Here is a 71119-nt window from a genome sequence, read left to right as displayed (position 1 = left end):
AGAGCTAGAGATACAGCTTATAAGTGTGCAGAAAAGATTTAACATAGCAGGCTTGGCAGCTATCCTTTGAAGAGCCTGATTGCAAGGTTGGCTGTTGGCTGTAACTTGGATCTCAGGAGGGTTTTTACCATTCCCAGAACTGACATGAGTGGCTCACTGTGCCTAAAATGTCCATAATAAACAATGTGATTTATTCTGAACACTTTCATTCCTGGAGTCTGGAATTTTGGTACATGCTAGGCAGAGGGTACCTATGTAGAGGGTATCTACATAACTAGTCCCAGTAAAAAATCCTGGATGCTGAGTCTATGATGAACCACTCTGGTAGACAAGATTTCACATGGCTTGTCACACCGGTTGCTAGGGGAATTAAGCATGTCTTGTGTGACACCAGTAGAAGAGGAATCTTGAAGGTTCCCTCCAGACTTTGTCCCGTCCGCCTTTCTATTTCCTTATTTTGTTTGTATCCCTTTACTGTAACAAATTTTAGCCAAAAGTATGACTATATGCTGAGTCTTATGAGTCCTCCTAATGTTACTGTATTTGGAGATGGTCTTAAGGACTCTTGACACAGTGACACATACAGAAATAGATAGTGATTGAAGTCATCAGTAGTAATAAAATTCCTAAGAAAAGAAAGAGGCTAGGAGGAAGACTAGAACTGAGTCTTGAGGAACCACATTTAATGGTCAAGTTAAGGAAGATTACCCCACAAACGTATGAAGAAAAAAGTAGCAGGGTCAGAGAAAAACCTGAAGATTTTTGTTGTTCTGCAAACAAAGGAATAGAAGTTGTAAGTAAGAGGAGTGGCTAATAGTGTTAAATGATGCTGAAATGTCAAGTAAGATGAAGACTGAGAAGGGTTTGTTTGGATTGGGTAGCAGTATGAATGAGAAATGAATGTTCACTAATTATTTTGATGCCTTCAGGGTGGCTTGGGGGCTTAGAAAAGATTATTCAGAGATTAGTTTTTAAAGATTAATACATCAATTATTAAAGTGTCAAGTCCTAGTTCTCCCTTAAGCTTTTAAACTCAGTCAACAAATCTTATTATACTATGCATAAGTCTAGCAAATGTTGACAACATTTATGCAGCCTTTGATTAATATTTGGTCCCACTTACAAATTTAGACTCCTTAGCTCCATTTTACAAATGAGCAAACTGAGAGTCAGAGAGGTTAAATTACTTGCTCAAGGTCACAAGGTCCTAGGTATGTCTAATTCCTCAGTCCCATGCTCTTTTCATTAAACCAAGTTCTCTCATAATGATGTTGTGTGTTTTATTTCACAGACTCCACCTTCTTTTCTTGTGGCTCTATTTGCCCCTATACTTTTTTTTGTTAAAATATATTTTTATTGATTTCAGAGAGTAAAGGAGAGGGAGAGAGAGATGGAAACATCAATGCTGAGAGAGAATCATCAATCGGCTACCTCCTGCACACCCCGCACTGGGGATCGAGACTGCAACCTGGGCATGTGCCTGACCAGGAATTGAACCGTGACCTGGTTCATAGGTTGACACTCAACCACTGAGCCATGCTGGTTGGGCTGCCCCTGTATTCTTAAAATCTGTGAAATGATGTCCAGACTGTTACCAGGAGTCAACTTCTAGGGAAAGATTACTAGACGTCTTTTTGTATTTTCCTCCCCACAAGGCACCCTGGAAGACGAAATTGCCCAGCTGAGAAAGGTACAGAGATCTGGCAGGCCTTTCACTTCCTCTTTCTAGGGTAACAGCAGTTTCTGGAAAGCTTCTGTTACCTATCTTAGGAATAGGTCCCACTTAAAGGGCAGAGACAGTAAGGTAACCCTTCATGCTATTAAAGATTCCAGCTTTCCTGAATCTGTCACTTTCTAAGCTGCCTGCCCTACAGATTAATAAATGGTCAGAAAGCAGTGCCCCAGTCCCATTGGTTTCACACAGATCTTCTTAGATCTGACCCAGTGCCCAGACCTAGCACTTTACATGGATTCCCTGAATTGATGGATGGGTGGATTGTCCTGCTGTGAACCATGTTGGAAAGGAGTGGCTGTGTCATTAGGAATGATGCCTGTCTCCCAGCATCTACAAAACAAGTGAAGTGTTGCCATGATGAATGGGAAGAGGACTGCAAACCTGAGTGTATATTCCAAGCTCTACCATTTACTAGATGAGTTACCAAACCACCATCAGCCGTGTCTGCATTGGTATAAAGGGATTTGACCTATGTCTTGAGGTCTTTGTGGAGTGACACAGTGCACCACATAGAGGTTCAATCAAGGCGATGATTCAGATTGTGCATGTGTCTCCCCCTCAACATTGTGAGCTGCTCAAGGGCAGGAACCCTGCCTGCATCATCTGTGTTCCCCCATATATCCTAAACACCACCCAGAACACAGGAGATGTCAGTAACTGCTTGCAAGCAAAGCTGAACCAGGTGCATCTCTTCATCTGAAAACGGAGGGAATTCAAGCTGGTGGTTCTTTGCAACTCTGACATCCTGTATTTCTATGGAAACCGATCATGTGGCTATGTTGATAGCAACCTCCTTTACACAGAAAGTTAAATTTGCTGCATTGTGATCATTGCTATGCTGTTTTAAATGTCTTTGAGTTGCATGTGAATAGGGCTGGGCCAGATGTGGTTCCTCACTTTCCACCAGGTTGGATGACACAGGCACAGAATTGTTTCACATACAAGAGATTTTGTACCATAGTAATGTGATTACCCATATAAATAGCATTCAATCATTTATGAAAACACAGCTAGCATAAAATGCTTATAATCTTGGAAAATATTATGTAATATTTACTAAATCCTGTCACAAAGAGTTCTTTACCTTGGAGTTTGAGAAGCATTGGCTTACAAGGGTTCAGCCCTACAGGTAGTAATAAAGGTCTTTGTGAGGCAACTTTAGCAGAGTAAACTCTGGAGAGAGAAATCCACACATTTATAGTTAGTGTGGGAGAAAACTGATTGAGATTAATTTCTTGGCTTTGGTTACCATTGGGACTTACACCATATCATCGACCTACAGAGATCTTTGAAAAATTCTCCATTCCAGACAGTAGATGTTTTTGGTAATGCCTTGCCCAGGACAGGACCCTTTTTCCCATCACTCAATCCCTGAGCTGGCTCTCATCAATACAAATCTGACCCTGAAGTGCTCTTCACATGCACCAGGACAGTCCTTTCTCATATCAGGAGCCCCCCGCTTCTGCTCTGCCCATTTCTATACCTATTCAAGCCACACTCAGAGACTCATTCATGCCTGTCAAACACCAAGACCCTTACTCTACTCAGTACATGTGAGGACAACCTCCAACCTGATGTTGCTTGGCACGTCCTGGGCCACACCACCTGCCATTCCCCCACTTGTTTAAGCAGAAACTCTTACCCAGAACCCAGGGTCTTCCTCATTACTTTCAAGCTTCTGGTCAGCCATGCTCTGGTCCAGATCTGTTTCTCCCTCACAGGCAGAATAGGAATAACTATAGTTACCTTGACCTGCATTAGGATCCTTTCCATTCTAGGAAGCCATCCCAGAATGCTCTATGTCCAGGTCAGGGTCCTTCCCAAAATACAGGTGGGAGTCCTTCTAGTTCAGTGGTGGGCAAACTCATTAGTCAACAGAGCCAAATATCAACAGTACAACGATTGAAATTTCTTTTGAGAGCCAAATTTTTTAAACTTAAACTTCTTCTAACGCCACTTCTTCAAAATAGACTCGCCCAGGCCGTGGTATTTTGTGGAAGAGCCACACTCAAGGAGCCAAGGAGCCACATGTGGCTCGTGAACCGCAGTTTGCCGACCACAGTTCTAGTCTATACAGGTAGTTTTATAATCAGTACTAGAGGCTCGGTGTTCGAAATTCGTGCATGGGAGGGGGAGGGTCCCCTCAGCCCAGCCTGCACCCTCTCTAATCCAGGACCCCTCAGGGTATGTCCGATTGCTGGTTTAGGCCCGATTCCGGGGATCGGGCCTAAACCGGCAGTTGGACATCCCTCTCACAATCCTGGACCGCTGGCTCTTAACCGCTTACCTGCCTGCCTGTCTGATTGCCCTTAACTGCCCCCCCCCACCGGCCTGGTCACCCCTAACTGCTCCCCCCTTCTGCCAGCCTGGTCGCCTCAAACTGCCCCCCTCCCCGCCAGCCTGGTTGCCCCCAACTGCCCCCCCTGCTGGCCTGGTCACCCCACGCAGCCTACTGTTCAGTTGTTTGGTCACCCCTCACTGCCCCCCGCTGCTGGCCTGGTCACCGCACGCAGCCCCAGTCATCCATTCGGTTGTTTCGGTTGTGACAGTCGCTTAGGCTTTATATATATATATATATATATATATATATATATATATATATATATATATATATATATATAGTCTATACTAATGATCTTCTCAATGATACTTCTCTCACTAGTTTTTCCTAACACAGGGCTCTTATATTCTCTGTAAGCAAGCCTCAAGTCAGGCAGAGGGGTCCATCACTTTATCCATAGGCCTCTACTCAGTTCCACCTCCAGTAGGGACATTCTCCTCTATAGACCCGTGACCTGCTGAGTCCCACCCACATCGGAGACCTTCTTTTCCCAATAGGCTGATCTAAGAAGTCCTACCCACACTTGGGTCTCTCTGTCCTGCCCACTTTTAGTGTTCTCTATAGGCTTTCCTCTGCTCAGTCCCTTCCACAATGAAATTCTTCCCTTTTCTATATGCTCCATCCTTAGTCCCTTCTCATTAGAGGAATCCACTTTATATATCTATCTGCAGCTTCAGTCAACAATAGACTTGAGTTCTAATCTTGTCAGTATGTGCAGATCTATCTCATTCTGTTTAATTCTTGCACAGTACATGATCCTGTGCTGTGGAAACATTCCCGTTCATGGTATCACCCTTTTTGGTCTTCCTTCAGCCAAACCTGCACAAGAAATTTTCTGGACAATTTGTGGATTTGTCTGTATCTATAGAGGTAGGATTTTTAGTAAGTGTTACCATTTGTAGGGGAACTCACTTAGAAATGCAACATGGCTTCATCAGGAAAGGCGTCTGGGAAATGTTGGACTCTCTGTTTAACCTTCCTGTGACTGATTGACTCACTGTAGCCTCAGGCTTGGCTGACTACCCAGACAGCCGGAATACCGCCTCAAGATAAACGTCATACCCCTAGGAAGAACGTTAATGAATGTATAGAGTATGATAACTGCCTGAATCTGTTAACTTAGGAATGCATTGTTCTTTCTGGTGGTCTACGTGACTACCCACCATATGGTTTTACTATTACCCCTATAAAAAAGAGACCCTGTCCTGGGAGGGGTGTGGGTAATTCCTGGCTGGCCACCACTGGCAGTGCAGCTGCTTTGCCTGTGTATGTAAGTTTCTCCTATTAAAGCTCTTATGAATTTGAATAAGGCTACGTGTCAGTTCTTCAGAGTCAGTCCTGAATTTAACCTTCTGAGGCTTTCCCCCAACACCATTCAAATGATTTATGAGCCAATGACTGTTGTGGAAAAATAGCTGTGACTGCTGAAAGCCAGTCGGAGAAAGATAAATATCACATGATCTCACTCATACGTGGGTTATAATGATCAACATAATTTGATGAACAAGAATAGATCCAGAGACAAATGGCAGGGGAGGGGGGGTTTAGAGATCAACCAAAGGACTTGTATGCATGTATATTAGCATAACCAATGGACACAGACACTGGGGCGGTGGGGGCTTGCCCGGGGTGGGAATGGTGGTGGTGGGGGGTCAATTGGGGAAAAAGGAGACATATGTAAAACTTTAGACAATAAAAAAATAAAATAAAGTCACATATCCTATATAAAAAAGAAAAGAAAAGAAAAGAAAAGCTGAAAATGGCACACTTAGGGCATCCTGATAAAGTTAGTACAGGATGAAGACTATAAAATCATTAAGTGCAGAACATGTATTTAATGTCTAGTGTCTGAAGCCCATGAGGCAGCAACTAAGCCTTCTTCCCAGCAAGGTCATCTGCCTATACCCTGGAGTCTTACAGCCGCCACAGGAATTTCCTGCTCATCTCCCAAGACCTACCCCAAGGACTCCTCCTCTACCAAGACAGGAACATAGATGGCAATACCTCTCTCAGAGGGTGTTTGGAGAGGGAGAGGTCAGGGCCCTGAAGATTCAGGTGGGCAAGGGTGAAACAGAGGCAGAGGAGTGTGCCACCTATGAGTCTGAGAAGGAGCAGCCAGAGAAGTAGAAGGGCAGAAATGAGTGGTGTTTCAGCAACCGGAGGGACACAGGGATTTGAGGAAGTAGCTGGCAAAGTGGTTCTGTGGCCATAGACAGACAGAAGTCCAGGAGGTCTTGATACCCCCAAATTGTGAGGAGAATGTCCTATTGTGTACATTTCAGGGAAGGACTGGGGTTTAGCTTCCTCAGATTCGGGAAGAGTAAGAATCTGGCTGGGACTGGTGGTTGAGACCACAAGGGCAAATGAGATTACCCCGGGGAATTGTGCAGAGTAAGGAAAACAAAGAAGAAAAGGGGGCTCCCGCCTGGCCCTGAGGAACTTTAGCAACAGGGTTGTGCAGATGAGAGGGGCTGGGGAGACAGAGAGAGGAGGAATGGGTAGAAGGGGAAGAAGGGATAGCTGGTTTTGCTCAGTGGTTTGAGTGTTGGCCTAAAGATTGAAAGGTTCCATGTTCAATTCCAATCAAGGGCACGTACCTTGGTTGCAGGCTTGATCCCCCCGTCCAGGTTGGGGCATGCGTGGGAGGCACCAGGGCGTGTGCAGGAGGCAACCAATCAATGTGTCTCTCTCACATCCATGTTTCTTTCTCTGTGTCTCCCCCCGCTTCTTTCCACTCTCTCTAAAAATCAATGGAAAAAAATCCTTGGGTGAGGATTAACAAAACAAAACTAAAAAAGAGGGGGAAGAAGGAAGGGAGGGGAGAGGGAGAGTTAGGGAGAAGAAGTAGGAGGAGAGGGTCATTCAGGAAGACAGGATTCTAGAGATGAGAGCAAGGAGCCTTTCCTACCGGTCCTAGAGTAGACTGAGCAAGGGACCAGGGTGAGCCTGCTTGCAGTGGGGGTGAGGGTCGAAGGGGAGATGAGATGAGCAGGCCAATCCCCAGAGTGGACATTCCACTTGTGAGAAGCTTGGCCGTGCTGTGGGTTGAGGTTGGAGGACGGGAAAATGTTGGTGTGGTATGCATAGTCCAGGGAGAAGTGTTTTCTTTTTTTTTTTTTTAAATATATTTTATTGATATTTCACAGAGAGGAAGGGAGAGGGATAGAGAGCTAGAAACATCGATGAGAGAGAAACATCGATCAGCTGCCTCCTGCACACCTCCCACTGAGGATGTGCCCGCAACCAAGGTACATGCCCCTGACCGGAATCGAACCCGGGACCCTCCAGTCCGCAGGCCGACGCTCTATCCACTGAGCCAAACCGGTTTTGGCGAAGTATTTTCTTTTTAATAACACGATAGACTTGTGCAGGTTTGAAACCTGTGGGGAAGGAGTCAGGAGAGCAGAGCCAGAGTTACAGAAGGACAGAGAGAAATGGAAAGAGTGAGAGAGATATAGTGATAAAAAGATCTAGAGTCAGAAACTAAGATGGATGATAGAGAATTAGAGAAAAACAGGGAGAGGGGCCCTGTCTGTATTGTTTGGGCTCACCTTCCCGCCCCCGCAGGAGGCCGGAGAGACTTTGGGGAGGGGAGGAGGGTGTCAAAGAGCCAGTGGAGAGATGTGCCCTGGGGCCCAGGCTGCACAGAGGAGTGGCGGTAGCTTGGTTATACTATTAAGTTATACTATTATTTTTCGTTTTTCTTTTGGCTACCTTTGTAACAACGGATTCTATAGCTCTAGTTCTTAATTTTTCAAGTAAGTAATTTATGCTGTGGTTTTCACCAGTCTGTTCTGCTTCCTCATTTACTTTTTGGCTCTGTTTTCTAACTTCTTGAGTTAAAGCCTAATTTGATTGTTTGTTCCATTACCTGTTCTTAATATCTCCACCCCATTTATGCAATTTATTTTTTCTCCTTCCTCCCACCTACTGGCAGTCATTCTTTTCTTGTTACATTTTTAAAAATGGATTTTTAGAGGGAGAGAAAGGGAGAGCTAGAAACTCAATGATGAGAGGGAATCATGGATCGGCTGCCTCCTGCACGACTCCCACGGGGGATCAAGCCCGCAACCCAGGCATGTGCCCTGACCATGACCTCATGGTTCATAGGTCAACGCTCAACCACTGAGCCACGCTGGCCAGACTGTTGTTACATTTTAAATGTTGATAACATGTCTCTTCTGTTCCAAAAGCATAACTAAGTCTACCAGGCTTTGCATATAGGTTTTCTAAAACTGAAAATCAGTACACACTATTTACATTATTGTGACTAAGTGAATCAACAGAGAGAACATTACCAGGACATATGGCAGCCTATAGGATGTCCTGTGTACATGAGAGAGAGGTGATCCATTTAAGCAGTTGAATAAGGAAAGGGCCTCCTTACTGGGTGGCTGCAGTCCTGCAGTTGGGACTTGACAAGTAGAGCATGTCCTGGATTTTAGCCCCCATTTGCCTTTTTGACTCGGCAACTTTGTGCTGTGCACCAATTTCGTCCTTTTTAATTTTATTTTCTTTTTTAAAATATATTTTATTGATTTTTTACAGAGAGGAAGGGAGAGGGATAGAGAGTTAGAAACATCGATGAGAGAGAAACATCGATCAGCTGCCTCCTGCACACCCACCACTGCAGATGTGCCCGTAACCAAGGTACACGCCCTTGACTGGAATTGAACCAGGGACCCTTTAGTCTGCAGGCTGACGCTCTATCCACTGAGCCAAACCAGTTAGGGCTCTTCCTTTTTTAATTTAAATTCTTTATTGTTAAAAGTGTTACATATATCTCCTTTCCCCCCCCCCCCCCCGCATTGACCTCTCCCTGCTCGCTCCCGCCCCCCAGCACAGGTCCTCACCCCCTTACTGTCTGTGTCCATTGGTTATGCTTATATGCATGCATACAAGTCCTTTGGTTGATCTCTTATCTCCCCCCTCCGCTCCCCCCCACTCCATGCTGTGCACCAATTTCATAGCCCTATGTGGCTTCCCTGAACATTTCCCCTTTGGGTCAGCTCGGGTTCAGACACAGGTTGAATATGAAACTGTGTTCTCTGTATCTAATCCAGGTCTGGGGCCTGAGACTGAGTATCTCAAGGCAAAGGGCTTGAATAAAGGTAATACCTGGAATTGCCAAAATAGAGAACAGAAGTGGACTGAAAACCACTACCCAGCCTTGGTCTCCTGATATCTTGTCATTTCTATTTTACCGCCGTGAAAAAAATAAAATATTATCTCACCCAAGGCAGCCCCATTGATAAGGACTGACCTTTAAAACACTGTAAAAGTAGTGCCTACTCCATTATGATTTTATGGGGATTAAATGAGATTTGCTATATAAAGCGCTATTGACTGGCAATGAATGCTCAATAAATGTCAGCAAATTAACTTAGGATGAGTTAGTCACCCAGAGTAAAAGGTTTAGCTGGGAATAAAAAGACAGAGATGGGGCTGCTGGGCATAATGTTGGGCACCCAATAAGGCTTTAATAAGCAGTTACTGATGCCCAGCTGATTAGAACATGAGTTTGAGAGGCAATGTGGAGTGGCCCTAGAAGCTTTGATGCTGGAGACAGGGAACTAGAATTATTGGCTGTGCCTCTTGTACAAATAAGGCTTCCTTCTCTCTGGACCACAGGTTCTTTTTATATTTTTTATTTTTTTTAAATATATTTTATTGATTTTTTACAGAGAGGAAGAGAGAGGGATAGAAAGTTAGAAACATCGATGAGAGAGAGACATCGATCAGCTGCCTCCTGCACGCCCCCCACTGGGGATGTGCCCGCAACCCAGGTACATGCCCTTGACCGGAATCGAACCTGGGACCCTTCAGTCCACAGGCCGATGCTCTATCCACTGAGCCAAACCAGTTAGGGCCCACAGGTTCTTTTAAAAAATATATTTTTATTGATTTCAGATAGGAAGGGAGAGGGAGAGAGAAATAGAAACATCAATGATGAGAATCATTGATCAGCTGCCTCCTGCATGGTCCCCACTGGGGATCGAGCTTGCAACCCAGGCATGTGCTCTGACTGGGAATCGAACCATGACCTCCTGGTTCATGGGTCAACACTCAACCACTGAGCCACACTGGCTGGGCTAGGCCACAGGTTCTTTATCTACCACAGGCAATCACAGTCCTTCCGGCCATCTGCAGCTCCCTGAGCAGTGGCAAAGCAACTATTTGAGAGAATGCTTTGGAAAGTCAAATGCATTTTCTTTAACAGTGTATTGATCATCAGGGAATTACACTGAGGCTATTAGGCCAACAGCCATTAAATGGGTAAAGTTACTCCTGGTGTCACACAAAGGCCTTATAAGGGGCTCATAGAAGCACATAGTTTTAAGAGAATTAATTTTCAGATCCTCAACTTCAATAATATTTCCTCTTTTCTAACACTGATCTGCCTGAGTACCAGTCTTCTTCATTCCCTCTCCTTTAACAATCCTCTTTCTCTCTCTACAAAGAAAGGCAGATCTCACACCAGTCCAAACTCTTACCTTAGTGCCCTATCCCTGAAGTGTCAAAAAGCTTCTGGGTATCCAATAAAGGGGACATTCCAAATAGTTGTTTTAGTGTTGAGAAACTGAGTTACTGTACTACTAGGAAATACATCTTTTTGTGAACCAGATGTTTTCCAATTTGTTGCTTTCAACAAAATGGAAAAGAAGAACCTAATGGATTTGGCAGTTGGTAAATCATTCTAAATGATTTTGATGGTGGAGCAGTACGTAATTTTTAGCATATAATTATAAGGAGTTCAAAGAATTGAGTGACATTGTTATAACACAGCCTCTTCCATTTCCATCTACTTACTTACTTATCAGTGCTTAAATCTGTATAAATGAAAAACAGGAATAGAAGTGTTGCTTAATGCTGTTTCATTCTAGCAGTAAATTATATTTATCTGTGGATACATGAACTAATTTTTAAAAAGCTCCATTTATCTCATTAAGGGATGCATTTCCAAATTATTTTTACCTTTTATGCTACTTTTAAATTGTAATTTATATTATTTTTATCAATTACATACTAACAATTATCATCATAATAACAACTCAGTCTTTTAAAAAAATCTTTATTGTTGAAAGTATTTCATAGGGCCCTAACCGGTTTGGCTCAGTTGATAGAGCGTTGGACTGCGGACTGAAAGGTCCCAGATTCGATTCCGGTCAAGGGCATGTCCTTGGGCAGCTGATCAATGTTTCTCTCTCATTGATGTTTCTAACTCTCTATCCCTCTTCCTTCCTCTCTGTAAAAAATTTAATAAAATATATTAAAAAAAGGAAGTATTTCATAGGTCCTTCTTTTTCCCCCATTAACCTCTTCCAGCACACTCCTGTCCTCCCCTGCCCCAGGCCCTCACCACCCCATTGTCTGTGTCCACAGGAATAACAACTCAGTCTTGAAGGAAAAATTTAATATTTTGAGACTTATAGTCCCAGAAGATAAAAAATGTTATAGTAGTTGTTGTCATTGTTGCTGCTGATATATATGGTAACAGGGTGATCGAGAAATAATGTTAAACATAAAAATATTTTAGGAAGATAAAATTCTGTGGGGGAAGTGGAATGTAAATCAGTTGAATGAGAAATGCTATAAAATTTCTGATAGTCACATGGCTATGGTGTTTAGAGCCCATTGGATAGATTTAAAAGAATGATGCGACAGTTGAATTGAAATGTGTACAGTGAGTGAAAATGATAGCCTTTGAAAGTTGTTAAATATGATGAAAACATTTCAGATGTCAACTGAAAAATATACAAGGCGGTATAGTTTTCCAAGATCCTTTTAAAGGGTATGTAAGCAAAAAGATAAAAGGCTATCACGCTTGCCTGAGGCCCATGATTCTTTTGAAGGTTAGAGTCAGGCCCTCACTAAGATCTCTACAGAGGACTTTGGGCTCTCTTACTTTCGGAGACTTCACTGCATAACTTTTCAAACTGAAATGCCTCCACATCTCTCATTAAATATATGTTCCTTCTGTAACACATTTTGAAGGGATTGATATAGTTTTGTTTTTTGAAAACATTTGTCTATAAGTAACTCATTCCATTTGTAATTGGGTTAGATTTCCTAGCAATAAATTCTGCTGACTTGGGAACTTTTGTGATGTGAGAAAGTCTAATCTAAAAATTGTTTTCAAATGTAATGGATACTCCAAATTTTATGAATTCTGAATTAAACAGTTAATAAAATTGACCAAATACTGTATTTTGTAGACATTCGAGTTCACATTAACTATTTTCCATTTTGCACTTTTCTTTTCATTTTTAAAAATTTATTTATTCATTCATTTATTGTATACACACACACACACACACACACACACACACACACACACACACACACATATATATATTGATTTCAGAGAGGAAGAGAGAGATAGAAACATCAATGATGAGAGCGAATCATTGATCGGCTGCCTCCTGCATTCCCCCTACTGGGAATTGAGCCCGCAACCTGGGCATGTGCCCTTGACTGGAATCAAACCTGGGACCCTTCAGTCTGCAGGCCAACACTCTATCCACTGAGCCAAACCAGCTAGGGCTGTACTTTTCTTTTTTAAAAATATATATTTTTATTGATTTAGGAGAGGAAGGGAGAGGGAGAAAGAGAGATAGAAACGTCAACGATGAGAGAATCATTGATCAGCTGCCTCCTGCCCATCCCCTACTGGGGATTGAGTCCACAACCTGAGCCTGTGCCTTTGACTGGAATCGAACCTGGGACCTTTTAGTCTGCCGGCCAGCGTTCAATGTTCTATCCACTGAGCCAAACTGGCTAGGGCTGCACTCTTCTTTTTTATGTATTGGAACCAATACACTTATTTTCAGGTCTCAAACGCTCACTGGCCCTGAGAATGATATTTGTCATGCTCAGTTGTCTTGGGTAGGCAGTGGGTCCAATCAACCTCTGCAACTGTAGTGCCTAGCAGAGTGCCTGGCAAGGATCGGTTACTAAAGTTGAGTCAAGGAATGATGCTGATGCTCAAAGAGAGCACAAAAATGTTGGGAACATAGAATAACAGTTATAGTGAGAAAAACACTGAATTGGGAATTTAGTGTTTCTCTGAATTTATTAGATTCTCTGTTTCATAAGTTCTACCTTAATTTGCATTCCCATATATGGTTGGTGTGAGAATGATAAAAAAGCCAGCTTGTAAATCAAACTAAGTGAAAAATTATAGAAAGTTTTGTCGTTCTTCAGATTCAATTGAATTCAACTTCATCCCTCGGGAGCTTGCACGGGGTACTCTTGCTATGCAAATGTTGCTTACTGTTGCAAGCAACTGTCTGTGGAATAGTAAGTGAGAAGTCCTGTACATGACATATATGTGAACATTTTGTTTATCTGGGAAAAGAGAGTGAGTGTATCATCAATATTTGATTAACCAGGAGAATCTTACTATATTGAGACAGGTTAATGTTAAACAACTTTTTGCTATCGAGGATAGTTTTAATTTCTCAAGCTAGTCTATTTCGCCCTTAGCTCTACTTTCCTGTAGAAATGAGATATATTCAGCTTTTTTTTTTTTTTTTTTTTTTTTAGCATTTCAAACCTCAAACCTTTCTTCATTATCCAGTGAGCAGATGTAAGAAGGGTGGAAACAAGCAAAAAGATCCAGTCCAAGAGGCACAATTTCAGTTTTGATTTAACAGCCCTATATGATCCTTTCTTGATTATCCATATTGACATTGATTATATTCAAAAGAACTTTCTGTACTGGATTCCTCAATCAACTGGAATGGACAAGTGAACATAGGTATAGGAGCTAAATGCCACAAATAGAGAACAATAGAGATACACAAGTAAAGACTCAAAATGAAGAATCAGTTTTTTTTTCTTTTTAAATTATGTTTTTATTCATTTTAGAGAGAGAGGAAGGGAGTGGGATAGCGAGATAGACACATCAACGAGAGAAAGGGGACATATGTAATACTTTCAACAATAAAGATAAAAAACAAAGAAAGAAAGAAACATCGATGACAGAGAAACCTTAATTGGCTGCCTCCTGCACGCCCCCTACTGGGGATCCAGCCTGTAACCTGGGCATATGCCCTGACCGGGGAATCGAACCAGAGACTTCTTGATTTATGGGTTGATGCTCAAGTACTGAGCCACATTGACTGGGCAGTTCTTTTAAAAAATATTATTTTTAATTACAGGTTACATTCAATATTAACTTGTATTAGTTTCAAGTGTACAGTATACTGCTTAAACAATTATATACTTTTCAAAGTGACACCCCTTGATGTTTCCAGTACTCAACTGGCACCATACTTAGTTATTACAATATTATTGACGGTATTCCCTATGCTATACTTACATCCCATGAGTATTTTATAATTACCAATTCATACCTCTTGATCCCTTCATTTTTTTCACTTGGCCCCCCAAACATCTTCCCCTCTGGCTACCATCAATCAGTCTGTTCTCTGTATCTATGAGTCTGTTTCTGTTTTGTTTGCTCATTTATTTTGTTTTGTTCTTTAGATTCCACATATAAGTGCAAGTATATGGTACTTGTGTTTCCCTGACTGACTTTTTTCATTTAGCATAATACCCTCTAGGACCTAGAGTCTAGGTCAGCCGTGGGCAAACTATGGCCCGCGGGCCTGATCCGGCTGTTCTATCCGGTTCTCTTGCTCTCCCCTCCGCTCCTTTACTTTGAATTTATATTAGTTCACACAAACACTCCATCCATGCTTTTGTTCCGGCTCTCCGGTCCAGTTTAAGAACCCATTGTGGCCCTCGAGTCAAAAAGTTTGCCCACCCCTGGATCCATGCTGTTGGAAATGGTAAGTTTTCAATCATTTTTATGGCCCAGTAATATTTCATTGTATATATGTACCATCTCTTCTTTATCCACTCATCTATATCTAGAAGTGGAATTGCTGGGACATAAAGCAATTTATTTTTTAATTTTTTTGAGGATGCTCCACATTGTTTTCCATAGTGGCTGCACCAAGCTGCATTCCCACCAACAGTGCACGAGGGTTCCCTTTTCCCCACATCCTCGCCAACAGTTGTTGTTTGAGGATTTATTGATGGTAGCCATTCTGACAGCAGTGAGGTGATATCTCATTGTGGTTTTAATTTGCATTTCTCTTATGATTAGTGATGTTGAGCATCTTTCATATGTCTATTGGCCATTTGTATGTTCGCTTGGGAGAAGGGTCTATTCAGGTCTTTTCCCCACTTTCTAATTGGGTTGTTTGTTTTTCTGGTGTTGAGTTGTCTGAGTTCTTTATAAATTTTGGGTATTAACCCCTTATCAAATGTATCATTGGTGACTATTCTCCCAATCAGTAGGTCATCTTTTCGTTTTTTGATGGTTTCCTTTGTTGTGCAAAAACTTTTTAGTTTGATGTAGTCCCATTTATTTATATTGTCTTTTGTTTCCCTTGCCCAAGGAGATATATCAGAAAAAATATTGCTAGGAGAAATGTTCGAAATTTTACTGCCCATTTTTTTTTCCTAGGAGTTTTATGGCTTTGAGCCTTACATTTAAGTCTTTAATCCATTTAGAGTTTATTCTTGTGCATGGTGTAAGAAGGTGACTTAGTGTCATTATTTTGCCTATATCTGTCCAATTTTCCTAACAGCATTTAATAAATAAACTGCCTTTACCCCATTGTGTGTTCTAGCCTCCTTTGTTATGGATTAATTGACCACCTAGGCATGGGTTTATTTCTGGGCTACATTCTGTTCTAGTGATCTATCTATGTGTCTGTTTTTATGCCCATACCATGCTGTTTTTAAAAATATATTTTTATTTATTTCAGAGAAGAAGGGAGAGGGAGAGAGAATAGAGACATCAATGAGGAGAGAGAATCATTGATTGGCTGCCTCCTGTACACCTTTCACTGGGGGGTTCTGACCTGGAATCAAACCATGACCTCCTGGTTCATAGGTCTAACCACTGAGCAACACCAGCCATGCCATACCATGCTGTTTTGACTACAGTAGCCTTGTCAGTATAGTTTAATATTAGGTAGTGTGATATTTCTAACTTTGGTCTTTCTCAAGATTTCTATGGCTATTCGGGGTCTTTTGTGGTCCCATATAACTTTTTGGATTATTTGTTCTAGTTCTGTGAAAATGCCACTGGTAATTTGAATAGGAATTGCATTGAACCTATAGATTGCTCTGGATAGTATGGGCATTTTAATGATGCTAATTCTTTCTATTCATGAGTATGGTATTTACATTTTCTTCAAGTTCTTTCTTCATTGTCTTATAATTTTTTGAGTGCAAGTATTTTATGTTCTTGGTTAAATTTATTCCTAGGTATTTTATTTTTTATGCAATTGTGAATGGGATTATATTTTTTAGTTCCCCTTCCTGATAGTTCATTATTGGTGTATAAAAATACAACTGAATAATTATTTTGTATTCTGTTACTTTACTTAAATTATTATCTGTTCTAGTTGTTATTTGGTGGAATTTTAGGGTTCTCTGTATATAGTATCATGTCATGTGCAAATAATGACTGTTTTACTTCTTTTCCATTTTGAATGCCTTTTTATTTCCTTTTCTTGTCTAATCGCTATGACTAGGACTTCCAGTGCTATATGGAAAAAGAGTGCTGAAAGTCGACATCCTGTCTTGTTTCTGATCTTAAGGGAAACACGTAGTTTGAGTATGATGTTAGCTTGAGTTTGTCATATGTGGCCTTTATTATGTTGAGGTATGTTCCCTCTATTCCCACTTTTCTCAGAGTTTTTATCATAGGTGGATTTTGTTAAATGTTTTTCTGAATCTATTGATATGATCATATTATTTTTATATTTTATTTTGTTTATGAGGTATATCATGTTCATTGATTTGTAGATATTACATCCTAGGAATAAATCCCACTTGATCATGGTGCATGACATTTTTAATGTATTGCTGAATTCAGTTTGCTAATATTTTGTTGACAATTTTTGCATCTCTATGTTCATTGGGGATATTGTCCTATAATTTTATTCCTTTGAAGTATGGAGAGGGTAATCTTAAAAGTTATTTCTACCTTTGACTTTCTGTGGGGAATAATAATAACATCAGGTACCATGTATGTGTCAAGCCTTGAGCTGGGCACTATAAGTGTGTGTAATATACATGTAAATACATACACACATACAGACATACTTATTTTATATTTCAATCACATAGCCCTGCAAAATAGGATTAATTCCCTCCAATGTACAGAGCAGAGACTGAAACTTAGAGGGAGGAACTGACCGACTTGAGGTCATATAACATGGGAGAAGGAGATGGTGTGTGTGATCACCCCTTAAGTGGGTAACTGTGGAGGAGACCATTGCAAGACCTCAATCAATCTGCACCATCCAGCCATTTGTACTAGGTATCTGTCTGTTGCTGACCTCAGAGTGGCTCTTGAGTTCTAGTCTGGGACCCCGGAGACACTGATGATGTTCAACTACCCTCTAGACATCTCAAGGGTTTTCTCGCTCCAATGTGAATAGGTACTCAGACAGCCAGTGACCAGGTAGGAACCAGATAAGAAAGCTGAGTTAAGGGCAGAGACTAAATGCAAAGTTCTCTTCCTCGTCTTTTCCTCTCTGAAGTTTACTCATCTTTGAAGGTACAGACCAAGCTTCTCTTCCTCTGGAAGCCCTCTCATCCTTAAACCTTGTTCTAGGGTTTTGGGTGCTGTTTTCCAAAGGGCTCTTGTGTTTGTGAAGCACTACAACCAGCCTGGAAGGAGGACAGGGAAGAAATCTCTCTCCCACCCACTACGTTTTCCTTCTAGTGCTGCTAGCTTACCATTCTTGGGAAATACTTATTGAGCAATTGGTTGCAGAATAAGGGGCTCCATTGTAGAAGCCCTGGGTAGGGTGGCAGTAAGCCAGGCATAGTGGGTATTTACCACTATTTTTGGTTACCACTTCCTTTCCTGGTCCCTGCCTTATGAGCAGAACCCACCTGCCACCATGGAAGCTGAAAAAGCCACTTACTCACTTGCCTAGCCTCCTCTGCAACTAGAGCTTGGACACATGAATAGACTCCACCAATTGGATTGGCTTATTCTAGACTTGTAATCACGAGTTAAGCTTAAGGAATCAGTAGCTGCATGGAATCTATTCTGGTGATGGGTTAGTGCAGTGGTTGGCAAACCGCGGCTCGCGAGCCACATGCGGCTGGTGAGCCGCGGTTTGCCGCTCTGTTGACTAATGAGTTTGCCGACCACTGGGTTAGTGCAGTGTCAGTAGCTACATCTTGTTTCCAGAGGCATGGATGGATGGGTCAGTTGGGTGGGAAGTGCGAACGGTGGTATCCAGTTTCTAGTGGTGTCATGAGCACTGTCTCCTCTGGGAAAATTCCTGGCTATGTTGTTTCTGTATCTGGTTTTCCAGCTCTCTCAGACTCTGTAAGTTATTTAATACCTGTTTAACAAATTCCTTTCTACTCAGATCAGCCAGAGTTTATTTCTATTGCTTACAGCTAAGACACATTGGGGGTTTTAGTCCTGGCTCTGCCATTGACTTGGTTTGTCCTTCAAAGTAAATCATGCACACTCTCTTGGTTTCACTTTTATCCTCTGTTAATAGCAGCATTGCCAAATTGTTGATTCTACCCAACTTACATAAAGGATAGAGTGGACTGAGTGTTATGACAGCAGTCGTTTGCTACTATGAAGAAACAGCTACATGATGATCACATTCAGAGCTCACCACTGTCTTGTCATTTTGTGTCATGGCTTCTAGGAAGCTCTAGCTTTTTGCTTGCATTGCAGTAGCTTTATCCTGCATAGGTCTTCTGGTACAATTACTACCGGGTCCTTATTCCTTTGACCTGGTTTATAGTGTTTATTATAGCCATACCATTTATTCTAATGTAGTGATGTGATTGGTGATCTTTCCTGCAGCCATTTCACCCCTCATCCAATATGGAGCAGCCACATAGTCTTTTGGAGCTGACCCAATCCTTACGTCCAAGAATGGGCCCAGATTTGGCTTAAGCCAGGTAGGACACAATGATTGTTTCTAAAGTGGGTATGGACCCAAGTTAGAGTGAAGCTCAGGTCTTTTGTTTAGTGATTGTTGCTTCTGCAGTCACCCTGAGATTAGGCGAACCAAGCTTAGGGTAGAGTGACTCTGTGGAAGGCAGAGTGGAGAGACAGAAAGAAGCTGGATGTTGCCTTGGTGAACTGGTTCAGCATTCATCTGAAAACTACCCTACTTTTTTTTTTAAATATATTTTTATTGATTTCAGAAGGGAAGGGAAAGGGGTAGAGAGATAGAAACATCAACAATGAGAATCATTGCCCTAGCTGGTTTGGCTCTGTGGAGAGAGCATCGGCCTGTGGACCCAAAGGTCCTAGGTTCAATTCTGGTCAAGGGCACATGCCTGGGTTGCGGGCTCAGTCCAACGTGCAGGAGACAGCCAATCAATGATCCCCTCTCATCATTGATGTTTCTGTCTATCTCTTCCTCTCCCTTCCTCTCTGAAGTAAATAAAAATATATTTAAAAAAACACAATGAGAATCATTGATTGGCTGCACGCCCCACACTGGAGATTGAGCCCGCAACCCAGGCATGTGCCCCGACTGGGAATCAAACCTTGACCTCCTGGTTCATAGGTCAACACTCAACCACTGAGCCATGCTAGCAGGGCTGAAACCTACCCTACTGAATTTTTTTCAGTTGTTGAGCCAACAACTTCCCTTTATTAAGGCAAGTTGAGTTGGATTTCCTACTGCTTGTAACCAAAATCATCCTAACAAGAAATCTATGAAATCTCAAGACGTTTGGAGAAAGAGGTGAGATTAATTAATGAATAGATGTTTGGGAAGCCTATAGACACCTTAAACTAACGTAGGCTCCCCACCAAAGCCTACCTCTTTTCCTATGTTCCTTCATCTTAAGAAATAGCTGCATCATTCACCTAGTTGTCCAAGGTAGAAATAAACATGGAAGTCATGCTAGACTCTTTCTCTCTCACCTGCAATTAAATCAGTTGTCATGATTTCTCCCTTCTACATCTTTATTATCTCTGCAATCTGCCCTCTTTAAAAATATTTTATTGATTTCTTGGAGGAAGGGAGAGGGAAAGAGAGATAGAAACATCAATGATAAGAGAGAATCATTGATTGGCTGCCTCCTGCACGCTCCTCACTGGGGATTGAGCCCACAACCCGAGCATGTGCCCTTGACTGGAATCGAACCATGACGTCCTGGTTCATAGGTGGATGCTCAATCATTGTGTCATGCTGGCCAGGCCAATATGCCCTCTTTAACCCATTATCACTGCCCTAGTCCAGTGTTTCTGTGTGCCTCAGAAACTATTTCCCAGTGTTTGTGTGTCCCAGGGTCTGTAGGTTTAAGTGTTGGCTACAAGTGCCTGTGTTTTTCCGTGCTTGTGTTTTTCAGTCTGTACCATTATGTCCCAATTTCTGAGGACCCAAGTGTTTGTGTGTTCCATTATCCGTGTACAACATTTGTATGTGTCAGTATCTATGTGTCTCAGTGTCTGCATGTCCCAGTGGTTGTTTGTATCAGTGTCTGTGCACCCTGTTTTCCTCTGCCTGGGTGTTTCAGTGACTGTGTCTCCCAGTGTCTGTACCTCCAAGTGTCTATGTGTCTCAGGGGCTTTGTCCCAGTGTCTATACACCCAAGTGTCTGTGTGTCTCAATGCTATGTATCCAAGTGTATTTGAACCTCACTATAAGTCCTAATTTCTGTGTTTACTTCAACTGTGTACCAGTATCTGTGTGTTGAAAAGACTGTGAGTCACAGTGTCTGTATATTTCTCAGTATCTGTAATGTAGATCAGCGGCTGCCAACCGGTGGTCCGCAGACCACTGGTGGTCCATGAGGTCCAGAAGGTTGGCGATCGCTGATGTAGATCATAACCTCTCTGTACTTTAATGCCTGGGTGTCTTATTATCTGTTTATGACCTAATGACTCTATGTTATTGTGTCTGTGTGTCTTGGTGTCTGTATACATCCCAATATCTGTGTTCCTCAGTTTCTATATGTCTTAGTATTTGTGTACCCCAGTAGCCATTTGCATGTTAGATGAGTCTCTTAGTTTCAGTGTTTCTGTGTACCTCAGTATCTGTAACCCAGTGTCTGTGTACCTCAGTGTCTGTATCTATGGTCTGTTTCCCAGTGTCAGCATATAACTATATGTTTCTAAGCTTTGTTTTTGTGTGCTTCAGCCTCTGTACCCCAGCTTCCTGTGTCCCAGTGGTGTGTATCCCAGTGTGTGTGTGTCTGTCCCAGCTTCTATGTGTTCTTCTGTCTGTGTATCCCAGTGTCTGTGTGTACCTGTGTAGCAATATCTGGTCCCATTGTCTCTGTCCACCAGCATCCTTGTATGTTCTGCTATCTGTTCTAGTATCCATGTGTGTTAAATGTTGGTATGTGTCAGTGTCTCTGTGGATGTTAGTGTCTGCCTGTTTCTGAATGGCTGTGTGTATCTTAATGTCTGCACCAGCAAGTTTTTGGTTGTGTTCCAATGTCTGCATATTTCAGTCTTCCAAGGTTTCTGTGTCCCAATGTCTGTGTTCTGGTGTCTGTGGTTTCCATTGTTTATTGTGGTCCAGTATCTGCATGTCCTTGGTCCCTCATAAGTCTGTGAGTTTGTGTCCCATTCTTTATGCATTCCTGTGTTGTACATCTTATTAGTCTATGTGTTTCAGTGTCTGTATATCCCCATCTCTGGGTGTCCCTGAGTCTCTGTTTGTATTACCCCGCTTCTATGTCCTTATCTCTGTGTGCCCCTTATCTCTGTGTTTTAGTGCCTTATGCATCTAGTCCTTTAATGTACTTGAGTGTTTGCACATCCTGAGCCTCTGCAATCTACTGTCTATGTCTCCCTGTCTCAGTGTGCCCATGGATCTTTGTGTCTCATTGTCTGGGCATGCATTGAGCCTCTGTGTTCAAGTGTTTGTGCATCCCTTTTTGTGCATCACTGAGTTTTTGTGTGTTCCCGATACTTTACATGTCCTTGAATCTTTGCATGTGATCTAATGTCTGTGCATCTCTGTGTCTGGGTATTCCTATCTCTATACTTCCCCAAGATTTTCCCTGAACCTTGGTGATCCAGTTTAAGTGTATCCCCGAGTCTCTGTATTCCTGTGTTTGGGTATCTTTCTCTGAGCATCTATATTTGTGTCTGTGCTCATGAACCTGCATATGCCTTCTTCCGTGTGCCCTTTGTTGGTAAGTCCGTGAGTCTGTTTGTCTCTGCGACTTCGCTCTCCATGTCTGTGATTTGGTATTTATCCCACTTCTCCATTTAGTTTCCCTGGCTTTTGACAGTGTCTTTGTATTATTGTTTTTTTAGTTGCTGTGGCTGTGTCTCAAGTTGTTTTGTTACTCAAGAACTCTTTCTCCTTTTTAGCTCTTGATATTTTTCTCTGGGTCCCCATAAGAGTCTGTTTGTCAGAGTGTCTCTCTGCATCTGTTTCTTTTTCTGTCTGGCTCTGTCCCTGGTTTTGTTTTGAACTGACTCACCACCTCTGTGTCCCCATCTCTCTGTGTCTGGTGTTGGGATCCACATCTTTTTATTTTCAAGCCACTATCTCTGTGTTCCTGTGTCTGATTCACAGTTCCCATCCCCCCATTTTCATTTGTGGCCTTGGTTGCCTGTTTGTGTGTCTCTATTTCTTGGTGTGCCCAGGTATATCTTGATTCTGTGTCTTTGCATCCCTGCTTTTCTGGATAGATTTCCTTGTCACTGTGTCTCTGACCATTTGCTTATGCTCTGTGTGTCTGTTTCTATGTGTCTATCTTGATCCTACCAGGTATGTCCTTGTGTTTCTGTTCTTATGTCTAGCTTGTGTCCGTATGACTGTATTTGTGGGTGCACATGCCCATTCTACTTCTAGGGGCTCTGTCTCTGAATTCCTGTGTCCCTGTCACAGTGTCCCCATTATATCTGGAATCCACTTGCCTGTCCTTACTAGTATATCTCTGTTATCTTGCCTGACCCCCATATCTTTGCTGGTTTTTGTCACTGTTCATGTGTCTGCATCCCCATGTCTTTGTCATTGGACCTCTGAATATATAAATCTGTGCTCCTGTCTCATTCTTAGTGTGTTCCTCTGCATGTGACTGTGTCCTTGGGTCTCTGTCATCAAGTATGGGTCGGTGTAACGTCTGTTTCTATATACTTGTAGGTCTCTGGCCCTGTGTTCTCTTCTCATCCCCGACCCCATATACACAAGTCAGCATGTCAGTGTGTTTATGTGTTTCTACTTCTTTGTCCTTGGTATCTTGGACTATGGTCTTGACTAATGCCTCCTGTTTACCTTTGTCTTTATGTGTTGCTGTGTGTCTTGACACTTCTGCTCTTGTGTCTGGATCTCTGTGCATATGTATCCCTTAGTTTGTATGTTGTTATGTTTCAGTGTCTTCATAATAGTCATTGTGTGCCTATCCTTGGTGATCTTATTTTTGTCTCCCTGCCTCTTTGTGACAGGGACAGTACCTCAAAATGGGGATATATAGGCCTAGCAAGAGAACTCTGGGTTTATGTCCCTGATGCTGTCACTCTGGCTCCCTGTTCCCTTCTTTGTATGCCTGTTTCCCTATGTCTATTCTCTTAGTTTTGAGATCCTTATGCCTTGTGTTTCTGAATGTCTCTACCACACTGTTTCTCCATCTGTGTCTGTGTCCTTGTTGGTGTCCTTGTGTGTGATCCTGTGTCTTTGGTTGTATGTATGTGTGTGTGTGTCTACTGCTGTGTCATTGGTTCCTTTTTGTTCATTCATTCATTCATTCATTCAGCAAATATTTACTAAGCACCTATTATGTGCCAGGCACTGAGGATACATAGATGATTCAGAAAAGGTCCTTGCCCTCAAAGAGCTCACAGTCTAAGTCAGGGATCCAGATAAGTAAACTGATAATTACTACATAGTATGATAAATGCTATGAGCGTGGATGGGATGGGGTGAGCTATAGGAACAAAGACAGGGACTGAATTCAATCCAGGAGAGGGGCTAGGGAAGGCCTTCTAGAGAAGATGACAACTAAGACCTGAAGGATGTGTAAAATCCACCTACATGAAGACAAGGAACAGGGTCTCATGCAAAAGGAAAAACACATGCAAAGGCCCAGTGGTGGGAGAGAATATGGTTTGTTAAGGGAACCCCAAGTGCCTTAAATACACCACGGGAGCCAGAGAAGGTTGTGAGTAGGGCCAGCTGCTCTGTCAGTTTTTTGTTTTAAGAAAGTCATCTCTAAAGTTGGTGTGGAGTATGGATTGAATAGAGTGAACACTGGAGACAGGAAGAACTGTGAGGAGGCAGGAGTCCCTAAGTCTCTAGGTCCATAGATACGCATGTCTGTGTGTGTTTGTATGTCTTTGTATATGTGTCACTTAGTACATGTGTATGTGTGCTTCCCTATGTGTGTCTTCATGCTCCTAGGTCTTTGTTTCTGGCTCACCCTTGCCCTGGCCTCTGGGTATCCCAAACTCAGGTCTCCTGGTTCTGGGGTTCAGGGGCCATCACAGGACATAGGCAAGGTAGGGGCGGCCCAGCAGCTGTTGTACATGAGAGCGGTTCACTAGCCAGCAGGAAGACCAGCGGGGCAGCAGCCTTGGAGAGTCCTTTAGCAGCTTCTTGCCTAGAACCACAGGCACATCTGGGCCTTGGTGCCTCCGCAGGAATGGCCCCGTAGACCCTGCCACCAGTTGGATGTCTGCGTGCTGGAACTGCCCTGAGGGAGAAAGATGCAGAACCAGTCACGGCACTGGCCTGAGTCCCCACTGAGAACTCTGAAAAGACCCTTAAGCAGGAAATCTAGAAGGAAAAGAGGGAGGGATGAGGGGAAGCAAAGGCCTGGAGGAGGGAAGAGGCTGGGTGTTGTGGGAAATGAGCAGCCAAATGGGACAGGAGTGTATTATGGAAGGGGTGTATCAAGGCAGCAGAAGGGGAACAGTCAGGCATTGAGGCAGACAGGGCAGATTGGAGGGAAGGACAGGAGAGGAGTGGGGAGGCCCAGAGGAAGTAAGAATATATGTCCAACCCAGCATCACTGCCCAAACTCTTCGGTGTGGGCCTCTGCTCAGGTTCTGCCAATGTCTTCTGACCTACAGTCTGACTTCCTGCAGTCCTCCTTCACAGAAACCCCAGAAGGATCTTTGTTACACCCATATCCGACTGTATCTTTCTCCTGCTTATAACTTTTTATAGTTCCCCACTGTCTTCAGGATAAATCCAAACTCCTCGTCCGGGCATTCTGCTCTGACCACTCAGGCTTAATTTCTTCTAGCCTCCATTGCTTTCCTCTACCACTTTTTAAAAAAAAATATATTTTATTCATATTTTACAGAGAGGAAGGGAGAGGGAGAGAGAGTTAGAAACATCGATGAGAGAGAAACATCGATCAGCTGCCTCCTGCACACCCCCCACTGGGGATGTGCCCGCAACCACAGTACATGCCCTTGACCGGAATCGAACCTGGGACCCTTGAGTCTGCAGGCCGACGCTCTATCCACTGAGCCAAACTGGTTTCGGCTCCTCTACCACTTTTGGTCAGCCTTTGGGACTGTGGGTCTCTCTCCTCCAGGGGATTTTTCTTTGGCTCTAAGGCTGGGCAAGGTGGCCCACCCTGGGTTCCTCCAGTGCCTTGGGCTGCTTTATATCTAGTACTGACAGATCCTGAGATCACTATCCAGGTCTGGGTCTGTATTCTCCCAAAGGAAGACCTTGGCTCTGTTTTTCTTTGTAGTTGAGGGGCGGGGAGGGCAGGATCCTCAGTGCTCACTGGCCTTTCACCTTAGCAGAGTCTCTCTTGGGACTGGCGCTCCCTGGCCCTTCTCAGCCTCAGCAAACACTTACCCAGCAGGCCACGGGCTAAGGTGCTAAGGCCTGAGCCATTGACCACATAGAACCCCAGATGGGGTAGTTGCAGGCTGCTGGGGTGCCTGTAGCGGTGCCGGAGGATTAGGAACTCGAGGTGGCGCCCAACGCGGAGGGTGAAGCGGGCTGCAGCAGCCACATGGAGCTCTAGCTGGGACCTTCTCAGCAGGGCAGGCTGGTCCCAGGACAGAAGCAAGGTACCCTCGCCTTGCACAGATATGGAACTGCGAGTGATGTTGATAGTGTAGGCCCGGGGTTTGTCTATGGTGACTGTGATGATCTGAAAGTAGGTGCGGATCTGGTCCCTGTGACCTGGCCTTGGTGGTGCCCCAAGCAGCTGTCCATGCACATGCAGCCCTGGAGAGAGAAGAGTCCATGCCTGGATCATGGTCTTTCACATAGTCATTTATTTGGTCACCCACAGCACAGACAAGGCCCAGGGTGCTGATTTGTGGTTAGAGAGCTACCTCCTGGGGAAAGTGCTTCTACCACAGCCCATCCAGCTGCTCCTTCCTGTGCAATGTATGGACATAATTGTAGCTTGCACATGTTCACCCCAGTGGGGCTGTTTGCATGCATGTGTTTGCTTCTGAATGTGTAAATTTATATGGCTGATTATGTTTACATGGGTATCTCTGGACCTACCAGTACATCTGTACATATTTGGGGAAGGTGCTATGTTAGAGTGTCTATTTTTTTTTTTGGTTGTATGTTTATGTGTGTCTCTGGATATGTTAGTGCTATATGTCTTGGTGAATAGTTTATGTTGTGTGTATCTGGGTGTGTCATGGTGAGTATTTGTGTGCATTGGTGTGTTTTGTATGTCTAGAGTAGCAGAGTATGTGTGTGAGTGTTGAATTCCTGGGGTATCAGTGCATGTATGTCTGAGTGTGCTGATGTTTGTGTCATTGTGTATATCTGAGCATGTATTGTATGTCAATGTGGATCTGGGTACATAGTCATATGTTACTGTGTGTGGGTATGCAGGGTGTCGAAATATGTGTCTGGGTTTATATTTGTGTGACTTTACTGTGTGCCCTAGTGTGTGTATATACATATATGTGAGTGTGTTGATGTTAGAGTATATTTATGTGTGTTTTCATGTGTCTGGGTGTTTACTTGTGCTGTGTGTTTGTGAGGATTAGTCCACAGATGTCTGGGGGTGTTGACATGAGTATATCTGACTACGGTGTTATATGGAGTGGAGTCCTTGGGGCTCTCACCTGCCTTTGGGTCATCTATGAGCTGTAGCAGGTCCCCTGGGCGCCCATCCAGTGTGAAGCATATTCTCTCTTCTGAGCGTGGGATGTGGACCACAAAGTGGGGGTCACCATCCACTGCAAGGCAGGAGACAAAATTCTGAGGTTATGGCCTTAGAAGTAATGGGTGGGAGGAGAGGACAAGGGAGAGGAGGGGAATGTAGGAGGCCATGTCTATTTCCCAAGAGAAAGCCCAGCCCCATTTTCAGTGCACAAGCTGTCCTATACTCACACAGTACAGTGACAGTGGCTGGCTTACCTGAAGATGAGAAGGTGAAGATGCTTGGTAACATGCCTGCAAAGGAGAGGAGGACTGTGTTGGTAAGAGACTGATCTATCACATTTCTAGGAACTCTGGAACACTCTGGCCTCTCAGTCATCTCTTCCCAGATACGAGTCAAATTCCTGAGCTCACATTTAAGTCTTTTCTAGAATCTAGCCCCTGTCTAGCTCTCCACTCTTCTTTTTTAAAAAAAAAATATATTTTATTGATATTTTACAGAGAGGAAGGGAGAGGGATAGAGAGCTAGAAACATCGATGAGAGAGAAACATCGATCAGCTGCCTCCTGCACACCTCCCACTGGGGATGTGCCCGCAACCAAGGTACCTCCCACTGGGGATGTGCCCACAACCAAGGTACATGCCCTTGACCGGAATCGAACCTGGGACCCTTCAGTCCGCAGGCCGACGCTCTATCCACTGAGCCAAACCGGTTTCGGCTCCACTCTTCTTTTTATGCTCCAGCCCAACTGAACTATTGTTATGCATGCCCTGCCTTCCCTTGCTAGTAACCCATTGCTTTTGTTTTCCTCTGCCTGGAATGTTGTCTTTTCCTTAGCTACCAAGGATCCATTGCTAGTTATCTCTCCTGGCCAACTCAAATGCTATTTTTCTCTTAGGCTCTGCCTGGTAGGTAGAATCCTAACATGGCACCCAAGATTCCCCAGTTTATACATCCTGTGAAATCTCCAGGACTGTGATATAATGAGATATCACTCCCATAAATAGGTTATGTTATGTGGTTCAGTTGACCTTAAAATAGGAAAATTATCCATTTGGGCCTAACCTAATAACACGAGCCCTTTAAATATGGGTCAGAGAAGTCAGAGAGATTTGAAGTATGAGAAGGAATTGACATGAGATTCTCCATGGCTGTCTTTAAAGATGGAGGGGGCCACGTGGCTAGGAATGCAGAAGAGCTCTAGGACATGAAAGTGGTCCAGGTGGCCTCTAGAAGCTAAGAGTGACTTCCAATCAACAGCAAGCAAGCAGACAGGGATCTCAGTCCTACAAACATTTTGCCAACAGGAGATGAGAACTTAATCTGATAGACACCTTTATTTCAATTTTTGAGACCCTAAGCAGAGAATCCAACTAACCTGTGCCCAGACTTCTAACATACAAAACTGTGAGATAATTAAAGGGTGTTGCTTGAAGTTACTAAGTTTGTGGTAATTTTTTTTTTTAAATATATTTTATTGATTTTTTACAGAGAGGAAGGGAGAGGGATAGAGAGTTAGAAACATCGATGAGAGAGAAACATCGATCAGCTGCCTCCTGCACACCCCCCACTGGGGATGTGCCCGCAACCAAGGTACGTGCCCTTAACCGGAATCAAACCCGGGACCCTTCAGTCCGCAGGCCGACGCTCTATCCACTGAGCCAAACCGGTTTCGGCAAGTTTGTGGTAATTTGTTAAGCAGCAATGGAAAACCAATGCATTGCCTCTCCTCTGGACTCACACAATGCCTATGAGAATGCTAACTGAATGGAAATGAAAGCTTAGGGATCTTTGTCAGTGGAGTTCCTTGTTCACCTTTGGCTAGCCCTGCAGAGCTCCCCTGAGATTCCATGATGCCTCCAGCTCCTCCCAGGATCTCTTCAGAATTGCCTTCCCAATGTGGATTTCCTGCCAAGTGCAAAAGAAGTGGAAGAAATCTTTCACACTCTCAAGACAAAGATGCTCTGAACCTATCAAAGGGCACACTTGCTTTCTGACTAGGAGTGTCCTCATTGGCTTTCCAATTTGACTGGCATATTGCCAAGACTAGGACCTTATGTTCTCCACAGCATCGTAGTCTTTCAAGCTCATTTATGCTCAAAATTCTTCCTCATAGCACTCATTCATTCATACATTCATTCAGGCACTATTTAGGCATCAGGGATATAGTGGTAAATGAGGTAGTCATGATTTTTGACCTGTTGTTCATATCTTAATCAGGGAGGCAGACATGAATGAAATCATAATTATCAATGGTGATATCCTATATAATAAAGAGCTAATATGCTAATTAGACCGAACAGCTGAATGACCGTCCAGAAGGTCCCAGACAAAGCTGGGGCTCTAATTTTGTGCATCGGGCCTCTAGTATACTATAACAAATAATAGAGTGATTGCGGGAGTTAACAGATACTTGACATAGTCTGGGATGGTGAGATGGGTGGAAAGGACATCTGAGTTGAGATCAAAGTCATGAGCTGGAGTGTGAGTAGCAACAGAAAAGATGAGGGTAGTAGGAAGGGGACAGGGCAAGGCAGGTCAGAGAGATTACCAAGCAGAGGGAACAGCTTGAGAGAGGTCCCTGAGTGGAGGTGGAAGTGGGAGCAGGGGCCATTGGAGGACCAGAGAGGAAGCCAGTGGGGCTAGAGTTCAGAGAGTGAGTGGGAGAAGGTGAGGTCAGAGAGGTATGGGGTAGAGGCAAGGTCATGAAGGCCATAAATAGGACTTTGGGCTTTATTCTAGGTGTGAAGGGAAAATCTTAGGGGGTTAACTAGGGAAGGGAAATGAAGTAATGTGTTAAAAGATCTGTTTGGCTGCTATGGGAGAATGGCTAAGTGTTTCTCTAAAGAGAGCAGGGAGGCCAGTGAGGAGGCTGGAACAGTTGTCTAGGTGAGACACAATGCTATTCTGTCCTACAGTAGTAATAGTTGGGGTAGTGAAAAGTGGGTGCATTAGCAAATATATTAGAGGTAACATTGTCAGTAACTGAAGATGGATGAGATGTTGGGAGGGGGTGGTGGTGAGGGAGAGGAGCATGTCAAAGATGTCATGCCCAAATTTGTGTCCCTGTGACTTACTGCCACCCCCAAGTGATTCTCATCCTGCCCTATAAGGTCACCCAGGAGATGTCACTCCTCTCAAGAAAGCAGAATAGTGGAGTGGTGAAGCACATTCAGTCTGGGACCAGATTACGTAAATTCAAATCTCTTACTATCAGTGTGACATGGAGCAAGTTACTTCACCTCTCTGTGCTTCAGTTTCCACAGGTGTAAAATGCATATACTAAGAATTTATTGTGAGGATTAAATGAGGGACTAAAGTAGAGCAGTAGCTGCACCTAGAAAGAGCTCAAAATGTTAAGTGTTATTATTTCACAGTTTTTGGGAAATTTAAAGATAATTGTCATCATCTTCCTTAATTTTTATACCCCTTTCATTAAACAGTGCTGTTCACAGAACACAAAAGAACCAATCAGACCTTCCTTGCCCAGTGATGCTCCCATTTATAATCCCACACCCCTCCCCTACTTGGAAAGCATGAGCAGTTGTTTTTTCCAACAAAGCAAATGTCAAAGCCCCAGCTTGGCCAGGTTGTTTCTGTTTAGCCTCCCCAGTTTTAACATCCCTTCTCTCCCAGGGCCTCATTCTGTACTTATGTACTGAGGCCCAGAGAAGCTAAGTAGCTGGTTCAAAGTTTCAAAACAATCAAACAGCTGTACTATCACTGGAATCTGCACAAGTCTTGCACACTCCTAATTCCTGGTCTTCTTCATTCAGACCTCCCTCTCATGCCTTGCCCTCTTGCCCATGACACTCACCATTTTCGTCAGGAGTGAGGAAGGTATAGAAAGCAGGTGGGTTCAAGGACTCCACAAACTTGGACTCCACCATTGACTCAGACAGTAGCTCTAGTTCCTCAGGGAGAATGAGCAGGCTGACTGCCTCAGGGAGGGTGCTAGAAGGCAGCAAGACTGGCAGGTTTGGGGGGCTGCCTTCTGGCATAGGCCTGGAGCTGTTGGGTAGACCCATTGTTGGGACTCCTGACACAGAGGGTCCCAGAATTTCCCCTGTGCTTTGGGGCCCTGACAGCAGGTCATGCTGATGCCAGAGCCTTCCAGGGGGCAGCAGAGAGGGCAGTGTGGGATGAAAGGGAGTAGGGATGGGTTCTCCAAGGACAGGAGTGGTTGTGTTACTGCTGGGACTTGTAGGATTTGAGATTGTGCTTGGGACTGTGCTAAGGCTCCGAGGAGGTGGGGGTCTGGGTCTGACAGGCCTGGAGGGTAATGGGGTTTTGAGTTTATTGGGGATTGGTGTCCTAGGTTTAGAAAGTGATAAGCTTGGGGAAGTTTGATGAGGCAGGACACTAGGTTTAAGAGGTGATGGGACTTTAGGTGTCTTGGGTAAGAGGATCCCAGGTCTAGGGTGTGACAGGTTGCTTAGGGTCTTTGGAACAGGAACCCTTGGTCTGGTGTGTGGTGGGTATTTGGGGATCTGAAGTGTGGAGACTCCAGGCCTGGGCCGTGGCAGATTTTTGGGAGACTGTGATGTGAGTACCCTAGGCTGGGGGTGTGAGGTGGCATCCGGTTTAGGTTGTGATGGAGCACCAGGTTTGGAATGCAATGAAGTGACATGTTTCATAGTGCCAACTTTGGACTGGAATGGGGTGCCAGGATTCATAGGTGGGACTTGTGTCTCAGAAATTATGGGTAATAGGGTCCCAGGATTCTGGTGAGGTGCAATGCTGGGCTTCATAAGCACAAAAGCACCAGAATTTGAGGGCACAAGGGCAGCAGGTTTTGTCCTGAGAGTTGGCTGAGTCAAAGTGCCAGAATCGTGTTGTGCTGGAATTTTGGGCCTTGGGTGTGCTGGAGTGGATACGGTACTAGGGCTCTGACCCAGGGGCTCCAAATCCATGGAAATGCCCATCTTCTTTGTAGAGGCAGTAGTTGAAGAAAAGTAAAACTTTGAATTTACAAGTCTTGATTTGGGAGAGATCTTGGGCACCAAGGTTGGCTGGGCTGTGCCTGCCCCTAGGCCATGCCTGCTGGTGGAAGAGGGCATGATGGTTCCTGGCCCAGCTGTGGTGGAAGTCTGTCTCCTGGCCTTCTCACCGGCCTCCTTGGGCTGCACCATGACCAATGAAGTCAGAGGTGTGACGAAGTTGTATTCAAGGGACAGGTTGAGGACTTTGGCAGCCAACAGGTGGCGAGTGGTGGTGTCACGGGCTCGGAAGCGTGCCTCCAGCAGTTCTCCAATGGTGACATAGGCCCAGAGGCGGCGGATGAAGTGGGCTACATTGGGGGCTGGTTCACCTGAGCAACCAAAGGCCTTCTGGCTGCTGTTGGTGGCCACCTCACTGTGGCGGGCCACAAGAAGCTGACCTTTGGGGCCACGGGCTGCCAGGTGGATGCCCAGTTCCTGCTCACCTGGCTGTACCAGGCCTGCTACCACCAGCTCTGAGCCACCAAAGTAGTTGGGGAAAAGAGCCCAAGGGGAGGCCCCAACCAAGCCGCCCAGGTAGTCCAGACGCACATCTGCCAGCAGAGGCATGGAAATCTCCTCATAGAGGCCCTGCAGCTGTAGGGCTGCATCAGTGTCTTCGTATATGCGCCGGGCTGCTCCTCGATTCTCCAGGGACAGGCGGCGTAGCAGTGGGAAGTCAGCATCATCCCCAAAGGCCAAGCTGAAAAGGGCCACCCTGTTGTCCAGTGCCTGACGGACATTGGAGAGGATCACACTGGGAGTTGTCACACCAGCGGTGGGCTCCCCATCTGTCAGGAAGATGATGAGAGGGATCCTCCCCACAACGGAGCCCCTCCCAGGCTCCTGGTTGCTATGGTTCAGCACTGAAGCAGCTGCCAGCAGAGCAGTGTTGATGTCCGTCCCTAATTGGGGAGCAGACTGTGAGACCATCTTTTCTAGTTACTTCTACCCCTATTGCAGACACACTAGACACCTCACCAATCTCCCAGTCATATCACCTGATCTTTGCTCAAACTCTTTCTACTGTTTATCCTTCCCAAGTTCCCACCTCCGCACAGGCTTCCTGAGAGCTGACAGTGGGGCCTGCATGGCCTTGGCTTTTCTCACTCCCTATCTCAGACTGTGCTTTGCCTGTTTCCAGGAGGGAATGTTTCATTCTCTAGTCAGATTGGCAGCTCCTCAAGGACAGTACCCCACACTTCCAGGGCAAGAAAGGGCCGAATTGACAGGAATTGATGGTGGGTGGGGAGACTTCAGTAATTGTTTGAGAAACAATTGATCAAAAGCCAGAATCAGGGCAGCAACTTACTCAAAGGCTTGGAAATAAATATCTAGATTATTGATTAAAAAAAAAAAGTCTTAGCCCTAACCGGTTTGGCTCAGTGGATAGAGCGTCAGCCTGCGGATTCAAGGGTCCCAGGTTCAATTCCGGTCAAAGGCATGTACCTTGGTTGTAGGCACAACCTCAGTAGGGAGTGTGCAGGAGGCAGCTGATCAATGTTTCTCTCTCATCGATGTTTCTAACTTTCTATCCCTCTTCCTTCCTCTCTGTAAAAAATCAATAAAATATACTTAAAAAAAAGTCTTAGCAAATTCTTCTATGTGCTTTAAAGAACAGGAAACTTAGATCCAAAGGGGGGAATATGCCCCAAAACACATGGAGAATCAACTGTGCTATTTCCACTAGGAAAAGAAACCCATAGGCACATATTTGTGTAAAATGTAATCATGATATTCCGGGCACTGTGAGAGGTGAGGTGGATGGGGGAATGAAGGGAGCATTTTAAGAATTTCCCACATCACCACAGCCTGCCCATTTGGGTGGGTAGGTCTAATACTTACAACCATCAGCTTCCATGTGGCCCAGGTAGTCCTTGGCACTGTGTACATTCTGGATGGTGGCCTGGATGGAGCCTCCAGTTTTCCAGACACTAACCGTGTCAGAAAAGGAGATGATGTTGAAGTAGTCGTTGGCCCGCAGGTCACCAAGAATCACATTCATGGCCTTTTTAGTCTGTGGGATATGGACAAAGTGAAGGAAATGGACCAATACTTGAGGTCTTGCTCAAGTTTGAAAGGCTCTTTGTGTATAGGGTACTAAGAACGAGGACTCTCTGATCCCAACATCCTGTGGGTATAGGATTCTCAGGTCAAAATGCTCTATAGGCTCTATGGCCCAAAGCCCAGAACGACACTGTCCAATGACAGCTTCTAGCCACATGGATTCTTAAATGTAAGTTTGTTAAAACCAAAGAAAAATTTTATAATTCGGTTTTTTCACTTGAAGCAGCCATATTTCAAGTGGCCAGTGGTTACTGTACTGGAAACTTCAGAACTTTAAAACATTTCCATCATCGAAAAGGTTCTATTGGACAGTGGTGGTCTGGAAGGTTCAAGCTCTATGCTTCCAGAGACTTAGGATTCATGTGTTCTATAGTTCCTGGACCCCATGACCCAGAATTCAATGATTCCAGGGCCCTAAAGTTTAAGAGCTTTATGATTCCAGGTCTTTATAGCTGTCTTTCAATGACCTTGCATGCTTGGTTCTGTTTCATCTAATCTGTTCTTCTACCTCACCCTCTTTCTTCCAGTCTGGTCTTTTCACCAGCCCCCAGATAACCCAAATTCTATTTTGTCTCTCACAACTGTTGCTCTTGTTGTGTCCTTTAGATAGCAGACCTTCCCACTTCCCCTTTACTTATTCATATTTTCACTGTTCCTTCAGTTGCTCCTTCTCTGGGCAGCCCTTCTTTGAATGCTTACTCTGACCCATGCCATTCACACCCAGACATTCTTCTTCCCAGACTGTTTACTGACTGTCTTATGTGGAATATTTTCATTCTCCATCCAGATATTGAGCCCTCTGAGGACAAGGCTTAGAATACTTCTTTCTCCTGGCTCCCTTCTCATGACACTACTTAACACAGGGCTAGGCACATAGGAACCGGGAACTGTGTTTCTAACTGGCTGTGAAGTCTATAGTGGGTTCAGTAAATAGGACATGTGGGTTCTAGTATTAGGTACCATTTATAGGATACTTCTATGTTCAAGGAACTGTGAAAAATGCTTTAGGTGCATTAGCTCATTTAATTCTCACAGCAACACAATGAAGAAGATACTAATATTATCCTCATTTTACAGGTGATGACACTGAGGCTCAGTGAACAGGGTAAATAGGTTCAAGTCTATAGGCAGTTCAGTAAATAGGGTATGTGGGGTCTTATGATGCTGGACAGTGTCAGTGAGCCACAGTTCCCAATCAGCGACACAATCATGAGGGTAAGCAACAGATACTCTACAGTATTTTTTTGGATATTGTGTGTTGTGCTTTCACATCCTATCATGTCACAAAAGGTCAGTCTATGTCATCTGTTTCTGGTGAGAAGAAGATGAGGAAGGCAATTACTCTTGAGATGAAACTCAAGATAATTGCCCAACTGTAGGCTCATGTAAGCCCTTTGAGCACATTTGAGGCAGGCTATGATGTTTGGTGGGTTAGTTGTACTAAATGCATTTTGACATGATATTTTCAACTTATGATGGGTTTATTGGGTACATAACCCCATCATGGGTCGGGGAGCATCTATACCTTGTACAGAGTAGTCCCAATTATTCCCTCCTGTCCCTTATAACATTGCTGTCATTAATTTCACTTATCAGTAAGCTATATTCACTGAATACATTATTGCTATTATTATTTTGAACAACCTGTTTTCTGTTAGATAACTTAAAAATAAAATATTTGATGTTACCTTCATTTATTCCTTCTCTAAATCTCTTTCTTTTTTTATGTAGATCCAAGTGTCTGAGATATACTATATTTCTTCTCTCTGAGGAATTTCTTTAAACATTTACCTGTTTGAGGCAGGTCTACTAGCAACAATTCCCTCAACTTTTGCCTGGTTGATGAAGTATTTCTTTCACTTTGGATGGACAATGATGCTGTACACAGAATTCTAGGCTAGCGTGTTTCCCGGCCCCCCTTTTAACACTTGAAACATTTTACTCCACTTTTTTTTTTTTTTTTGCTTGCGTAGTTTCTCAAGAGAAATCTGATGTAATTCTTATCCTTGTTCCTCCATAAGTAAAGTGTTATTTCCTATGAGCTTTTTAAAGGATTTTCTTTTTGTCTTTGATTTTCTGAAGTTTGAATAGGATGTGCCTATCTGTGGATTATTTGGTATTTCCTGTTTAGTGTTCTTTGACCTTCCTGGACCTATGATTTGATGGTTGGCATTTATTTTGGAAAATTTATATCTATTCATTCCTTCAACTATTTCTTCTGTTACTGTCTCTCCTTCTTCTCCTTCTGTTATTCTCATTACAACATGTGTTACACTTTTTTAATTGTATGCAGTTATTGGATATTCTGTAGGGTTTTTTTTCTCATTTTTTTCTTTGCTTTTCAGGTTGGGAAGTTTCTATTGACATATCTTCAAGCTCATCGATTCCATGTTCAGGCTCCTAATGAGCCCACCAAAGACATTCTTCATTCCTGCTACTGTATTTTATATTTCTAGCATTTCCTTTTAATTTTCTTAGGGTATCTATATTTGTTTACATTGCCCATTTGTTCTTGCATGTTGTCCACTTTCTCCATTAGAGCCCGCAGCATATTGATTAGTTATTTAAAATTATCCCTCTGATCATTCCAACACACCAGTCTGGTTCTGATGTTGATTTATCTCTTCAGACTGTGTTTTTCCTTTTAGCATGTCTTCTAAGATTTTGTTGAAAGCCAGAGATTATGTATCAAGTAAAAGGTACTGAGGTAAATAGGACTTTAATGTCAGGTTTTATGTTTACTTGGCTAGAAGTGAAATTGCGTTTGCCGCTTGCTGCAATTGCAGGTGTCAGAGGCTAACATTTCTTTTAGGGTCCCTGTTTTTATCTCCTGTTTGTCTTATGTATTCCTAGAGATCCTTTCATGAATTGTGTGTAGGCTTCCAGTTCTTTCAGCTGAAACCTCCTATTGCTGTGCAAAAGACATGTTGATATAGTGGCAATGTATTGGGGAGGGGAAGCATTGCATAGTTCTATCATTAGGACTCACTCTTCTAGGGCAACTGTGCCCCTGGAATATGACTGTCACAAGTTCTCCTCAGCTTAGGAGAAATAGGAAGGCTAGAAAGGTTTGGAATTAGCTATATCCTTTCCTCTATAAAGAAAGGCTAAAGGGAGACAATTTTCAATATTTACCTACCCCAAGTTTGGCTACACTTTGGTAAAACAAAAGTCATTTAGCCTTAGGTCCCACGGGCTTTGTGGTTCAGAACTTCAAGGTATAAAGGCTATACTGTCCCAGAATACTTGAACCTTATAACTGTAGACACCCAGAGTACCATGGTTATAAATACTGCTTCCATAACATTAAGGATTCAGGCTCTAAAGTCAAAATCTTTTTGGCCAACGGCTCTGTTTCAAGGGTGCTTTGGGAGAAGGGCTACAAGATTTAAGTCTAGATGGAACAGGACTCTATGGTTTCTATGCACTACAATGCTAGCACACTGTATTTTTCTGGCTTTGAAGTAAAAAATAACTTAATTTAAAAGCCTGTGGCCTTGGAAATGTTGAGAGTCTAAAATGACTAAGGTTTTATTTATTTTTTGACTCAGGTGTTTGATACCAGAGCACTCTAGCTCAGAGACTCTACAATTCTGGGACCTTCTGAGCCCAGGAGTTTTGTGGTGCAGGGTGTCAATGCTTCAGGCCCCACAGTCCAATGTTTCCATGTTCCTCATATTCTGCGGCTCCAGGTCTACCTGCTCCTGATATGTAAGGTACCAGGAGCCTAAAGTGGGGCCAGGCCTATAAGATCAAAGAGTGATGGGATGATAGAGTCCCTGGCCCCAGGGACCCAATGTTGCAGCACTCTCTGCTTGCTAAGACTTAACAAGAAGAGGTCTGAGAGGTCAGCAGGCTGCTTATTACCTGCTTCATCTTGGTACCAAACATGGAGCCGCTCACATCAATAACGAACACCACATTTTTCTCAACAGGTGGCAGGCCTCTGGGGGCAAAGTAGTGAATGAAATAGCCATCGTAAATCTGGACAAAAGAAAGGAAAGCACAAGAACAGTGAAAGCTGGTTTAAATCAGGTCCCCTCTAAGTCTCCTACATAACAGCCCCTTCCCTGCCTAGGCCTTATCACTGTTTCTAGTTAAAGAGGCGTGTGTGCGATTGTTTCTTCAATGTCCATCTCTTGCCGCAGAACTGTGTCTCTTCTGTTCGGACTGTCAGTCTAGGAGCTGCCCCAGAGCTGTGGAGACTGGCTTGGGGCCCAGGGCTCCAAGGAGCAGGATCTCTGTAAAATCTGAGTTCCTGTCCATGAGAGCTGGGCTTGCACAGTCTTGAGGGCCCCTAGGGACATTTTGCCTGGGCTCCAGGAACTGTAACTATTGTTTTAACCTCCCTCTATAGAGTGAGCCTGGGGCCCCGCTCCATGGCTGCCAGGGGCTGGGAGTATGCAGGGCCTCCCTCTCCTCCTTCAACCTCCTTTCTGCTGTTGCTGGGCAGAGCAGGGAGGGGAGGAGGGAGCAGAGGCTGAGGGAGCTGCTTGTTCAGAGGGGATTGGTTAGACCAGGTGCAGATGCCTGAGGCTGTGGGGGCTGTGATTGGCTGCCGCCCCCTCCCCCTACTCCAAATCTCCCTCTGCAGAGCCTGGGGGCTGGGACAGCTGGGGGAAGGAGAGGGGGGAGCTGGGAGGGCCCCCAGGACCAGTGTCAGCTCAGCCTAGAGAAGTATGGGCTTGCTGAGGGTCTGAGCTGCCCAGCAGCCTGAAGCTGCCTCTGCCCTGGGATAAACAGCTTCTTCTCCTCACTGCCATGCAGGCACCCTCTGATCACAAGGCTGGGGACACCATGTTCTCTTCTCTCAGGGGATCTCAGAACACATGGGAGGACATCTTGGCCTTCCCCCCGACCCCAGCCTTTGAGTTAATTCCCAAGTACATGTGCAGGCCCTGTGTCCACTTTTCCCCGGCACCCTACAGCAGTTCCCAAAGGCCTGGGTCCACCACCCTGCAACTGCCCAAGCCAAGGGCAGAGGCCAGCAGTCCTCCTCTGTTCCTCCCCTACCTGGCTAAGCGAGAGCTTCTGGAGAAACCACACACCCATCTCTCCCTGGTTCCAGGCTCACAGGTAGCCCCACACCTCACATCCTATAAGCCAGAGGCACGGCACAGGTCACCAACCTCTCACGCTCACCTCAGCTGGCATGCCCTTCCACTCCCAGGACATGTCTCCCTCCCTCCCTTCCTCATGAAGGAAATTCAGGACACTAGGCCATGTTCCTTGGACTGCCCCCGCCACCCTTGCTCAGGATCCACATGCCCACGTGCCCCTTCTCTCTACTGAAAGACAAAAGAATGCAGCCCTGAACTCCATGGACTCCCAGCCTCTCGCACCTGCTCCACCGGTCAGGCGCCTACACTCCAATTTTAGAATAAAAATGTTTCTGTGTTTTCCATCCACTAAGACAAACGCCATTGATCCCAACCCACCCAACTGCAAGCCAGCTTCTCCCCCTGCAGCATGCCATGGAAATGATATGGGCACTCATAAGGGTCTTCTCATCTCCATCTCACTCCTCCACCGACCACAGACTGGGTCTCGCCTCCACCACACTATGACCTTGTCTCACCAAAGGCAACAATGACCAGCTGGTTTCCAAAGTCAGGGAGTATATTTCAATTTTCATCCAACTGCACCTCCCTGATGAATTCACAATGGATTATTTTCTCCGATTTCTCCAAAAACCTTTTACCCGGGGATCTGAGATGGTGAACTCTCCTTATTTTCCTACCATCTCTGGTACGTGTGCTTCAGTCTCTTTCTTGGGCTGCATTTTCTTCCCCCCGCCCCCCCCCCCGTCTCTTCAGCAGGGCTTCCCAATATGTTTGAACCATGGCATGCCAGAAAATGATTATGTTTGTGTAGCACAATGGAGGGAAGTGGTGGGAATTTACAGCTCTGAGCAGATTGTTGGCAGCTGGTGGGGCCGGACACCCTGAGGGTTGAGATCAATAGCTCCTTGCATGGGAATCTCGGCCTTAGCAACTGCCATCCTGGATCGGCCTTGTGGCTCTGCACATTCTCCCTGGGTCATCTGGCTAGCCCTTTGGTTTCAACTGCCCAGGCTCCACTGATGACTTCACATGTCTTGCTCCTGTCCAATGTTTTCCACTCTTCCCCCTCTACAGCTGCACACCCACTCACTATTGGACCTGTTCCCTTCCATGTCTGACGAGGCCTCCAATGGATTCTGCACAAACAATAAATTCATTCTCTGCCTCCATCCTACCCCCGAGCACCTTTGTCATTGAAGGCAGTGTCATCCACATGGCCACTCCAGATACAAACCCGAGGGTCACTCCCCAATCCTGCTGTGCCCCTCCTTCCTGCACTCAACCAGACACAAGCTCCTCCTGGTTTCTTCTGCTGGATATCTCAGGTCCACCCTCCTCTCCAGCCCAAACTCACACAGCCCAAACTCAGGTGTTTCTGTCATGTGTCCCTGCTTCTATTGTGGCCCCTTCCAACCATATGTCTTTGCAGCTCCTGCTTGGTCAGGCCTTTCTAACCAAAACCTCATAATGTCATTCCCTCTCTTGGCTGCCTGATCACCTCAAGACAATGGCGTGCTCCTTTCCTGCCCCTGCAGCCTTTGAACCTTCGGTCTCACCTTTTGCCATTTCTTGTGCCTGAAATCTATGCTCTGGGAACTACAAGCCACTTGAAGTTCCCTATGCACCCATGGTTAGTTCCAGCCCCCCTTCTTTGTTTCATGCAAAGTCCCCCTCCCAACTTGGTGCACTTCTTTACATTCTTAAAGACCAAAGCTAAAAAAAAGTCCCATGTTAGTTTGTACGTCCTCCAGAGAGCCACCTTCTCTCCTCTTGATGGCTTCCATCATAACTTGTGTTGTCACTGAGAGAGCACATCTCATCTTGTGTCAGTATTGGCTCTCTGTGTTTCACCCACAGACAGTGAATGGGATCCGTATGTGATTCCCCTCAGGGTTCCAACATCAGCCAACAGTGGGCATGACACATTTCACCTTCCCAGGGAGTCCTGACTGAATGACTAAAGGGTGAGTTGCCGGCCTTTGAAATTGGGCATAGTTGAGTGGGAAGGGAGGTGAATTGAGGGTTCTTGGTGAGGGGATGCAGGTGTCAGGACACACAGTGGATGGGAGTGTGGGTCATCTCCATGGAATGCCCAATCCCACCTATTGGACCTCCATTTCTACGCCAGGCAATGGTGAAAAGGGTATAGAATGAAGAAGCAGATAAATACCTTTACCCACACACCATGGAACAGCAGGTCAAGGCCCCTGCTGCCACCTACTGGCAGGGTACCCTCAGCTCCTATTCTGAGAGGGCAAATGACTGTTATTCCCCCTACACAGCAGCTGGCTGTGCCACACCCCTGTGCCCCTGCACACACTGTCTCTCCTGTCTCTGCAAGGACTTCGCATCACCCTACCTGCCCAGGTGGAAGTGGACTCCATTCATTTTTGCCATGCTAATTTAAGGCCAACCCCTTTAGGAAGGCTTTCTTAAAACCCTTCTCAGTGGTGTCCACACATCGCTCATTCCAGGTTTATACACACTAGGACGTGTTATGAATGTTAAGGCTCCATGTATCTGTCCCTATAAAGACTAGGACATCCGGAGGGAGAGTAGGTTCTGTGCAAGGCTTTCTGAGTTCTCAGAGTCAGTGGGGACAGCACTGGGCTAGAGTAGCTCTGCTTGGTGGAGTTGTGCCCACCTATGAATAACTGAATAAATGAGTGCATGCGGAGAGGTGTAACCAAAGGACTGTATTAGCCCGAGGAAGAGAGAGGGATTGAGTGGGGTGTGGTCATCAGGAAGAGAGAGGGATTGAGTGGGGTGTGGTCATCAGCAAGGTCTTTAGGGACAAGGGGGACACTGGCCAGTCGGGAAAGCAGGGAGAAGGTATCCCCAGGGCAGCAGAGAGAAGGAGAAATGCTCAGACACAGATGAAGGCAGGTCCAGGTGCTTTGGGGAGAGAGGTGTGTGGTGTGGTGGGGAGGCAGTGCTCGAGGGTAAGTGTGCACTGGAGGCAGTGAGCGGTGTGGCCGGAAAGGCAGGGGGCACCAGACATCTGAGGCTGCTGTGCCATCGTTGTCACAAAGCCAGGGTCTTGGATCAGTGCTCTGCCCGTCCAGTAGTGCAGGGGAACTCTGATTATCCTTAGGATTGTGAGAGCTCAGGATTTAAGAGATCCCTGCTTAGGAAGATGGCTCTGAGGAGGCAAATGGAATTTTTAAAACTTGGAGATAGCAAGAAAGTCCAAGAGAACATGGGAGCATCAGAGCTGCAGAACGTGTGAGAGCCCTTGAGTGTGAGAGACCTATGACTGGCCAATAGCTCACTTTCTAAAAGGACTGGTTATGGGGCAGGGATGGGCTAGATTGGGTTGATGGCAGTGGGGTGGGGGAAGAGGGACATATGTAATACTTTCAACACTAAATGTTTTTTAAATAAATAAATTACATTAAATAAATGGACTGGTTAAGAGTGGGCTATGGATTGATTTAATTAGAAAGGGATGCATTTGGAGCTTGATTCAATTTTTAGAGTTCCAGGTCCCCAGTGCTCTGGGGGAGCACATGTGCCTCCCCAGGTGTGAAGTCACGTGTCACACACCTTCCTGATCTGGTTTGCTAGTCCTCACTAATCCCTTGGGAGAAGGAAATGAGCCACTTGTGGGAATCAGTGGGTTGTGACTCCAGAGCTCAAGCTCTCTCCATCCCCCTGGCCCCTCACCTGCACGTCGCCAATGATGTCCTCCATGACAACATCATACTGGACCACAAAGTCGGCCATGATGCCTGAGCTGGAGAAGGCAGCCTGGTCCTTCAGTGTGGGGCAGAAGGTGACTCGCGCACAGGTCTCTCCCTTCTCAATTCTTGTGGATGGGGGTGGGCCAGCCTCACCTGTATGGGTGGAGATTGATGGGGTGGGATGGCATGGAGGGCTCACTAGCAGGAAGCCAAGCAAGGGGACAGCAAAAGGAACAAAACCTGGGGAGGGTGAGAAGGAGGCCCTGCACCACCTGCTGCTCCTCCTGCCCACAATGCCATTCCATATGCCCAAATGCCACACTCCTTCCTCTGCAAATCCTAGAACCAGCTCTGCCTGCTCTGCCTCTGCCAGCAAGCCTGCCCAGCCTGGCAGACCCAGCCGTCCCCTCAGCTCCCAGGCTCTGGGAGGCTGACCCTCACGCACACCTTTGCCCTGGCTCACTTGCCATCCATCCTGAGGCCTAGTGTCATGTCCCCAGGTAGACCAGCAGCCTGGCTCTCCCGCCAGAGAGGCCGTGTGCTGTGTGTTGTGGAGAGAGACAGACGCACAGACGCACAGACGCACAGACGGGGCCTGGCTTTCCTCCTGTGCCCCTTACTGCTGTGGGAAATTGCAGTCCATCAGGGTTCGCCTCTGGGATAGGATTTCGTGTGTTTTCTCCCCCCTCTGCCCTCTGCCTCTCAGAATCACGTGTGTGAATAGGCCGTTCGCGCCTCATGGAAACACAGAGGACTTTCTGGTCCCGGATGTTTGCTGAGCTGGCCATAAGATCAACTCCTCTGGAATTTCAGTCCAAGACAAATGTCCTCTTAGACATGTCTCTGTGCCTCTTCTTCCAGAAAATGAAAACTTGGGAATTCTGCCACCTGCTCCCCCTTTTCTGCTACAGCTGTCAGGAAGTTTAGGGGCAAACTGAGGCCCCATACTCTCTGAGGCCCCTGCTTACATACATTCCCCTGACTTCCTTCCTTTCAGAGGTCTTTGTTCTGTTTTTATCCCCACAGGACTGGCTCTACCCTCTGTTTTAACCTTTAAGGAGCAGGGGGAGGGAGCTGCCATTTTTAGCCTAGGGTGTAAGAGGGCAGGCTCCAAGGGCTCAGAGGCTGCCTGTGGGGCCCTGGAAACTCCTTCGCACTCTCTCAGCCTCAGTCTCCCCAGGATTATAGCTCCTATTTCATAGACAGTGCTTGTGGGGATTAAAAGAGACTCATGTAAAGCATTTGAAGCCATCCTTGCATCTTAGTAATTGCTCAATAATTCTAAGGATTGCCGTTTTCATCGAACCTTCCTTCCTCTGCACCAGGGCTTTGCAGGGAGGAGTCTTATCACATTCTCGCCGTGGTCCTGGGCCACAGGTGGCATCTCCTCCTTGTGCAGATGGAAAAGTGAAGCAGAGCACTTGAGGGATTTGCCTGTGCCCCCACCTTAGGGGAAGGTCAAAGCTGGGATTGGAGCCCATGTCTGTGTGTCCGTCTCTCCTTCCGTGTACCACACTGTCACTCTGGGTTCCAGGGTCGAACTAGGCAGGAGCTCCAAGCTAAAGAGCTTGGTGAGGGTGGCCACAGGCCACCGTGATTTCTCTGTGCCTGTGCACTCATCTCTCAGAGGAGGTGGGTGGGCCAGGTCAGTGGTTCTCCGACCTGGACAGACTGCAAGTTCACCTGCCACCTGGTCAGAAACAGGTTCTTGAGCCCCTCCCCAACCTACTGAATCGGACTCCAGAGGTGGGGTCCTGGAATCTGTACCCCTAACATGGGGGTTCTGATGTCGCCAGTCTGGCCTTCACACACCTCTAGATGAAACTTAGAGCAAGGCTGGCAGCCAGGACATCTCTGGCCCACAGCGCCTGAGACCACATCCTCAAGGACAGCCTGCAGTGTATGCTCTCCGCCCACTGCCCTTCCCTTCTTAGCCCTGATTCCACAGCAAAGCAAGATTTGGCTTCCACAACCCTCAGCATTGTTAACACATGATTTCATTGAGCCCACCCAGCAAACCCTCCCCTAATCTTTATTTTTTCATGAGGAAAATCAGAACTCTGGGAAGTGGTTGGACTTGCTCTTTCACATAGCTTGCAAGGATTAGGCCAAGTTTTTAACCCTCAAATCTTTAACTACTGACATGTTTTCTTCTCTTTTTTTTCAATGTGAGCGCAGAGCAGAAGAGGTCCTAGAAGGAAGCCCAGGGAGAAGGGGAATGTTCCCATTCAGGGAAGGCCAGTCTCATGGCTGACCCGTAGTTCTGCCCACATACTTGTGTGGGTGTTGGTGCGCAGGCGGCTGGTCCTCAGAGGTGGTACGTGAACATAGCCAATGCCCGTCCTTTCTGACACTGTGACCTCTATACTTAGCCTTGTCACCAATTGGCCAGGCCTCAGGCTCACCACCAGCTGGTATTGGCCCTGGTGCCGCTGCAGCAGTTCCTCATAGGCCAGGGAAAAAGTCACCTCTGTGCCTGCTGCCAGGCTTGTGGAGATGCGGAACTTTTCTGATTCCCGGTCCCTGGGCATGAAAGGGAGGAGGGTGGGAAGGGGATGGGATGTCACGAGGGGGAGGGGAGCTATTAGATGACCTAGTTCTGCCCATCCCCACCCCGGCCCCAGCAGACCTGACAAGGCTTCTAGTTTTACTAAGTCTCTTGCCCACAGTTAGTCATCCACTCATTAATCTGTCTCTCTCCTTCATTCACCCTACTCAACATTCTTCCTTAGAAATTCTATCAGAGGAATTCTATTATAAGGAAACTCTGCCAGTGAAAATCTGAATCTAGGATAGAACAATAAGGGGCTAATGATTTGTTTTACAAAAAGAGTTTTCAATTTACACAGGGTGCCTCTTCCCCTTCCCACAGCCCCTCACACCCACCCCTCTCCCATGCTTTAGACTCAGCTTGTGTCAGTTTGCAGTGGTCAAACATAATATTTACGTGCTTGATGAAATTCTTTTGGAAGCTGGGAGGACACATTGAAGGAACACAATACATTTCTGCCAGCAGAATGGAACTCAGTTAGGAAACATGATTTGCTTTAGAAAAATCTCACTTGAACACAACCTTACCGGAAGGTGCCAATTCTTAAACAAGCCACATCCTGCTGGCAGGAGGAAAGTGGAAATGGAGAAGTAAACTCCCATTTATTGAGCACCTACTCTTTTACAGGCCAAATGAACTCACGCCATCTTCATGCAATCCCATGAAGTAGAGATCATTGGCCCCACTTTACCAAAGTAGAGACTGAGACCCAGAGAGAACACGTGTAAGCCCCGGATCATACAGCTAAGATGTACTTGCCATGCTTCAGATTGGATGGAGCCTTACCTGATGCCTACATGAGCAGCTGTCTTTCCCTGCTGATGGGCTTCCTCATAGATTTTCTTTGCCTGGTGCTTTTCTTTGATTTCTGCAATGTAGACTTTATTGTTGATGGTCCTGATGGAGCAGGAAAGAGGAAGGCCAGAAAGAGACAGAGAAATAAAAATAGATGGTCAGAGACAGAGAGAGAAAGAGACACATAAAGAAGAAGAAGAAGGATGGAGGATGGGGAGAGAGAAAAAGGGCAGAAGAGTACCATAAAGCCAGAGTGAGAGCAGGAACAAGAGAAAAGAGAAGTGAGGGAGATAAAAGCAGGTGAAGCAGTTATCATTATCTCTATTGTCATATGGGGAAATAGAAACAGTTGGCATATGATGGACCTGATGTTAGGACTTTATGTTTCCCAAAGTGTTGAATGAATTCCATGTTTTGGCACGTAAAATTATTTTAGGTGGGACATAACCGAACATTTTCATTATAGTTGCTATGTTTTTACTGTAATGTGTATTGAACATATAAGTAGCATGTTGAACCCATGAGCTCATAGATACTGTTGCTTAGAATAAAAATTATATCTATTTAAAGAAAATATATTAAGTGAATAATATGGTAGGTGGTACAGGCGGTAAAAATTGTGAAAGCAGAATGCAAATTGCTGCAAAGGTATCTGGCTCAGAGACTGATGGGATACTAATGGAATTGTTTACCCCTGTTTTTCCCATCGCTCTAAGAAGGTGATAAAGTATAAAGGACTTCAAAGAAGGGAGAGAGCATTTTTGCTCAAGTCTTCAAGAAAGGGTCCTGAGGATGTGGCCTTGGTGTTGGGCCTGAAAGACAGGGAGGATTTGGATAAATAATCCTCATTGGCCTTGCCTTCTGAGTCTCCATTGCTGGCTCCTTCTCTTCCTCTTTTCCCTTCTTCTCCTTCTCCTCCCTTCCCCATCCCTCCCCTCCCCTCCCCTCCCCTCCCCTCTTCTCCCTTTCCTTCCCCTCCCCTCCCCTTCCCTTTTCTTCCACTCTTCTTTCTACAGTCACTTACTAGGTGAGATCACCTAGTCCCGTGGCTTTAAATATCATTTATAGAGAGATTACTCCTAAATCTATGTACCTCAAGTGTGTACCTGTCCCCTGAACTTCAGACCTCTATATCTAATTGCTTACTTGGTATCTCCACTAGAATGTCCAATAGGCACCTAAAGCTTAACATATTCAAAACTGTGTTGCTGGTATCTCCTCCATCTCCCTAGTCTGCTCCTGCCCTGGTTTTCCTTATCTCAGGAAGTAGTTGTTCAGCTGAAAATCTTAGAGTCATGCTTGCCTCCCTTCTTCCTCTCACACTCCACATCTAATCCATCAGGGAATTTGGGCTCTATCTTTAGATACATTCACAATCTACTTCCCACCACTCCTATAATTGCTACCCTCGTCCAAACTACCAACATCTTTTGCTCAGATAAATGCAATAGCTTCCTAACTGGCCCCCCTCTTTAAAGCATTGCCTCCTTATTATCTATTCTTTTCACACCAGTAAGAAATATCTTGCTAAATCCCAAGTCAGTGTCCCTCCCCCCCCCCTTTTTTTTTTTTGCTCAGAACTCTCTGTGGCCCCATCTCAACTCAGAGTAAAAGCCAAAGTCCTCACCAGGGCTCCCAAGTGCCCTATACAGTCTGGCTCACTGTCACTTCTTTAACCCCATCTCCTCCTACACTTCCCCCATTCATTGTACACCAGCCACACTGGCCTCTTTGCTGCTTCTTGAATTTGTTCAGCACACTCGTGTCTCAGAGCCTTTGCAATTACTGTTCCCTTTGTTTGCAACACTCTTCCTCCAGATCTTTGCAAATCTTCTCACTTCTTTCAGGTCTTTGCTCAAATGTCATTTTCTCAGAGAGACATCTTTGGCCACTCTAAAGTAACACCTTCCCTCTCACATTCTATTTCCCTTGATCTACTTTCTACTTCTTTGTAGCACTTCTCATCCACAAAGTGACTTATAGTCCCTTGTTTATATTTTCCTTCTATCTTTTCTTCACTAGACTGTGGGCTCCTTGAGGGCAGGGCTTTCATCTGTCTTATTTGCTGCTGTATCCCAGTGCCTAGAATATGGCTTGGCACACAGCAGGTACTCAACAGTTATTTGTGGAATGGGCATTTCAGCCAAACAGCAGGAAAACAAAGAGGGTGTTTCAGGGAATAGCAAGTAGTTAGTCAGATTTGGCTGGAGCAGAGGGGCAAGGAAAGGAGGTGTGGAGAGAAGTTTGGAGTGGTTGGGTGGGCCTAGAGAATAAAGGGCTTTGAACACCAGACTCAATAAACTCATATGGCAGTGAAAACTTTTGCTGTGGAGAATGAGAGTCATGGATAAATCTTAAAAAGTGAAGGGTTGGGTCAGAGCTAGCCTTTGAGGAGTGATAGATAGCTCAGTGTCCTAGAGAACATTATTGCGACTCTGTAAGAGGCAGGAGCAGCAGTCTCTATTTTTTTTTTAATATATTTTATTGATATTTTACAGAGAGGAAGGGAGAGGGATAGAGAGCTAGAAACATCGATGAGAGAGAAACATCGATCAGCTGCCTCCTGCACACCTCCCACTGGGGATGTGCCCGCAACCAAGGTACATGCCCTTGACCGGAATCGAACCCGGGACCCTTCAGTCCGCAGGCCGACGCTCCATCCACTGAGCCAAACCGGTTTCGGCAGCAGTCTCTATTTTATAATTGGAGAAACTGAGGCACGGGTATTGGGGTGGTGATGGGGGGGATAAAGTTATATGACCAAAGCAGCAGTTTCTGGGGATACTTGAGGAGGACATGCAGACTGCAGAAGAGACCACTCAGGCGGGAAGTGTTTCTAGGCAGCTGAAACAGACTAGTGGTTGGGCTAGTGTGGGGGTGGGTCGAACTGGCACTGCCCCAAAGTCTCCTGGGGGGTGTGGGGGTGTAGGGTGGAGCTGGTCTGGCAGCAACACACTGGGGTCTCTGTGTGTGTCTGTTGCCTCCAGCCAGCATACTTTCCACAGAGTCTGCCCAAGAACATTTCCTCCAGCCTGCTTTGCTTAGTTTAAATTATTTTTTCTCTTGGTGTTTTTTTTTTTTTTTCTATTGAAGCAAAAGTCCAAATTCTGTCTGAGTGCTTGGCCCTTTGCATCATTTGGCCAACAAGCTTTCTGGTTAGCCCCCATACTTCATGCTTGTTTGCCTTTGGTCCCCCCGGGTCCTTCACATGCAGTGATCCTGGTCCCTTCTCTTACCCATAGGAAAATCCTGCTTCCAGGAAGCCCTCCTTGACTACCCCAGTCCTCTCCCCTGAAGTCTATGCCAGGAGCACACCTCTCACCTCCTCCAACCAACCTGTCCTCTCTTCAGGGTAGTGCCATCTGCCCATTAAGACCAGGAGGTTCCTGATGACAAAGCCCAGGCTCCAGGCCTGCTGTTGAGGCTCATAGGCTATTTACTGCACAACCGCCCCCCCTGCTCTGCCGGAGGGAGTCTGAGCAAGGGCTGAAACTCTGCCTGTGCCAGCCTCACTCATCTGCCAAATCTGAGTCCCTCTCCCCAAAGCCAAGCACCCTTTTCTAACTCACACTAAGGTGCTATATGGGTTAATGACCCTTCCATCCCAAGCTTCCCCTTATCTGCTCCTCCTCCCATGCTCACCATCTCAAGGAAGGCACTGTCATTCTGGGTCAGACAAGCTGAAACCAGTTTACTTACTACCCATATACATCAGGCTGCTTCTTCGCTGTTATGGTCTCTCAAATTCCACAGCCGAGGCACATCTCCAGCCCTCCGCATCCCTCATGCTGCCCCAGGTTCCTGACTGAGCTCCCTGCTGCTGGGTCCCAGCAGTCCACCCCGCACTTCATTATCATCACTCCTTGCTTAAAACTTCACCAGGTCTCCTCCTTATAGGCCACAGTTATGTCTACAGTGATTTGCTCCATGGGGTGCTGGGACAAATCATGAGGGTGTGGGAAAGGAGTAACACTCTACTTATAGGGTTTCTCTTTCTCATCCTTTATGTTTTCACATATGCTTTACAATGTATCTAATATATTTGCTCAGTAGTCTACTTATGTAATTTGAGAATTAACAGATATACATATTTGGGGAGTACATGGTCCAGTTTTTCCTAATGGGTGTCCAAACACAAGACAGTTTGAGGCAATCGAGTGATGGTAGGTACTTGGTCTGGCATGGGAAGCCCTCCACCACCTAGTCTTTCTTACCTCTCCAGTCTTACTTCTGACCTCTCTCTTCCCCAGCTTGTGCCCTACACTCCAGTGACGCTGAGGTCCCTGCAGTTCCCCTAATGAGGGAACATTTATTTGCTCCCGGATTCCTTTCGTCCACATTCCCCAGCACTACCCTAACCCTGCTTGCCTGGTGAACATCTCATATTTCAAGCCTCAGTTTAGGTGTCATCTTTGTGAGGCTTTCTCTGAGTGTCTAGGGATGGGGAACTGACCACTGTCTCCTGATAGCCCTCACCATTCCTACCATCCTATACTCACTTCTCTTTGTTCCCAGCAACTTTATTAATATGATCTCTTTCCTTTTCCGTGTCCCCCGTTAGACCATGAACTCTTTGGGAGCAGGGACCATGTGCAATTCATTTTCCTCTTTCCATAGTACCCAGTGCAGTGTGAGTTAGTCAATAGCAGTGTTTGTTAAAAAATAAGTAAGCTGATATTATCAAGGACTTATCATGTGCCGAGCACTGATTTTGGCATGTATTTTCACATATATGAACTCATTTAATCCTTGCAGGTAGGTTCTAATTTTATCTCCGTTTTACCAATGTGTAAAATGAGACTCTGAGAAGTAACTCGTCCTGAGTCCCATAGCTGGCAGAGCCAGGATTCAAACTCAAGAAGTCTGACTTTAGAGTGCATGCTCTTCATCACTGTGCTCTGCTAAAAAACAAAGAATGAATGAATGTACGCACGAATGAATGAAGCGGTGAGCTTGGAAACAGACTTACATAGTAAAATTGGAGATAAAGGCCAGGTGAGGCAGATCCAGGTCAAAGATGGCTTCATGGGCCTCAGCATGTGGATTGAACAGGACAGAGGTGACCAAAGTGTGGGCATAGCGGGAAACCACAGTAGACCGCATGGAATAACTCGTCATCAACAGCTGGGAGAGAAGGCAGGAAGGTGGGTTACATAGATTCTATCCTTGGGCTCGTAGACTAGTACTTTGGAACCCAGGACTCCTGGATAGGCCCGAGAAACTGAGGTCTAGAGGGGAAAAACAATCTCTGTCCTCCATTTTGTGGATCAATGAGCTTTACTAAGTCTCAGAACCAAAGACTCACAGAAGATCACAAATCAAGGGACCTTTGAATAAGTGTGTCTTCAACTTTAATGTACACATAAATCTCCTGGAGGTCTTGTGAATATGTAGATTCTCATTCAGCAATTTTTTGGTGTGGGATTCTAACTTCCTAACAAGCTTCCAGGCGATGCTAATGTTGTTGCTGGTCCACGGATTTTACTTTGAGTAGCAAAGCTTTATAATATAACAGAGCAGCCCTGGCTGGGAGGCTCAGTTGTTGGAGCATCGTTCTGTACACCAAAAGGTTGCGGGATCAATTCCCAGTCAGGGCACATACCTAAGTTGCGAGTTTGATCCCTGGTCAAGGAGCGTATGGAAGGCAACCGATGGATAGCTCTCCACGCCCACCCCTACACCCCCGCCGCTTTAAAAACCAATAAAAACACATCCTCAGGTAAGGATTTAATATACATATGTACGTATATATACACACAGAGCAGCTGTCATTCATTGAGCCATACTCTGTGCAAGGCAATGTGATTATATATTTATCAATATATAATCTATCTATCTATTATCTATCTATCTATCTAATCTTCCTCTTTAAGAGCTCAGGTGTAAAGAATCACTCTTGATAAGTGCAATCATACAACTAAAGCATATTGAGCATTTGGCATCCATAGTCTTATTTAATCCCCACATTGGCTCTATGAGCTGGCCACTATTATTGTCCACATTTTATGGATGCGTTAACTGGGCCCAGAGGCTGAGGTCACACAGCAAGTAAGATACTGATCTTCTTCCTCATCTTTCCTGAAGCCGTGGTCTCTCCATCTGCCCACACATAACTCACACCTACTTTATTATCAGTATGCAGCAGTGGGAAATGAGGGCATTTGGGATCACATGGACCTAGGTTCAAATTCTGGTTCTGCCACTTCCTGTGTCCTAACCTCTGAGCCTGTGTTTTCTTGTCTATGTGATGGGGTTAGTCAAACCTATGTCCCTGGGAAGCTGTCAGGACTAAATGAAATCATAACTCTAAGGTTCCTAATGCAGCATCTGACATATGTTCAACAAATACTATTTTCTCTGGTCCTAAATGATCAATTGTTGGTCCAAGGAAACAGATTGAATAACCTATCCCCACCCCCCAAGGATCTAATTTTCTCACAAATCCCAGAGCTTGGTTCCCTTATCCCAAAACTGACCTTTGTGCTTGATGAGGGGGGGCCAGGAGGTCCCTGGTATGTCAGTTCAAGGAGAATAGTCAGAAAAAGGCTGACACAGATGAGGCACCTCCACCCAGACATGATGCCACCTCTGGCCTGGGTCTGTTGTTCACGTCCAGAAGGTCTGAGCCCAATGTCCAAACTCTTGCTCTTTTAAACCTCCAGGTATCCCTTCTCTTGAGAGGGAGGGACTATCCTGAAGGGTGGAGAAGTCTCTGAATGTAGCATTGAGGCCCACACAAGTCAGGATTGTCCAAGAGCTGGGGCTGGCATCTTGCCTGGAGAAGGGCCAGTCCATGCTTCCCTTTTTCCCCTCATCCAGCTGTAAGATGAATGGAAACTAAACATGCTGGAGTGCTGGGTCTGTCTGTTTGCTATGTTGGCTCAGGGTGGGGTTTTTCTTTCCTATAAACATCCACAGAAGCCCAGTAACTGAGGCCAGAGAAAGGTCACTTAACATTGATCATCTTAAAAAGGTAGCAGATATAAGAGAGGGCTTGGTGGGGTAAGGCCACAATCCCGATCCTTGCTGGCTCTGACTTTAACCTTGAAACAGGAGGGACTTACTTAGGGTCCCATAAAAGTTAGGGGTCCCACAGGCATGAGACTTACAGTCTCCAGAATAGTCAGTGGCCAAGACAAGCTAGGGCAAGACTGGGAATATAACAGAGTGGTTCCAAATAGAAGTACTGGATTCAGACCATCTGGATTTGAATCTCAGTTCTGCCACTTACTGACTGTAATATTGAAGTTAATTAACTGCTCTATAGCCTCAGTTTCTTTACCTATAAGATGAGGATAATAACAGCACCTACTTCATAAAGTTGTTATGAAAATTGAGGTTTTATTTTTGGAATGCTTGGTACATGGTAAGTATTCAGTAAATATCAGCTGCTAGGACTAGAGTGGGATAAGGCCCGATTGATATAAAAAGTATACGATGTGCCTGACCAGTGTGGGTCAGTGGATTGAGCGTGGTTCCATGGACCAAGAGGTTCCAGTTTGATTCCTGGTCAGGGCACATGCCCAGGTTCCAAGCTCGATCCCCAGTAGGGGGCATGCAGGAGGCATCTGATTGATGTTTGTTTCTATCTCTTCCTCTCCCTTCCTCTCTATCTAAAAATCAATAAAAACATATTTGTTAAAAAAGTATGGGATGTCCCCTATCCTTGCACAGACCTAGGCGGGAGGGAGGTTGGGTGATGCCAGGTTGCTATTCATCAGTCTGTCTTTGGGAACCAAGAGATACCCTGGAGCTGAAACCGGTTTGGCTCAGTGGATGGAGCATAGGCCTGCGGACTGAAGGGTCCCAGGTTCGATTTCGGTCAAGGGCATGTACCTTGGTTGCGGGCACATCCCCAGTGGGGAGTGTGCAGGAGGCAGCTGATCGATGTTTCTCTCTCATCGATGTTTCTGGCTCTCTATCCCTCTCCCTTCCTCTCTGTAAAATATCAATAAAATATATTAAAAAAAAAGAGAGAGATACCCTGGACTGTGTCTGTTGGTACTGTGGAGGGTGACGGTGGGGAACAGAGCTGAGAAAGTGGAAATTACTCAAAGTTCTGCACACAGGACATCAGCATCAGTCAGAACCTCTATCCCTCTACCTTTTCCACCCACATAGGGCACATGAAGCTACAGCACTTCCTTTTAGCCACAATCTCTAACGATATTTTGCAAACTGTGTAGGGAACACTCCGACTTGTTCTATGGCATTTGATACCACAGAACAAAGCCTTCTCATTCTGGTATTTGGTCGACTCATTATCTGTCTGTTGCCACCTCCCTCAAGTCTACACTAAATTTCCTATCAGAATTTTCCCATGGGGAGAGCCCTAGCTGGAAAATAGCCTTGATTATACAATAGCAGAGAAACCCACATTGGCTACCTTTCCCCTTAACTAGGAAGGGATAACCAAACATTCTCAGAAAAATTAAGGGGACCTGCAACATGATTTAAAGAAACAAATAGAGCAATCTTGGAATTTTGTAAACAAAAGAGACTTTCAGGAAAAAAAGATATTTTCAACAAAACCAAGAAGATATAACGTGAGTGAAACAAGAACTAGAGGTCACAATGCAGCTGCAATCAGAGAAAAGAAAGACTCCTTAGAAATGGAAAAGAAGTTGCTGAAATTAAAAATAAATTAACAGAAGGTCTGGGAAATAATATTAAGGAAATTTCCCAGAACGTAGGACAAAAAAACCAAAGAAACACAATGAATGAAAGAAAATTTAAGAGACAGAGATGAATCCAGCAGGTTAACGTCTGAATAATAGGGACTCTAGACAGAGGCAAGAGAGAAAAATGAAGGATAATTTGTCAAAAGCACAGTAGAAGTTAGTTTTCCAAAGCTGAAGAAGGATCTCCAGAGCAGGTGCCCAGAACAGCAAACCCAGGAAACAGCGGTTCCAACCCAAGCAATTACCATTGCAGCAGCCTCCTCACTGGTCCTCTTGCTTCCCTCTTTGTCGCGCACCGCCCGCACCCCGCCCCCCCAACCAGTATATTTTTACAACAACAAGAGGGGTTCTTTTAAAACTCAAGTCAGATCCTCTCCCACCTCTGCTCCAAACCCTCCTATTTCCTATGCTGTACTTTACATCCCCATGATGATGTAGTAGCTACCAATCTGTACTTCTCAATCCCTTCACCCTTTTCATCCAGGCCCCCAACACCCCTTGCCTCTTGTCAACCATCAGTCTGTTCTCTGTACTTATGAGTCTATTTCTGTTTTGTTTGTTCTTTTATATTTTTCTTTAGATTCCACATATAAATGAAATAATAAACTATGTATGGTGCCAGGTGGGTACTGAAGATATCATGGGGGGAGGGGGGTGACACTTTTTCAAGTATATGAATGTCTAAACATTATGCTGTAGACCTGAAACTAATACAAAATCATACTGAATGTAAACTGTCATTGAAAAAAAATCTCTCCTGTGGAATCCACTGTGGCTTACAGATCCTATAAGTGCCATTACCTATCTGTCCTCATTTGCTATTCCTGCCTTCCCTGCCTTCCTCCACTACTCTAGCAACCCTGACCTTTATGTTCTTCAAAAATGGCAGGCATGAGAAAAAACAAACATGCCAGGCTCTCTCCTCTTCCAGGGCCTTCACACTGACTGTTCTTTCTGTTTGGAATGTTCTTTCCCCAGATTCTCTCACCTTTTCCGAGTCTTTCTCTGACCAACCTATTTTAAATGGCAGTAACTTCCACCATTTCTGGCATTCCCCATCCCTTTACACTGATTTATTTTACTCCATAGCATTTATCCCATTTCAACGTGTTATATATTTATGTATTTATCTGATTATTTTTCTGTCTCCCCTCACTAGAATATTAGTTCCATGGGAGTAAGGATGTCTGTATTCCTCACTGCTATACTCTCAGCTTCTAGAACAGTGTCTTGGCCCATAGTAGACACTCAATAAATATTTGTTAAATGAATGAATAAAATGCAGGCCAATGATTCAAGAAAAAAAAGAAAGACTTTTAGAAACACACACACACTCTCTCTCTCCCTGTCTCTCTCTGCAACTGTTTAAGAAAATAATAAGCCTCACCAGCATGGCTCAGTGGTTGAGCATCGATCTATGAACCAGGAGGACATGGTTTGATTCCTGGTCAGAGCACATACCTGGGTTGTGGGCTTGAACCCCAGTGTGGGGTGTGTAGAAGGCAGCTGATCAATGATTCTCTCTCATCATTGATGTTCCTCTCTCTCTCTCTCTCTCTCTCTCTCTCTCTCTCTCTCTCTCTCTCTCTCCCTGTTCATCTCTGAAATCAATAAAAATATATTAAAAAAGAAAATAATGGTCCAAATATAAAGCAAAATAAAATATGAAATGATTATAAGAAGCTGATGGAATATAATTGAGATTCCATTTGACCTTGATGGTTGAAACAGTCTTCTTTGAAAGGATCAAATATTGTGACGTTGGAATTGAAGAGAAGCAAGTATATTTCTGGCTAACATCTTGGCTGGGTTTTGAAAAATATTTACATAATAATGATAATGTAGGTGTTGTTTATTGGTTTTCGTGTTTTAGAGTCAACCTGGGCTGGGGCAAAGCAGGAAAGACCTGGCCGTGGCTGCAGAACAAGATGTAAACGTTAATAACCTGGACCATGTAAAGGAAAGATTAAACTGACAAAGTGGCTCATTGAATTGGCATGGGGAGGGCAGTGGCCTTGATATCTTTGTCCTAAAAAGTGGGCAGTCCACATTATATGTTTAAAATGGGTGGAATAAAGAATGGAGGTTTGAGGGCACTTTTTTTTTCCAATATGAAAATAATCAAGAACAACAAAAAAGAAATCTCATTGTTAAATACAGCAATGGAGTGGATGGAAAAGCAAAGCAGTGTACATCAACAAAATTCTCATTGCCATACTGGGGAATCAATAGGCTATTGTCTAAATTTTACAAACCAAGAAACAAAGTATATACATATTATCTCGAGTTTGAAGGGAACAATCAGCAGAATAAAAACAAGAACTGTTAAAAGTTTGTTTTGAGGGAGTAGGATGGAGAAGGGGAGGCTCTTCTGCTCTGTTTGATTTGTTGCCATGTTCACACATTCATTTAATAAATATAAAATATTTCATTTTTTATTGATTTCAGAGAGGAAGGGAAAGGGAGAGAGAGATAGAAACATCAATGATGAGAGAGAATCGTTGATTGGCTGCCTCCTGCACACCCCACACTGAGGATCAAGCCCACAACCCAGTCATGTGCCCTTGACTGGAATGGAACCTGGGACCCTTCAGTCCGTAGGCCAATGCTCTGTCCATTGAGCCAAACCAGCTAGGGCAAATATAAAATCTTTAAAAATTATGTTTATCTCACAACAACAAAATGATTATATATCTTATGACACTTTATGACAATATCAAAATGTGTATGTGGATATCCAGTTAGACTTGCCTCCACACAAGAAATTCACACTATAATGCACCTCACATATGTTTATGAAGGGAGTTGGAAAGGATATGCTGGGGCCTAAAACATTAGAGGTAGTAGAGCGTAGTGGTGAAGGCTCTAGTATTTGACATCACCCTGATGGGATTCAAGTCATTTGTCATTCACCAGTTGCTTTGCTATGAACAAGTTACCTCCCTCAACTCCAATTCTGTGTTCTGTAAAGTGAAGCTAATATTTATACAGTAGACATGTAAGCCCCTCAAGAGCAAGGGCCACCTCTGTAGAGGTCCCTTATACATAGTTGGTGCTCAATGTCTGTTGCATGGCTTGAATGTACCTCACAAAGATGCGCCGAGGAAGAATTCAATGTGCAAAGAGCTGGGGAGAAGGAGTATTGTTCGAAAAGTGGGGAGCCGGTTTTCTTATCTATAGGCAATGTGCCTTTAGTTTAACATGCAGTCATTTTTTTTTTTTTTTTGCTGTGGAATGATATCCCTCAGAGCTTAGAGGATACAAAATTAATTAAATTGCCCTGCACATACAAGGAGGAAAAAATGAGATTGTACCAAGCTCAAGAGAGGACATAGGAGCCTAGAAATGCAAAGGAGGGGGGGGGGCGCTGCACCCACTGTATGTTGGAGGGAAGAAAGGGCCCAATAGTGATGGGGAGTGGGGCCTTGGAGAGGGGCAACTAGGCCTTTCCCAATCATGGGAATGGCTGAGGAAATATGAAGCACAGGAAAGTCTGTAACAACTTTAAGTTGTTACACTGTGCTGCATGACTTAAATGCCCAAAGAAGTGGTAGGAAACCTTGGAAGGAAACTATTACCAGGCTGAGAACAATGCTCTCAGCCTTACTGATTTTGTACAGGTTGGGAGAAGGGAAATATGTTAGAAGAGGATTGGTGGGGAGGATATTCTGGGTTTCTTATTTAAGCTCCAGGCTTCTGAAATCTTGGATGTCCCGGGATTAGGCACTTTCATCCCCTGATACTCTTGTCTGTCCTTATCTTCTGAACAGAGCTGCCTGTGATAAATCAGCTTTTCATCTTTTCCCTTAGTTGACATGTAGGATCTACATGATCTCGGGTATTTGCCTGCTGATCTATGGCTGCTGGAAACCAGTCTGGGACTCAGTTACCTAGGTTCTTCAGAGTTTATGGGTAGATACTGAAGGTCAAAAGAGTCCAAGAGTTTATGAGGGGAAGGAGGTCAAAGGCCTGGTCAAAGGGTGAAGATTGTGAGCACATTTTTCTTTTTCTTTTAAATATATATTATTGATTTCAGAGAGGAAGGGAGAGGGAGAGATAGAAACATCAATGATGAGAGAGAATCATTGATTGGCTGCCTTCTGCACGCTCCCACACCGGTGATTGAGCCTACAACCCGGGCATGTGCCCTGACCAGGAATCGAACCTTGATCTCCTGGTTCATAGGTTGACTCTCAACCACTGAGCCAAGTCGGCTGGACTTGTCTTTTTTCTCTCTTAAGTTTTCTCCCTGTTCTCTGATCCCCAGGACATAAGGTAAGGGTGGTTATAGTATTGTGTTACGAAGGTGGTGGCACTGAGAGGGGACTGGGGAAGTTTGACTTTGAAAATCTTTGGAAATGCCTCTCTAATGGACTTGGACTGAGCTTTTGCCTGAGTCCCTTGAATTCAATATCTCCTAAGGTTCCGAGTCTGCATTCCTTGAAAGTTACTCCACGATCCCAAAGGCTACTTGAAATGTGCGGAATTTAAAATGGTGGAGGTTGAAACAGAGGGTAGATGTCACAGAGTGTGTTCCATGATGAAGAAATCATATGAGCAAAGGTTCTAAAGCAAGAGAAGGCAGGGCAATCTGATAATAGTTGTTTTGCTTGGTTGGAAAATATAGATAGTGGTCAGAAAAACAGCAAGAAAAAGGCTGGAAAACGAGTTAGGGCTAGATTTTTGGAAAGCCTTGAAATTAGGTAGACATTACTTGTTTCTTTTTGCTTTTTTCGGGGCTGAGGCATGTCTTTGAAAGAGTAGTCTACAGTCATTGTCATGAACACCTCACCTGCCATTCACATCTCAACCCACTTCAATCAGGAAACTGCTGCGTGGCAGACTCCCAAATAACAATGGCTTAAAGAAGACATACATGTATTTATCTCACCTAAAAGAAATCCAGAGGTAGGTAGTCTAAAGCTGGTAGGGGGGTACCAAGAAATTGTTAGAGATCCAGGTTCTTTTTAGTTTACTGCTCCACTATTCTTAGGGTGTGACCCTCGTCCTCCTCTATTTTAAAAAATATATATTTTTATTGATTTCAGAGAGGATGGGAGAGGGAGAAAGAAACATTAATGATGAGAGAGAATCATTGATCTGGTGCGTTCTGCATGCCCCACACTGGGGGATCGAGCCCTCAACCTGGGCATGTGCCCCGACAGGAAATCAAACCGTGACCTCCTGGTTCATAGGTCGACACTCAACCACCGAGCCACGTCGGCTGGGCTTGCCCACATCCATTTAATTCCAGGAGGCTACGTGTCCATCTAAAAATTAGATATTCTAAGGAGGGGGGAGTGGAGAATGGATTTGGGGGTAATCAATTAGCAATCTATGCTACAAATCTCTACTGAAATAATCCCTTCCGAAGTCACCAGAGACCAGACCACTACCTGATTATTAAAACCCTAGAAATTTTTTTAGGCCTTTTCTTGACCGCTTGGTAGCATTCAACACTACTGACCCCTCCCTCCTTTTGAAACATTCTCTTCCTTTGGTTTTGTGACATGGCTTTCTCCTGCTTTTCTCCCTTTCTCCTTGGTCACTACTTATCCGTCTCTCTCCTTTTCTTCCACCTATGGTGTAGCTGCTGCTGGTCTCTAGCGCACTTCCCGGGCCCCCTCTAAGGCTACACATTCTTCCCAGATACTATTGCCCTCTCCCATAGATTAAAGAACCATTAAAGAACAGGCTCCTTTTCTTCCACCTATGGTGTAGCTGCTGCTGGTCTCTAGCGCTCTTCCCGGGCCCCCTCTAAGGCTACACATTCTTCCCAGATACTATTGCCCTCTCCCATAGATTAAAGAACCATCCATATACTGATGACTCCTAGTTCTATAACCTCAGCCAAAACTCTTTACTGAACTTCAGACATGTATATTCAACTGTCTGTGGGACATTTCCACTCAGATACCTCAAAATCAATGCTCAGTTCCCCCTACATTCATATTCCATATATCAGTGAAAGGGGTTACCATCCACACATTTGATCTCTCCAGTCAGATCTCCAAGAGTTCCCTTTGACACTTTCCTAACCCTTTCTCCACATCTAATTATTCATAAAGTCTTGTGTTGTTTTTTTTTAATCCCTTTAAGATCTTCTGAATTCAATCACTTCTCACCACCTCTACTGCTACCACTCTAGGTCAAACCACAATCATTGTTTATCTGGATGACTACTGTCCCTCTTTCCAGGAAGTCATCTAACCCATGCTCCTTATTGGTTTAGGCAGCAAGGGTGTTCTCTCTAAAACTTAAGTCTATGTCCTATCCAAGCCTAGAACCCTTCAATAATCTCTCAGTGCTCTCAGGATCAAGACCAAAGCCTTTATCTTGGCATTTAAGGCTTGCCATGATTTGGAAGAGATGAATCCTTTATACAGAACAAAATCTGGAATGATCAAACACTTAAATGTAAATAATAAAGCCATAAAAGTACCTGGAATAAAACAGTGGGGGAATAGGGAGCAGGAAAGCACCACTAAGCATGAAGGAGAATCCAGTTGTGATAAAGGAAAACCTAATACATTTCACTACATAATAATTAAACCCTTTTGTATAGCAAAGACAATCATAAATAACATGACAAATATTTGTAATATATGTAACACATAAACGTATGAGAGATGTCATTTGGTGAGGATGCTATTCCATGTACCTTTTGAGAATAAGTCGACAAATTTTGTATCAAAATGGAAGACTTTTTTGTGGCATTTGAGTCAGCCAAAAAAAATACCATAAATAGCCGAAACCGGTTTGGCTCAGTGGATAGAGCGTCAGCCTGCGGACTGAAGGGTCCCAGGTTCGATTCCGGTCAAGGGCACGTAACTTGGTTGCGGGCACATCCCCAGTAGGAGGTGTGCAGGAGGCAGCTGGTCGATGTTTCTCTCTCATCGATGTTTCTAGCTTTCTATCCCTCTCCCTTCCTCTCTGTGAAATATCAATAAAATATATTTAAAAAAAATACCATAAATAACAACAACAAAAGTTCAATACAAATACAAGGATGCTCCTTGTAGCTTATAATAGTAAAAAAAAAAAAAAAAAAAAAAAGAACAATCTAAATGTCCATGTATCCTGGACTGGTTAAATAAATTATGGGACATCTATACAAGATAAAATTATGCCACTGTCAAGAAAAATGTGCAGTGTGGAAAATCGATTAGAATATATAACTGGAAAAACAGATCACAGGACAGTAGGTATAGTGTACCCTTTGTGGACAGAAAACCCAAATTAATGTATGAACAGAAAAAAAATCCTGAAGAATGTATATAAAAATGTGAGTAGTGGTTATTTCTGGGAGAGAGATAAGGGTAGCCTTTCATTGGTATGTTAAATATTTCTGCATTATTTGAATTTTCACAACACATTACCTTTGTAATAAGAAAGAATAAAGATATAAAAATAAATACATTCAATGAATGAATTGCTTTGAGGGAGTGGTTTTGGTTGGAAGGGCTTCAGACCGAGCCTGGTACAGTGGCATAAACACGAGCTTTGGCGTCAGACAGCCCTGAGCGGGGCCTCATTGCCCCACCCCCGAGGAAGGAGAAGGGGGGTGGCAGGGGGCTGCGGAAAGGGGCTGGGCTGGGCTGGGCTGGCTGTTGCTGTAGTCCAGGAGGCTGAGACTTCGAGAGGGACTGAGAGAGGGCAGACGCATCCCGGACTCACTCGAGGACAAGGTGAGGGACGCTGAGATTGGGGTTTCCTGGTTCCAGCAGACAGTGGTTCCAGCTCCCTCGAACCTGTAGCCAGGCAGGTGGGCAATTATGACTGCATCCCTGCAGCTGTGCGAGGAGTGACCTGGCGTGGCATGTAGGCAACCAGGAGGACTTAGAGAAGAGCAGGCTGTACGGACTGGGGAGCAGACACTAGCGGAGAAGGGAGAGAAAAACGGAGAACCGGGCATGTTGGAAGGCGGACAGGGAATGCGAAGGGGAATACTGAGGGGCAGTGCAAATCCAGAGAAGAAAATATGGGATGCAGAGAAGGGTTAAGGAATACGGGGGAAAGGGGTGCATAGGTAACACGGAGGGGGATGTAAGAAGGGGAATAAAGAGTCCCACAGGGTAAATAGGGAATGCGTTGGGGAATAGGGAGCAGGAAGCAAGGCAGAGGGAATACGGAGGGGGGTTTAAGGAATGAAGAGCAGGGAATGGGGGAAGGGCAGACTGGTTGAGACCGAGGCCCCCTAGGGAGGCGGAAAGGGGCGGGACCACTTCCGGCCTGGAGGGGGGAGGGCAGTCTCCGAGTTTCGGAGGGGCTCGGAGAGAGTGGACGCACTCTGGAATTGTAGGAGGACGAGGTGAGTAGCAGCGGGGACCTGCTCTGGATAGGAGACCGGTAGGGGTCAGCCCCACCCTCTGGGAATCTGGAGAAAACGTGCCCTAAGGACCGGATCGCTCTGGATCCATCCGGCTGAGAAGGGAGGGGATTGGACCCGGTTTGTCTGTGCCCAAGACGGAATCACTAGCTCGATACTGATTTGAGGAGGGGGTGTTTTAGGGAAGGGGCAGAACCAAGATGTGCTTTGCCTGTTTGCAGGGGGGCGTGTTATGAAAAAGGGCGGGACCAGGCGGTACTGTGGACTCGCTGGGTGTGAGTAGGGGAGGAGCCAGGACCACCGGACAGTGTGACAATTTGAAAAGGAGGCTTGCTGGGGAGGGGGCGGGACCTAATGCTCCTGCAGACCTGGAGGGAGGCGTGTTGGGAAAGGGTACCGGACTGAGTCCTCGACTATTGCGCATGCGTACTATGGATCGTTAGAAAGGGGCGTGCAGAGAAGGGCCCGCACCGAGACGGCCAGCTGCCCAATGCGCATGCGCACGATGGACATCAAAGAGAGGGCTTGTGCTGGGAAAGCGGGCGGGGCTGAGATGGGGCTTGCAGCGGACGCGCATGCGCACTGTCGACCTGCGGCTGGGGGGGTGGGTGCACTGGGAAAAGGGGCGGGGTCCTCAGAGCTGCCGCGCTGGCACGTCTTCCTGGAAAAGGGGAGGGTGCGGCTGCAGAGAATTGAGACCTCGACGCTGTGGATTACAGAATCTGAAAACAGAGTCGTTGGGGGTGGGGGAGGGGTTTGGGATAGGGGCCCTAGGGAAGGTGAGGATTAGCCTCCCAGCAGAACAGCAGAGAGGACGTTCAGTGGATTCTCCCCTTGACTCAGGCCTTCTGTCTTTCAGGCTCAGCTCTTGCCAGGCCAACTTGAGACATGTCTGACACAAGCGAGACTGGTACGGGTCCAACCCGCTCCCAGGTGAGACCTCCTCCTGTCCTCCCCCTATCTGCTTTTCCTCTTCAGCCTCTGTTGCTGCCTTAAATCCCTTGGTACCTCCCCTTCTATCCTTGTCCTTCTCCACCCACTTCCCTGCCTGGGTGTCCCCCACCCCAGTAGAGGGAGTGAGGAAGGATGGGAAGGAAGAAGGAAGGATGGATGGAGGAAGGAAGGAAGAAGAGAAGGCAGGTGCATCCCTTTTCCGCCATCAGTTCCTGCTCAGAGGAAGGGGGGGGCCTTGTTGGGGTGAGGTGCTCAGAGCATGCTGCAAGTAGGGGTTAGTATAGGTCAGAGAAATGAAGGCCTGGGATTTGGGAGCGATTTCCCTGGTTGTGGGTGGGGAGAAGTTCCGTGAGCTTCCCTGCTTTCTCTTGCAGGCTGAAACTTCAGAAAAGGAAAGCGACTTGAAGGTGCAGACCGTACTGACAGTGACCCAGAACTTGGAGGTCTCAGAGACACCAAAGGCTTCAAAGGCACCAGAGGTCTCAGAGGCTGAGAAGGTCTCAAAAGCTGCAGGGGTCTCAAAGGCCACAGAGGTATCAAAGGCCCCAGAAGCTCCGGAGGCAGCTGCCACTAAGGTGTCATCTACCACTAAGCTGACTGACACCCAGAGTTTGGCAACTGAAAAGAAGAGTCCAGCAGCTGACACCAAGGTGCAGGAGGCTGACCCTCAGGCTGTGACAGTGCCTGCCACTGAGACCAAAAAGGTCAGCTGTGTGGCTGATACTAAGGTCAATACAAAGGCCCAGGAGACTGAGGCTGCTGCCTCTCAGTCTCCAGAGGCAGATGAACCTGAGCCTGAGGGTACAGTGGCCCAGGCTCAGGAGAATCAGGATACTCGGCCCAAGGTCAAGGCCAAGAAAGCCCGAAAGGTAAGACTTTGGCATTAACTATCCTTGCCTTTCAGTTCCTCTTCTCTAAGTTGGTTCATTTGTTCTGCAAACATTTAGAAAGTTTCCTGTGCTCATCAAGGCTGTGGGGAATGTGATGCGATTCCTGTCTTTAGAGAGCTCCCAGATTTGGGGGAAGATGACACAGGAATACACAGCTGTAATCTGAATGTAATGCAGTTTATATTGACATAGTAGCTACCATGTGTTAGGCTTTGAGCTAGCCCATTTACACAGCTTATCTCTTAAAGCCCAAAAGTAATCCAGTTTTATAGAGAAGGAAGTGGAGTCCCAGACAGAGAGAATGAAGTTGTCCAGGTTGGTACAAGCAGAGCCAGTGGCAGATGGAGAAAGAGGAGAAGCCTCAGATTCCACCCTTGGGTAGTTCCTCGTCTGGTTCAGTGATGAAACTCTTGCTTGAAAGCCAGTGAAAGACAAACCCAAGATTCAACATGGCCAATATCTAGTGAGGCAGGTTGTTACTACAGGGGTTGGATTAAAGGGGGTTTCTGGAAGAGAGAGAATGAGGGAAAAGGACCATCTGCTTCATCTGGTGCTGTTGTGCTTTCTCTCTGTTGATGCAGGTGAAGCATCTGAATGGGGAAGAGGAGGGCAACAGTGATCAGAGTCAGGCTTCTGGAACCACAGGTGGCCGAAGGGTCTCAAAGGCCCTAATGGCCTCCATGGCCCGCAGGGCTTCAAGGGGCCCCATAGCCTTTTGGGCCCGCAGGGCATCAAGGACTCGGTTGGCTGCTTGGGCCCGAAGAGCTTTGCTCTCCTTGAGGTCACCTAAGGCCCGCAGGGGCAAGGCTCGCCGCAGAGCTGCCAAGCTCCAGGCATCTGAAGAGCCTGAAGCACCACCACCTCGGGATGTGGCCCTTTTGCAAGGGAGGGTAAGAACTCTGTCCTTTGCACTCAGCCTTAGCCACTGCTTTGCCTGCCTTTTTCTCTGTTAGCCTTTCAAGCCTTCTGCAAATGTATTTTGACCTTTACACCTTTTTCTCCTCTCCTAGGCAAACGAGTTGGTGAAGTACCTGTTGGCTAAAGACCAGACAAAGATTCCTATCAAGCGCGCAGGTAGAGTCCTACTAACGCCCTCCCCCTAGTTCTACCCTCCACTGCCTCTGTGCTGGGGGCATCCCTTGCTCTTCTGTTCCTACTTCTGTCCTCCCAATGTTCTAATTTGGCAGTGCTAGCATCTCTGTTCATTAGCTCAAAACCTGTTTATGTCACCGACAGCAGAGTAGGCAAAGGGTCTATAGTTTGGGTATGGGGGCCACCTGGCTTCACTTCAGCTCAGGTGCTCGCAACACTCTCCCCTTGCAGACATGCTGAAGGACATCATCAAAGAATACACTGATGTGTACCCTGAAATCATTGAACGAGCAGGCTATTCCTTGGAGAAGGTGAAGGGGCAGCCCTGGGGGATGGACACAATGGGGAAGCCTTGAATTGAACAAAGGTGTACACGTCCCTTCGGGGAGGGACCACAGAGATTCACTAAGCCCAGCCTCATCACTGGGCAGACAGTGGCCTAGGAAGGTGCAAAGACTTGCCAAAGGTCACACAACAAGTCAGTGGTAAAAGCACAGCTAGGACTCAAGCCAACCAACTTAGTCCTGACTTCTATCTGCTGCTGGACATGTCCTGGAATGTATTCCAGATGCTCACCTCTTCCTATTCATTCACATTCACAGTCTCCCTAGATTCCTACTAATCACAAGGATGATGTAGATAACAGTAGCACATTTATTGCCTATTTGCTATGTGCTGGCCTCATAGCTAAGTGCTTACATGCATTAACTCACTGGTTACACACACACACACACACACACACACACACACACACACACGCACCCTAGGTACATGGGGAGCTGTGGGATGACCAAGAAGCTGAATTTGATGATCTCACAAGCTTTCTTCCCCATCCACAGGTATTTGGGATCCAATTGAAGGAAATTGATAAGAATGACCACTTGTACATTCTTCTCAGCACCTTGGAACCCACTGATGCAGGCATACTGGGAACGTAAGCTAGGAAAGGGCTGGGTGGGAGGGAGGCTTCTGCTTTTGTGCATGGTACTACCCCATCCCTGTCTTCCTTAGAGAGTCAGGAAAGACAGGCCTGAAGCCCATTCCAGCTCCCACATGTAGCTGGAACCCTGTCCACAAAAGTTGTGCCTGGTTATGATGGACTGAAGGGTGTCGAAGCCTGGGGTGGGGCATGCCTACTGTCAGGTTGTCTGTCTGTCCAGAAGCTTCCCAGGAAAGCAGCCCTGTCATTGCTTGTCTCTTCCTACTGGTCTTGTAGAGTGGTTCTCAAGGGAGGCCTTCCTGGTCTGGGTGGATCACAATGCTTGAAGGGCAGACACATCGGTGGATGTGAATTCTCTCTTGGCTGAGGGTCCTGTGAGAGGAAGAAGGGCCTCACATTGACTGAGTGCCTGGGTCTAACTCTGTTGGGAGGATTTCTTCTGTCCTTTCAGCAGCCCGGGGAGGGGAGGATGTGATTTCCCGTTTCACTGAATAGGAGACTGAGGCTCAGGGGTCTAAGTGTCTTGCCCAGGGTCACGTGGAGCTGGAAGCATAGACTGGGCAGAACTCTCCCCTACCTGAGGAATCTGAGAGAGGCTAGCCTAGTGAGCTGGCTGGTGTGTTTTTTGCAGATGGCTGCGGGACATAAAACTCTCTGTCCTATTGTTCCCCTAGGACCAAGGACTCCCCAAAGCTGGGTCTCCTCATGGTGCTTCTTAGCATCATCTTCATGAATGGAAATCGGTCCAGCGAGGGTGAGTGGCTAGGCCTGCAGCTGAATGGGTGGCCATGGTCAGAATTCCACATGTTCATTTTCTGTCCCTCTCCTCTTGCCTCTCCTTGCAGCTGTCATCTGGGAGGTGCTGCGCAAGTTGGGGCTGCGCCCGGGGTATGATTGGGCTCTCTCAGCACTTGCTGTCCGTGTTGTCCTTTGGCAAGAGCGGATGGTCCCCGGATCGCATCAGCCTGGTGGTCTGGTGGAGCGGGCTGGGGTGTTGGACTGGGTAGAGGGCCCATGACTCTGACCTGGGTGGATGGGGAAATGGTCCTGAACTCTGTTCCCTTGAGCTTACTGCCTCTTGAATTTCTATGGTGCTTCCTTCTTGTGCCGGAAATCTCTCTTCCACATTGGAAACTCCTCTGCACACATCTGGGAAGTGCTATGACCCTGTTTTATTCATTCATTCATTCATTCATTTTATTTATTTATCTACCTATCTATCTTTCTCTGCTGTCAGTATACATCACTCGCTTTTTGGGGACGTGAAGAAGCTCATTACCGATGAGTTTGTGAAGCAGAAGTAAGTGTCCATCTGCTATTGGTGTGTGCCATACATTTTGCCTATTTTAGAACTGGGTGATAGAGCTACGATGGGTGCATGTGTGCTTGTGTGTGTGTGTGTGTGTGTGTGTGCGCGCGCGTGTGTGTGTGTATGTGTGTGTGCGCTGGTGGGAGCTTGTTTTTAAAGTGATAAAGGCAGCAAGAGCACGTATTTCTTGACCCATTACATGTACTCTCACATATGCCCCAGAGCAGTTCTACAAGGGAGGGATTGTCATCACCAGCATTGCATACAGGAGGAAACTGAGGCTCAGAGTGTTGAAATCATTTGCTTATGGTTTCACAGGTAGCAAATTGAAGATTTTTAGATTCAGGTCCCAATGCGTTGGTTCTTTTTACCATGCCAACCAGGGCTTCGTAGCAATTAATTTCAATTTTAAAATAGTATAATTTCAATCATAAAGTAGGAGCTGTAGGCAGCTAGCTAACTGCGCTGGGGACTTGACATGTAACATCTCATTTCATTTTCATAACTACCCTGCAGAGTAGGTGCTGTCATTCCAGCTCCATTATCAGTTGCTAAACCTGGGGCTCAGAGACAGAAGTCTGAGCATGGCCCCAGCTGGTAAGGGGCCCATTCAGGCCCGGAGCCCAGCCCTCCTGACTTTCTGGCCAGAGCTGACCCTGTCCTCGTCCTGGGGAAACAAATGCGCACTCACAAGGTTGCATTAGCACGCATGCGCACACACAAGGTCGGGAGTGTGTATGGAGTATGCTGCTCTTGGTGGACTGTCTTCCCTTTACAGCCCTTTTCCGTGGTGGACTGTCCCAGGCCACGGACGAGACGCTGCTGTGGCGGGGTGTGCTCAGAGCAGGTTGCCTGAAGAAATGGCTCCTCTGTTTACAACACACCCAACAAGAACTGGGGTCACTGTGACAAGGGGCACAAAACGTGTGGCCTTCCTATGCACAAGCACCCTACATATTCCCCCCCTGTGCCTTCACATGGCTGGGGCAGGAGGGATGGAACAGGGCTCAATATTGGAAGAAAAGCTGCTAGTATTTACTATGGAAGGTTGCTACCTAGAGCCTTCCGTTTATGCATGGGTGGGCCAGGGGTGGTCATAGATGTAAAGGCTTCGAACCTCTCTTTTCAAGGTACCTGGACTATGCCCGAGTCCCTAACAGCAATCCCCCTGAGTATGAGTTCTTCTGGGGCCTGCGCTCCTACCATGAAACCAGCAAGATGAAAGTCCTCAAGTTTGCCTGCAAGGTAATTGGAGAACTACCCAAGCTTGGCATATCAAGAGCATGGGTAGGCAGTGGGCAGAGCAGCCTGCAGCTTATATATGAATATTCTGAATCCTCTCTTAGTGCACTAAACACTTCAGCTGAATCATTTAATCCTTACAACTAACGTGGTGTTGTCCTCCTGCAGATGAGAAAACTCGGGATCACTGAGGTCACAGCTAGTGTCAGGGCAGAGATGGAATACTAGGTGCATAATTACTAGAAGTATTTATTGTATTGCTACTGGATGCAGTGTGTAGCATGTTGTCTACAATCCAGTATATACGCCACTCTCAGATTCCAATCCTTTTGAGGGTTGTTATTTCTGTTTCAGGTACAAAAGAAGGATCCCAAGGAATGGGCAGCTCAGTACCGAGAGGCAATGGAAGCAGATATTAAGGCTGCAGCTGAGGCTGCAGCTGAAGCCAAGGCGAGAGCTGAGATTAGAGCTCGAATGGGCATTGGGCTTGGCTCTGAGAATGCTGCTGGGCCCTGCAACTGGGACGAAGCTGATATTGGACCCTGGGCCAAAGCCCGGATCCAGGCGGGAGCTGAAGCTAAAGCCAAAGCCCAAGAGAGTGGTGGTGCCAGTACTGGTGCCAGTGCCGGTGCCAGTGCCGGTGCCAGTGCTGGTGCCAGCGCCAGTGGCAGCTTCGGTGCCAGTGCCAGCCTGCCCACCACTCTCACGTTTGGGCTCTTCTCTGGCCTCAGTGGAGCTGGTGCCAGCAGCAGTGGTAGCTCTGGTGCCTGTGGTTTTTCCTACAAGTGAGATTTCAGGTATATGCTTAGATTTGGTGAGGGCAGCCAGGGCTCTTGGGGATGGGATGAGCTGGGTGGTTATAGGAAGGCCAAGGTCGGAGGACCATACGGAGAGTGTGGGAAAACACTGCTTTTGACATTGTATTCCTTCCTGTTTGGTGGCTATCAGTTGACTTTCTAATTTTCTTTTACTTGTGATTTCAGATATTGCTAATCCCAGCAGCCTTTCTCTTCATGCCAGGGTGCGTCCTCAGAAATGTACTCAACACAGCACTCTAGGCAGCCACTATCAATCAATTGAATTTGACACACTATATTAAATCTATTTGCCATTTCTGAGTTTATTGCTTTTTTGTGGGGATGGGCTGTAACATTTTGGTACTACATTTAAAAATGAACTGGGAAAGTTTCCACCTCAATCTATGCTTAGTTTGAGGAGATATTGTTAGATTCAAGGGAGCGAGATTAGCATGCCCCTCTGGGTTGGTTTGGGCCTCATCTCTAGCTTAGAGGGCAGGCAGGATTGTGGTGGGGTGCAGTCATAGGGATTGTAGGCACAGAAAACACACTTTGAAGAAGAGCCCTGAGATGGGTAAATCTGGAG

General features: G+C 45.6%; 2 protein-coding genes across 6 annotated transcripts; one reads left to right on the top strand and one right to left on the bottom strand.

Annotated features, from left to right (window-relative positions):
• Positions 1 to 24543: 24543 nt before the first annotated feature.
• ITIH6 (inter-alpha-trypsin inhibitor heavy chain family member 6) lies at positions 24544 to 52877 on the bottom strand (the record flags this gene model as incomplete). The annotated part of the gene is made up of 13 exons (XM_080652371.1): positions 24544 to 24755; positions 25880 to 26257; positions 27124 to 27237; positions 27419 to 27454; positions 28977 to 29069; positions 30979 to 33045; positions 33986 to 34157; positions 38075 to 38191; positions 42937 to 43106; positions 45229 to 45476; positions 46291 to 46401; positions 51269 to 51423; positions 52776 to 52877. 13 exons carry the CDS (start codon positions 52875 to 52877, stop codon positions 24544 to 24546), a joined length of 3975 nt encoding a protein of 1324 aa, XP_080508497.1.
• A 9597-nt stretch (positions 52878 to 62474) lies between these two features.
• On the top strand, positions 62475 to 70854 carry LOC308240521 (melanoma-associated antigen D2). 5 transcript variants are annotated; one of them, XM_080653625.1, is made up of 14 exons: positions 62475 to 62668; positions 64169 to 64242; positions 64638 to 65132; positions 65735 to 66043; positions 66164 to 66227; positions 66477 to 66556; positions 67085 to 67179; positions 67860 to 67939; positions 68031 to 68073; positions 68423 to 68485; positions 69625 to 69739; positions 70091 to 70346; positions 70396 to 70533; positions 70720 to 70854. In XM_080653625.1, the coding sequence occupies exons 2-14, from the start codon at positions 64198 to 64200 to the stop codon at positions 70833 to 70835; spliced, it is 1899 nt and encodes a 632-aa protein (XP_080509751.1). In that variant the 5' UTR covers positions 62475 to 62668; positions 64169 to 64197; the 3' UTR covers positions 70836 to 70854. The 5 variants fall into 5 exon arrangements, with proteins under 5 accessions (XP_080509751.1, XP_080509753.1, XP_080509755.1 ...); XM_080653626.1 differs by lacking the exon at positions 62475 to 62668 and adding an exon at positions 63215 to 63291; XM_080653627.1 differs by having other exon boundaries at positions 70091 to 70533.
• Positions 70855 to 71119: the final 265 nt, after the last annotated feature.

The sequence above is a fragment of the Plecotus auritus genome (assembly GCF_963455305.1).
Source record: "Plecotus auritus genome assembly, chromosome: X".
Taxonomy (NCBI): domain Eukaryota; kingdom Metazoa; phylum Chordata; class Mammalia; order Chiroptera; family Vespertilionidae; genus Plecotus; species Plecotus auritus.
The sequence above is the reverse complement of the archived record's forward strand: the minus strand, read 5'-3'. Positions and strand labels throughout refer to the sequence as shown.

Bases quoted from the DNA above. Each gene is read 5' to 3' on its own strand.
- LOC308240521 (XM_080653625.1), top strand. From the start codon at position 64,198: ATGTCTGACACAAGCGAGACTGGTACGGGTCCAACCCGCTCCCAG. The intron at 66,557-67,084 runs GTGAAGGGGCAG...CCCCATCCACAG, and splicing joins CAGGCTATTCCTTGGAGAAG to GTATTTGGGATCCAATTGAA. The intron at 67,180-67,859 runs GTAAGCTAGGAA...TTGTTCCCCTAG, and splicing joins GATGCAGGCATACTGGGAAC to GACCAAGGACTCCCCAAAGC.